At 34.2% G+C, this 64,176-nt stretch overlaps 4 protein-coding genes across 4 annotated transcripts; 2 read left to right on the top strand and 2 right to left on the bottom strand.

Moving 5' to 3' along the window:
* Window positions 1–4,843: 4,843 nt before the first annotated feature.
* On the bottom strand, window positions 4,844–16,189 carry LOC111002066 (regulator of G-protein signaling 7). Its single transcript, XM_045633251.1, has 16 exons — window positions 15,722–16,189; window positions 14,961–15,117; window positions 14,450–14,536; window positions 13,938–14,098; window positions 13,350–13,408; window positions 12,861–13,003; window positions 12,647–12,727; window positions 12,174–12,287; window positions 12,006–12,087; window positions 10,911–11,055; window positions 10,223–10,336; window positions 9,643–9,771; window positions 8,091–8,219; window positions 6,804–6,867; window positions 5,738–5,830; window positions 4,844–5,551 (listed from the first exon to the last, which is right to left on the bottom strand). Exons 1-16 carry the CDS (start codon window positions 15,781–15,783, stop codon window positions 5,486–5,488), a joined length of 1,686 nt encoding a protein of 561 aa, XP_045489207.1. The 5' UTR covers window positions 15,784–16,189; the 3' UTR covers window positions 4,844–5,485.
* An 11,894-nt stretch (window positions 16,190–28,083) lies between these two features.
* LOC111002057 (UDP-N-acetylhexosamine pyrophosphorylase) lies at window positions 28,084–30,554 on the bottom strand. Its single transcript, XM_022272151.2, has one exon. It carries the CDS (start codon window positions 30,343–30,345, stop codon window positions 28,888–28,890), a length of 1,458 nt encoding a protein of 485 aa, XP_022127843.2. The 5' UTR covers window positions 30,346–30,554; the 3' UTR covers window positions 28,084–28,887.
* A 491-nt stretch (window positions 30,555–31,045) lies between these two features.
* LOC111002068 (RNA exonuclease 4) lies at window positions 31,046–32,726 on the top strand. Its single transcript, XM_022272169.2, has 2 exons — window positions 31,046–31,959; window positions 32,181–32,726. Exons 1-2 carry the CDS (start codon window positions 31,153–31,155, stop codon window positions 32,370–32,372), a joined length of 999 nt encoding a protein of 332 aa, XP_022127861.1. The 5' UTR covers window positions 31,046–31,152; the 3' UTR covers window positions 32,373–32,726.
* A 5,091-nt stretch (window positions 32,727–37,817) lies between these two features.
* On the top strand, window positions 37,818–60,868 carry LOC111002067 (cell surface glycoprotein 1). The gene is made up of 26 exons (XM_045633232.1): window positions 37,818–37,892; window positions 40,288–40,321; window positions 40,868–41,074; window positions 41,654–41,767; window positions 42,288–42,332; window positions 43,031–43,078; window positions 43,689–43,736; window positions 44,049–44,144; window positions 44,824–44,871; window positions 45,307–45,402; window positions 46,143–46,211; window positions 47,676–47,771; window positions 48,564–48,611; window positions 48,719–48,814; window positions 49,720–49,863; window positions 50,855–50,998; window positions 51,119–51,220; window positions 52,088–52,135; window positions 52,938–53,078; window positions 53,385–53,429; window positions 54,418–54,465; window positions 55,741–55,788; window positions 55,858–55,905; window positions 55,979–56,839; window positions 57,770–59,923; window positions 60,373–60,868. The coding sequence occupies exons 1-26, from the start codon at window positions 37,872–37,874 to the stop codon at window positions 60,522–60,524; spliced, it is 5,001 nt and encodes a 1,666-aa protein (XP_045489188.1). The 5' UTR covers window positions 37,818–37,871; the 3' UTR covers window positions 60,525–60,868.
* Window positions 60,869–64,176: the final 3,308 nt, after the last annotated feature.

The following is a 64,176-nucleotide window of genomic DNA, read 5'->3' as shown; positions in this document are numbered from 1 at the left end:
CATGTCAAAAAATGACAAGTTTGTTATTTTTCCCAGAGTTAAAATATAGATAAGGTGTGCGAAATTCGAATATACACTGTTAAATCTATGTAATACACGGAACTTAGTCAAAATGTCTTAACCGTAGTGTACGTAGAAAGGCGAGATCTAAATTTGAATGAAATTGAGAGGTGGTGTTGACATAAAGTTAAGGTATTTTGACTAAGCCCCCAAGACTCATGCCCTCCTCCCACTGCCTAAATGTTGAACGAGAAATAGTTGACCGGCGGAAGGGAGTTTGGAATGATAATAGTTTTTGCCTCCGCTTTGGTGGAAACACATGCATGAAAATCATCGTTTCGAAATGGGTCCGTTCCGCTCGCTGTGGAAGGCTGGCATCAAGCTTGGTCTCTTTCTAACATATATATATATATATATATATTATACTTTCTTTATGCAATAATATTCCGACATACTGAGATTCCCCATTGGCTAAATAAGTTTTTTTAATACTCTTCCTATTGAATGTACACAAACGTATCGGCCCATGTCGAGTTTAGTTTTAAGTTTCGGCCAAGTTGTGATTAGTTTTTTTAGTTTAAGCGTAATTGTACTTACTTGAGTTAGCGCGGAGTGTATAAGATACCAAAAATGTAACTTAACTATCATGTTATGTTAACAATCTTATTAATGGTATTCTGAGCCGAGACTTTTTGCTAAGTAAATGTCAAATTTAACACGTATTAGACTTGACATTACTAACGATCTCGGCTGTTTTGAATTTTTAATTTCAGTATACCTAATTGTTTTGAGAATGTATCCATTTAACATAACTTTTCTCTCGTCATATGAAATCTTCGAACAATAATGTAATTGACATTATATTTCTTTTACGTAATGATATTTTTACACACTTAAATTATTACGTTTTCGATGTGTTTTTCGTATTAATTGATCTCCGTAATTTTTTGAGGTTATATTGAGACTTCACAGTATTTTTATACACTCTGGAATCAGTCAGTGTTTAAGTTTTTAAGATTTTTATGTATTTTTATTTATATTATTCGATTATTGATACAGTTTTAAGTATTTTTAATTAAAACCAAAGAAATTATAATGCAATTTTGTTTAAATTTTTTTACACTGAAAATGACGAAAATTCTAAAAATTAACAATATTGGTGATTTTCAAAATTAAAGCTCTCGCGGGCTGTTTCGATAATAATATTTAATATTTTGCACAATGCAACGTTCCATGATGGCCTAGTTTTTCCGTTAAAATATTAAAAAATCAACAATAAAATCGACGGAAATGTAAAATTATTTTAAAAAACAGTATTTGTTTCATAAATATATAAACTTAGTCTCTTGTTATTTCCTTAGTTAATAGCGGTAATTTGTTTCTTTCTGTCATATTGAGTTTATGCTGCGATTAAAATACATCACATCAAAATACATCAGAGACAGTGAATTAGAGAAACGAGAGAGTCCTTAGTATGGCTTTTGTATGTCAAATATTATGTTTTAGAAATACGAAAGCTATACTTTGAAGTTTCGACTTTAAATCTTATCTTTATTTATTTATTGTTATTATTATCTGAATCTATAACCAAGACTATAAAATGGAATATCAATGGCTGCTTAACTGTGACAGCTATTAAAAGAACAGATGAAAGATGAAAATTTTTCCGCAACAGCATTTTAAAAATTCACACACAAATCCTGTTTTTAAAAATAATCTGTAATTGTTGACAATTTTAAAAATATAATTGATGATCGGGCTGTGCTCGTTGTCAATTTCAACATACTAAATGTTTATGGCCCCATCTGACGTCATATTATATCTTAATGATCAACAAAAATAGACACGAAATTCTTGCTAATTTATAATTCGTAGATTAAATCCAAAAACGCTTTTCGGTGTAACATAGTTATGCTTTGAAATTGGTAAAATTTTAAATCAACAAAAAAGTTTTTATACATTTATAGCGAGAAGTTTTGGCATTGACAGTTCGTGTCTGTTTCCGTTGTGATAGTTGTCAGTTTGACATTTGAATAATCAGTGTGACAGCACGTTCATGCACTATTGTTATCTTAATCATATTTGTATCAAAATGAAATAAATGAATGATTTTCAATTAGATTTTTATTTTTAACCCATCAATTTCCCTTAGTTTCCTTGATGACAGCATCTCCTATGGTAAAATTTATAGCTAAATTCACCAAAAAAGAATCCGATTCAATAGTTGAAAAGACTGCAATTGCATTTAAGTGTGAGTATATAATAAAACACATTTTTCATTTAATTGAATGTATTATTATTTCTTTCTCTACCCAATATTAAAGAGAAAAAGAAACATCAAAATGACTAAGTCCCTAATTTTATACATGGAACACTTATCACTACACAATTGTACAGTCAGCAAAACTTTTTGATAGCAACAGTTAAAAACCGCAATATATCAGAAAACAATACGCAATTTTTTTTTTTAATTAAACACACTCACTATTAAAACGACAATTTTCTTCTTCAAAATCACACACAAACAATAATCGTTTGACGTTGACAGTTGTGAAGTTTGTAACAGGTTTTTAAAAGATGTGCTGTCGTCGAGTAAATAATAAAATCGTCGTTATCCACAAAAAAATAGTTATTATATACATTTTATATTTAAGTCAACAGCTCGACAATTTTGGTTATTATTTTTAATCAAATTGTTTTGCTGACGATACTTAAGTCATGGAAGATTACTAGACTAGAATATATAACACCGAACAAACGGTTTCTATATTTAACGAATAGTTAAAAAAAAACTGTTAAAACTTTTATAAACGCGATTCATATTGCGTAAACAATGTTCAATTCAAACAATGTGTTTGGACATCTGAATTTATTGAAAAAAGTTATTAAATCTAAAATGAGTTTAGAAATGGCAAAACAATAGTTTGTGCTACTTATTGTTAAACTAGATTTAGGGGAACTACACACATAACACATAAGAATTTAAGAAGTATTTTTTTTAATCCGGTTTCATCAAAAGCTGGAAAACATGTTTTCCTTTTAACATTAAAAGATATATATGCGGAAATACACGGGTTTCTTTATAAAGATCAGTAACAAAATAACTATTTAAATAAAATAGTAATAAAACTGTTAAAAAAATAGTTTTAACATGTTATGTGTGTAGTACAACTAACAAAAAAACATATAAAATGCAGTAAAAATTGGACAGTCTTATAAACTTTGGTTTGAATAACATCAGAAATAATACTAAATTGATTTTAATTCATTAGAAATTCATTAAAACCAATTCAGCAGAGATATCTTCTCTTTATTCTACTAAGATCAGTATAACATTAAAGAGATTCAAATTCTACTAACACTCAGTTAGGATCTACTCAAATCTCCCACACGAGACAGCGCTAAGTATGACTCGGATGTCAAAATGACATACTTAAGTCGCAGATCGCCACTCTGAATTTTACCCTAAGCCTTTAAAACTAAAAGAAATTTTACACCTATTTTTACGAACATATATCTATGATACCGCTTATAGCATAGACAACCAAGAAATCTTTGGTATAAGGCGGAGCTGGTGCACCACAGAATTGAAAGGCCGCTACCTCACCTGGATGCCATGGCGATGTCTCTGGCTACGTAACCAGACAATTTGTATTGAAATTAATGGCTGTTAATTCAGTTGGCAAATTGGAAGTAGCAGCAAGGTATCTTCATTTTAATGTTTTTGCGATGCACATAATATAATTTCTATAATATCTAGAGATGGCGAAACCTGATAAAACTGACTCTATCTACAGCCAAGGTTAGGCGTGTATATGTAGCCAGCGACGTCATGGCGTCCTTGTGAGTAAGCAGCCTAAATGGAAGTGAATATTTCTAGCCAATGTGGCTTTTTAGCACTGAACGCAAAACTTTTAAGGAATAAAAAATACAATTATCAAAAAAGAAACTTTTCTACATGTTTTTAAATCACGGTAAACTATCCCCTCCCCCCATACGTAAGAGCAAGTGGGGGGATTCTGGAGAGATCTGGGACGATGCTGTATGGCATGATCGTCCACGCTGGGTAATTTCTTTTATACGCTAACCCGTCTCGTTATTTATAAACTAGAACCGTATTTTAAGTGCCTGAGGTTTTTATATCTCTTTCACGATCAATCTAAGAACAGCCTCATGTGCCTGACAAGCTGTCAATTTTCGGTCTAAGGCAGGCCGGTTTTATCGCGATTTTATCCTTCATACAAGCGAGTTTATAGCACATAGGAAGTCAAATAGACGAAGAAGAATGATTTTACATAGCCCTGAATCGAACCTCGGTCTCAAAGATCAATTGAAGTTATGTGATAAATAGTTAAATATTTCGGCTCGCTGTCCGCGTTCTACTTGTGACCATTCCCTTATCTATTTTACCGTGATTAATTGCCGTAGCCGGCCTTTAGAGCTCATTTTTAGCCTTTAACTTTAAAACAGTTTTATTATTGGTACTTATTTAATAAAGAATAGAATAATAAAATTAAGTAAACGAAACGAGACTAATATTTTTTTGGGCCCCTGTGCCCAAAAAAATGGGCACAGATTATTAAAATGTTGAATTTATGACAACACTGCCATTATAATTTAAATCACATTATATGGAGTGTACGTATTACACATCGTGTAATACGTACACTCCATATAACGTCTCTCGATTTAACGATGCACTCCCTATAGCGTTGATATCAATTGGGCTTTGGTTGGTTTAGCTTGTCTTCCATACTATGATACACTTTACATAGCATTACAGACAATAACGACAATTAATTAAAAAAAAGTACTTTTTAAGTGGCTGAAATTAAAACTCTTCTTTACTGTTTGTATGTACTTCACGAAGAAATACACACGAAAATAACACACATATATATTATATAAGAATATTGCATTCTTCAAATGGGAATTGTTTTTATGTAATCACAAGTCTGAAATAAACATTTACGAATACAGATTTTTCTTCTCCCTCACGAACTCTTTGTAACGTCAAAATATACGCAATATATAATATTTTATTTAACATTCAAAAGTGCCATTTAAGGTGGTCTAATTGGAATAAATGATTTGATTTGAGTGTCGTCATATAGACTATATTTTTAAATAATATAAAATTGTTTAAAAAGACGCTCCATATATTGCTTTTTGAAATATCCGTGAGAACATCCCATAAATCCTAGATCATTCTGATGACAATTGACTTCACCTATACCTCTCTTAAACTTGACACTGACATTTGACACATGCCGCCATCTTCCCAATGAAAACTTATGAGTAGAATCTTGATAGCGCCAAACAGAACTCACATTAGCAATTCCAACTTAGTATAATCCGGTTTTCAAGTTAAAATTTCTGGTTTTCAAGTTAAAATTTCCGATTTTCAAGTTAACATTTCCGGTTTTCAAGTTAACATTTCCGGTTTTGAAGTTAAAATTTCCGGTTTTCAAGTTAAAATTTCCGATTAATTAGCGGACGTTTCCTTCCTTCCGGTGAATGAGACGATGGATCGTATACCTTTCACGGACGTCTGAAATAATCACATATAACAATAAATAATTTTGAAATGGAATTAGATAAATCAATGTTAAGTGTAATATGGCAAACATCCCAGAAATTACATCAAAAATCAAAACTTATTTCTATTTAAACATATTTGAAGAAATTATATAATTATTGAGAAAGAGAGAGAGAGAGTGTTCGCATAGAAACATACCTTTTTCTTTGATCCATTCAATATATCCTTATACATCTCCGAGCGAAGGTATCTTGAATAGCTGTCAGACTTCATTAAATGGTACACGTGAGACTGAAAGAGAAAGAGTCATGTACAGGAGTTTCAGAGGAATACGTAGTAGGTATGTTCTGGTTTTAAAAGCCCGGCCACGCACTTGCCAACTCGCAATGCGAGTGTTGATAAAAATATTAAATAAAAGCAATTTTGTTTCATCAAAATCGATTCAAATTGTTGTTTTATTTACAGCGTAGTCGTAACGCGACCGTCACGTACGCGGGCGACGTTACACGTACCCGGTGTGTTCTTCACTCGCTCAGTCATATTTTACATATACTAATAATTAATAAATATATATATATATATATATATATATATATATTTATATCTTATATCTTTAAACGAGCAATTCTTTTATATATATATATATATATATATATATATAAAATTGGAATCTCGGGATCGGCTCCAACGATTTTCATGAAATTTAGTATACGGGGAGTATACGGGAGGGATATTTCGGGAGCGATAAATCGATCTAGCTAGGAATAAATGATAGAAAATAACAAAAAGGTGGTGTTTGAGTAGTCCCAATTGAAACTGAAAAATTAATTTTTAATTGCTTTAACGACACCACAACACTAAAGCTATTCCAGCATATAAATTCTATATTGTTCATATTTCATCATTTTATTAGTATGTAATTCGTACATAAATATAATTTCCAAAAAACACAATTTATAAAAAAATAAAAATACCGAGCAAAGCTCGGCCATCCAGGTACTGCATAATTAATACGTTAAATATCAATCGTGATGATTAAAAAAACAGTTTCAGTTTACTTATTTTTTTATATAAACAAAACAATGGTCCAATATTGTTTCATTATCACCACCAGAGCTGTTTTTTTATAATAGTTGGGAAACGTGCCTAAAGGACCCCATGGGACAATCGGCCCATGATTAATGTGATAGCCCCATAAGGGCCCATCAATTTCCTCGCATCAGACCAGTAATGATTTGCCCCATACAAATAAAATTTCCCTTACCTGCGCTTGATCAAAGCAATATCTATCCGGTTTTCCAGACTCCACTCTCACACGAGTTAGTTCCCTGTAAAACATCAGATTTTATTTTAAAAAATCAGTGGCGCAACAACCTCTTTAGGTCTTGGCCTCAGATTTCTGAATCTGTTTCATGATCATTTTAGAATCTAATCAGCATAGGTGATCAGCCACCAGTGACTGACACACGTCGACTTTTTGGGTCTAAGACATGTCGGTTCCCTAACGATGTTTTCCTTCACCGTTCGAGCAAGTGTTAAATGCGCACATACAAAGAAAGAGATCGAACCTACGACCTCAGGTATGAGAGTCGCACGCTGAAGCCACTATTTATTTATTTGGAAACAAAATAGATACATCTTTACAATAAAAATAAAGGCCAACATTGCTTCCTTACTAGCTATAAGGCGATAAAATGGCAACACCGTATGAAAGATTTCTAATTTACTTCCTATCCGCACTAAAACTATGTTAGCGCAATCTCTTCTCACCTCCGATATGAATGAAGAGCTACTCAACAAGCTCGAACGCCTGCAGAACTTGTGCATACGTTTCATATTTGGTCTTAGGAAATATGACCATGTGTCTAAGTTCCGCAGGCAGCTGGGGTGGCTACCTATTCGATTCAGACGTGACGCTCATATTCTTCAGCTTCTATATTCAATTCTTTTCAATCCCAAAACCCCTTCTTATCTCAAAAATAATTTCAAATTCTTAGGTCCTTCTAACTATACGCTACGCTCTTCTAATAGATGTCTATTGGAAATTCCATCCCACAGCTCTTCCTTCTTAGGCAATTCATTTAGGATTTCCGCCATTAGGCTGTGGAATAAGCTGCCTGAGTCTATACGATTGGCTTCCTCCCTATCGTCTTTTAAAACTCTTCTATATAAATATTTCCTAACCTTATCCTATCCTGATCAATCGTGACCTGTGTAATTCTTGTATCTCCTGTTCGTTTTGTAAATTCTCTATTTTCTTGAATTTGTAAGATTAGTTTTAGTTAGTTATTATAATATATATAGTTACTAATAGATTAAGGATCTATATTTTAATATAAATTTATTTTGTTTTTTATATAACTTCTGCACTTCTTGCACCCATCATTTTTCTTTATTTATTTCTATTCTTACTAGGGTTGCCTGGAAGAGATCGCTTGTTAGCGATAAGGCCGCCCGTTGCATCCCTTGTAATTTATATATATTTAGTTGTTAGTCGTGTTTCTTTAACAACGAAGTGTAAATAAAATAATAATAAATAAATAAAGATTACCTGCTCGCAGCATCAATATTAACGGGCGAAGGTGCGTTTGGGTCGAGAAACTCCTTCCAAATGTCCCGGGCCCGAGAGGCCACGCGACATATCGGGAGCGCCTTCAACTCTTGCACGGCCAACCAGAAACTGAAATACAAAAAGAAGAGATAGAAAGAGATACAAGTGTTTTAAGAGACGAGCAATATTTTGCACACTACACTTACAGCCGCCTCAGAGTAAACCTCTGCTAGATTTTCTTTTTGTCGCAGTAATGTAGTTAAATCAGAGAGTTAATTGAATTTCTAGACAGTTAATTTGTTTAAGTTTTGTAGGAACATATATACATAGTAATATGTCAATTCAGCCAATTGGCTTAGCCATTTAATTAACAGCCTAGCCGTTTAACTAACGGCCTGAGAGTTATTCAGCCGAAGCGTTTGTCACAATATTTAATGAACTGAGTGGCTTAGGCCATTCATATGATAGAGTCATAAAAAAAGGTGAAACATATGACATAAAAATATTTATTTTAAAATAAAATCATTGTTTTTTTTTAACGAAACTTTGGAAAAACACCATCAAAGTTGTGGTTTGCCCACGCCGTATTGACAGTTTGAAGAGTCGTTTCGAATTTAAGAGTGGCATACAATGGAACTAAATTTAAATATCAGTCAACAGAAACGTCCTCAATCCAAATCATTTGCCTAGCTGTTTAATCAACTGGCGGAACATCTTTCAGGCCGTTAGTTAAACGGCGCCGTTTAGTTAAAAGGCTAGGCTATTAATTAAACTGCTTATTAAGCTACTTGGCTGCGACATATATATATAATTGTAATGTTTTCCTTAAAATGTTGTCACTTATCATTAATGCACATTCATATGTTATGTATAAGTATTCATATATTGTTGTATGTATGTTAGTGTGCCATTAAAAAAAAGATAATATATCAGCAGTGCTTCAATCTTTTTAGTTCTGGGCCTGAGATTTTTTTATCTGTTTCTTGATTTATCAATCAATTTTTTTAAAAGTAGATGATCATTCTTGTGCCTGACACACGCCATCGGCCTTTTGCGTCAAATGTTTTCCTTCACCGTGCGAGCGAATGCTAAATGCCCCATAGACAAAGTCTATTGGTCAAGCCAGCGATCAAACCTTGACCCAAGAATAGGAGTCACACGCTGAAGCCACTAAAACTTTATTACATAACATAATAATAATATTTAAATAAATAAATAAAATAAATTTTCTTAAGGTCCTACAAGAAAAGAGCGTACCCATTCTTAAAAGGCCGGCAGCACGCTTGCGAGCCTTCTGGCAGTGCGAGTGTCCATGGGCGGTGGTGTCTCTTAACATCAGGTGAGCCTCCTGCTCGTCTGCCTACTGTAACATAACATATTTTCTTTTATAGAACAGCGGGCAAACGGGCAGGAGGCTCACCTGATGTTAAGTGATACCGCCGCTGCCGCCATGGACACTCGCGAGTGCGTTGCCGGCCTTTTAAGAATTTGTACGCTCATTTCTTGAAGGACCCTAAGACGAATTGGTTCGGAAATACTTCAGCTTATTTACTTGAGATTTTCCCCACTGAATTCCTTATTGAGAAACTTGGCGAAGTGCTCCCGCCCTGGAGGATCCCGGAGCAGTTCCCGAAGGTTGAACGACCAGCGTCTGACGCGACGAAGGGGAAGTGGTTCTTTACTGAAATAAATACAACGTTCAAAAAAAATCATATTAAAAGAACAGATAGAAGTTACGAGAGCAATTAAGTCAGTTTATTTTTCAAAAAACCCAAATCAAGTGTTGCCATATTTAAAAAAATGTGCAAGTATTGCCGTATTTTGGTATAGAAAATCCAAATACAAGTGTTGCCATATTCTTATCAGAAAATTCAAATGTTAATGTTGTGCATGTCATCACAATAAAATCCAAACATAAATGTCTCATTCGTAACACACAAACATGTGTTGCTATTTTTTTTAACGGTGTCTTTATAGGGAGAGTATTAGAGACCATAAGTTATAAATAACTGTTTGTATAATAGTGCCATTATGATAATTATAATATCAATTAATTATTACTAACAGAAAAAGCGTGAATGTTGCCATTTACAACCAAATAATTATAAAAAACATCTTCAATATATAAATACCATTGTTTCTCTTGATCCCACAGTTCCGTAGTATCGCTTATCCAGGGATTGGGCCATTCCGGTGGAGTCAGGAAGGCGTCGTACTCCGCATATTGCTCGCAATACGATATGAATCTGTGGATAAATAATTCACTTTTCACAAGAGAACCAACCGAAAAGGGTCGATTGAAATAGGCCTTCACTTATAAGCGATTCCTTCCATTAAAGAAGTGATACAGCAAAGTGCAAATATTTTGTAACCTTATTTTAATAAGTTTTATCTCTGTGAAGCAATTCAAAAACCCTTTTTTATAGGGGGCAAACGTACAACGGGAATGACCATATTAGTTGCGTTCCCGGCCCTATTTTATGCCCTTTTGAAGTGACAACGTCTTATAATTCCATGGCGGCTGCACGCACGAAAAATGACTCATACGGCGTTACCTCGCTCTGAGGCGTTCCATTTAAAGCTTGAAGTGTAAGCGAGAGAGCGACAATCAGGCAAAATCGGCCTCGGCGTTCGGCCGCGTTCGTTCATTAAAAAAATGACATACTTGTATGCGTACACATATATGTAAGTTGGTCAATTTAATTGTGATTTCCATTCACCTCCTCTATATCCATACAAAATATCTATCAAACAAATAAAATTGAAATTTTCTTACGCTCATTTGTGACCTTGACCTTTATAATATAAAGATTTACTTACATTTCTGCAACCTTACTGACGCGCACATTTCGTCTTTCGAGTCGCGCCTTCAACACCGCAACTTGTCGTTTAGCCGCTTCGATCTGTGCTTCAATACTCGGCGTGTCACCCTCTAGTGTTGCCAGTTCAGAGTGGGAAGATTCGCCTGAAATAATAATTTCAAAATCAAAGCCATTCCGAAACTTCATATTAAAACAAAAAGTAGTTTCTGTTTCTACATATGTATTCTACATATATATATGTATATTTAATTAATTAAAGTATGTAACCATTTTGCGATCTAAAAATCGCTAGTAACAGCTCTCGGTCAAACCAATGTCTTTTGTATCGAGGAATTTATATTGTGTTGTGTTTTTAATTATTAGTGTCAACCATTTTTATTATAGTGAAGGATTAGTACATATTTATTGTTTTTAATTCAATCATTACATACTTACATCAAATCTACGTCTTGTCAGTGTAAATAAATAATAATATACTATAGAAGTAGATTAATAAAATAAAATTAAAGATTTTACGTCCCGAAGCTGTCTAAAATAGCCAAACTAAAACCAACTTGGCCCTAAGCTGTCTAAAATAGTCAAGCTAAAACTGAAATGTCCCTAAGCTGTCTAAAATAGTCAAGCTAAAACTGAAATGTCCCTAAGCTGTCTAAAATAGTCAAGCTAAAACTGAAATGTTCCTAAGCTGTCTAAAATAGTCAAGCTAAAACTGAAATGTCCCTAAGCTGTCTAAAATAGTCAAGCTAAAACTGAAATGTTCCTAAGCTGTCTAAAATAGTCAAGCTAAAACTGAAATGTCCCTAAGCTGTCTAAAATAGTCAAGCTAAAACTGAAATGTCCCTAAGCTGTCTAAAATAGTCAAGCTAAAACTGAAATGTCCCTAAGCTGTCTAAAATAGTCAAGCTAAAACTGAAATGTCCCTAAGCTGTCTAAAATAGTCAAGCTAAAACTGAAATGTCCCTAAGCTGTCTAAAATAGTCAAGCTAAAACTGAAATGTCCCTAAGCTGTCTAAAATAGTCAAGCTAAAACTGAAATGTCCCTAAGCTGTCTAAAATAGTCAAGCCAACAGAATTAGTAATAACAATAACTCACCATTTTCCTTAACGGCCTCAGAATTCTTCTGTATGGCCTCTTCGCTTTCTTGAGGGTTTGTGATCGTTACTATTGGGTTGTTCTGTAAAAGAAAAAAATTGTCACGATAGGTCAATTTCTGTCTGGATTGATCGTGATACTCTTCTGCCCCATGCCCCAAGTACAAACCTTCAAATTGTGCTGAGTAATGAGCTCTCTGCATTGCTGAAGCCGTTTCTCCTTTAAAGCGTTAATTCTTGACAGTTTCTTTGGATCCAATTCCGTTGTGTTCACACATCCGGGCTGAAAAATTTTACAAATTAAAATGATATTACTCTAATTAGATCCTGTGCGAAACGTGATAAAATAAATACTAAGATTTAGAAACAATTTGTTTTATATGTATAGTACATCGGCTAGTAATGTTCACAGTCCGATTCACAAGGCATTTTCTTTTGCAAACTAGCGAATTGTGGAATCGACTACAGGTCTTCCCTGAGAGATACGATCTCCAACTATTCAAAAGCGTACCCTCCCTTAAAGGCCGGCAACGCACCCACTGAAAATACTGACTGCCCTTTTTGGGCGTCCCGTAGGCTCGTTCGCTATACGCGTTTATGGCTGGCACATTTTTCTTCATAATTAAGTTATTTTCAACTCACCATAGGTCTATGAAGATCCCAGAACGCCCTCTCCTGACTGTCCAGAACTTTCCTCTCCAACTTATCCCTTTTCTTATCAACCTAAAAGTTATTAATTATAAATGACCTGATGAAATAAAAATTATTATTTCCAATGTTAATTAATTATTTAAAGAAAACAATTTTTTACCGGATTGAATTGTATTATTGTAAACTTATAATTATTTTTACTTACTTTGCTCTGGGCCTCTGCCTGCATGAATATAAACTCCCATTTCCTGCTGAACATCTTCTGTAACCGTGCCAATGACTCTGCCTCATAATCAGCCAGTTCTAAACGTGCCTTGTTCTGCATTGTTCGCTTGCAGAGGTATACCGCTGAAAAATAACGAAAACAATTGGAATCCATCAAGAATAGATTCCTAAAAGGCCAACCTTCTGGTTGGCCATGGGCGTTGTGATACCATCAGATTCTTTTGAATTATTGTATGTAAAGCGAGGATAAAACTTGCTGAGTTTCTTGCCCGTTCTTCTCAGAACAAGACCTCCTGGTAGTCTTGCGAACGGATGGCGTAGTTTTGCTCTTTCGCGAATTTTGTAAACGTTTTTGACATTCATAAGCATGCCTTAAGTCGCATCTAAACTGAATAAATAAATTTTGATTTGATTGATTGATTGCACATCTGCTTTTAACAAAAAATATTAAAAAAAAATGTATACATACCGTAATCTGTATTTTCAGGCTCCCATTGATTTGATGGCCAAAAGTACGGCGTTTGGAACCTGATAAGTTATTTACTTCATAATAATGGTGTTTATATACAAATTAAATTAAAATTATTTAAAATTTTAATTTGGTCGCTCAAAATAATAATTTTTATTATTCTAATTTTATTTAGTACTTTGGATATTTTTTCGAGAAAAGCGAACTACCTAAATATTCCATTTGTTTGTATATGCTATTAAAATTAATTTGATAAAATAGTAATATGGCGATTAAAAACAGTTTATTGCCAGTTCTTCTCTTCCGACCATGCCTTTGATTTGAGAACAGTAAATGTACAATTAGAAGGATTAAATATGTTTTTTTGAAGTTCATGAGTGTTTATTGTGTTACCTAAGTGAATAAATGATTTTGACTTTAAATATATTTTTTATAAGAATTGTCTGTTTCTATGTAAAATTCAAATTTGGAAGACACTATATGTGGCAGAATTGTGTACAGTATTCTTGGCAACAAATTATTATTATTATTAAACAAAAATATTGAAACGAAGTTTGCAGAGGGAGCAGATATATAAAATCAACTTACCTATAATAAGTATTATCATTTTTCACCGTCAGACAATGATCATCTATAGGGAATAAGTAGCCATGAGCCGCCAATAGATGAGATAGGTGCAACGCCTCCCACGCGTCTTCCAGATTGAGGTGACGGGTCAACCATGCCACCAGTTCGGAGCCAGTGAAAACCTGAACATTTTAATTTACCACTGAACCATAAAGATTCCTTCTCTGACAATTTTTTATCTTTGTATACAGAATTTATTTATTTATTAAAGTTCACCACATTATATACATATAATGCTATATATACAGTGTATGTTACAAGCTGTCTTTTCTTATAATTGTCGTAGCCAACTAGCTTAATTATCCATTCAATTAACATCCTAGCTGTTTAACTAACATCCTGTAAGGTATTCAGCTATAGTGTTTATTTTTTTAATAAAATTTTTATTTGAGTAAAAAAACACAAAATTTCAGTTTAATAATTCTTCATTTAAATTGAGACTGGTTTTAATATGATGAATCTATATTACTTACCGATGGTATTTTACTCATAAAGCTCTTGACAGTACGAACAGGCACCCCTGTGTTTTCATCCTGCATTTTCTCTATGATAGCTTCCATCTATAGATTAAATTTGTATTTTAAAACTATTAACTTTCTATGTGTTAATATGTGTGTCATTGCAGATCCCTTCAAGAAGATGCATGTAATTACTTTATCATTGTTTCACCGGGAATTGAATCAACAAAAAGGTTGTATGATATACTTATGTGTTTACAACTAAAGCAAAGTATTCGAAGCTAGCTAATTTATTAAAGGATATATTTTAATTTTGTATGAACTCAAATTTCTTGGAAACTAAACTCATGTTAACATGACAAATTCCGTCAAATCAGTTCAGTTGTTTTTGGCATATGTATTATGTAGACTGTTAACTTTAAAGTATAAGCTTTATAATATTTAAATTATGTATCGTTCAAAAACAATATACAATGTAAAAAGAAAATTTAAGCCCAAGGCAGGGTATATATACAGCAAACATTACCTTCTTATATGCCAGATAATTAGGCGATTCTTCTGGTGAAGGTACTGTAGCCATCAGTGCTTGAACACTGGGTGGCATGTTAGCTATCATGCTCTCTCTGTCTTTCTTTTCTTTCTTCTCATTTTCCTTATCATCTTTTCCTGATTTTGCCACCTCTCTGTAAATCACGGATATTTTTATGTTCATGCAAATATTTATTTTCTATAAATATTATTCATAACCGAAATAAACCTGTATTTCACAATTACTAACATCTATTAAACTAATGTCTATAGGAAATATTTAAAAACTTATATTTTTTCTTTATAAAAGAAAACTGACTTATTAATAATAATTGAAAATAAGCTATTACTACTATACTTTCATATTAACATATAAAAATGAATAGGTAGCAATTTAAAAACTACTGTACAACATTTAATAAATATACAACATTTTATACATTTCCTTGAATATCAAAAGTTATATATAGCATTACATATGTAATAAAATCCTAAACTTAAGATGCTTTTGGGCTTAAGAACCCATGGCTTGCACTCAAACTAAAAATTTCAAATATACTGGGATATTTTATAAGCTGGGAGATTTTGGCAAAATTCTTACACCTAATTAAACTAAGGTGTATTTTATGAAAGAAGTAAGACTGTACATAGTTGAACAAGAACAACACTAAGTTTAAAAATTACGAGAAATTAATAATAGTCAGCTGATTAGTACATATTATGTAGCTAGTTTTTCTAATACAGAATTATGGAACCTACTTGGAAGGTCCCTGCTGACAGGCCTTCTGAGCCGTCTTCTCATTTGAATTCATCGTAACCATTTTAACACACTCACTTATAAATCTCTGAGAAAAACTTATTAATGTTCTTTCATAGTGAAATATTAAATAATTTCTAAATAATTTGCATTGAGATTCTTAACACAAGGTCACTAACCACAAACAAATTGTAAAAAACAAAAAGCACAATCCCTCAGGGCACTCATAGTTTTTTAATTAGAAAAACAAACGAAGCAACAAATTAATCTTTCGCTTGAATAGTTATGGTGGATTTTCTTCAGAGATACAACTAAAATTCACATCTCTAAATCATCTTCGATATAATTAATGAAAACGAAAATTACGTTTGGTTTTCATTCAAAAATAACAAGAAAAATACGCGAAAAACGTAATTTTTCGTATTCGAAATCAGTGCACGGCGAAATGTCAAAATTTCAAGTAGCCATTAATCAAATGCACTTTTTGAACGATAGTGAGAAAACTGTACCTTGCGTAAGGGAGATAGACTATACCTTTTTACACGGTAAAACGAGAGGTTAGAGGAATGATGGCTAAGCAGATAAATTGAGATGATTGGATTTATGAATGATCTTCTTGCTTGTGAAGCGTCTGTCTATTTTGTCGCATTATATTAGGTTTGATAAGCGCATGTTATGAAGTGATCGACTATTGAACAGTTGGTCTATTTTTAGACTTGCTTTTATATATTTTTCTAATAGAAAATAAAGGAATATATTTTGAAAAGAGTATAAAAATTTCGTATAATTAAATAGTGCACAACGTTCATCTGTACTGTCAAAAGATGGCAGCACTTATATTGAAACATTTAAAAGCCCGTTACTTTAAAAAAAATAAGCAAATGTTTTTTCATTTCCTTTATTGATATTTATAAATCAGATAAAGTTAACTAATCTTATTAACTTAGATATAAAACCTACTATTATAAAATAGTTTCTACATAAATAAGCAACATTATATCAAGTCGTATCGTTGGAATGTCTTTACATAAGGATAGACGGCATTTTTGCATAGATATTTATCTCGTATAGAATATTTATTGTCCATTTACATTGTGGTAACATCCATTGTTACCCACGTTACTCAGTACAATTTCGGTTCGCACTTATATTTTATTTTCGTAGCTTGGAAGACCTGGGTCTATTACTAGTAAACGTAATATTGTATAATAAAAGATATTATGACAGTCTTTTTAGGTATACTTCTTGGGCTATTTAAATCGAATCTGTAATTTTTACGAATACTGACAGTTGAAAACCTTTTTTTTTTGCCCTCAATGATGAATCCGCACCTAAACTTTAACAAATAAAAGGTTTAATAAAATCGCTGCATTTCTTGTTTTCAATTGAGAACCTAATTAAAAATCAAATTGAAGTCTGTTTATTATTATTCCTACCAAGCATGATCATCCTTATTGACTGATTTTTTTAATCTTCTTTAGGCGCATGAGGGTAAAATTTTTACGTTACGTCACGAACATAGGTATGCAGCATTTTTATTGAAGAAAAGGGAATGATTTTTTCAATACACTCTATTGGTTGATGTATACGTTTAATAGTTATTATCCAATTATTATATTATCATTAGCACATATACAGTGTGTAAACAGTGTGAATATAGATATACAAATAAATGGAGTGATCATATACTGGTACACGATCATCTATTGGGGCTTTTACCTTAGTAATAATTAATTAACAAAGAAGTTTCACTTCAGATACGTGTACTTTGTACGCACGAACTTTTTTTTAAAATAAGTAGCTGGCTGGGATAAAATCAATAATTTATGTAAAGGAAAGGTATTCTGATAGCCTTGCAGTTTGAAAGTAAGTGACCTCAACGAACGCGGAATCGCCGTTCTATTTTGTATCGCTTTTGTTACAAATTTGCTTCCGTGGCTTTACTCACAATCCATCTGAAATAAGCATACTCCCGAATTTAAGGACAAGATACAAAGTAGAGATGATGACCCGTATGTCAAAAATGTAAATATCATAGATAATTGAGGACTGCATAAAAATAATAAATATATCATAGATTATAAAAATGGCTGCCTAGGGTTGTCATCAGCTAAGTATTGCTTTTATGTCATGTCATCGTTTAAGGCACTGTTGGCCTTTTCAGTTTCAAGTCTGGTCGTGGGTCCGAACTTGGACTTTCAGTATATGTGCGCCAATACGGAGAACCAAAACATGGTGAAGAACCTTAGTGGGTGACAGACACAATAGGCTGATCTACTTTGCGTATAAGATAAAACATTCACTAGAAACAAAACACCCACTCAGAAACGCACAAAATAATAAAAATAATAATCAAAAAAGAAAAAAATATTTTTTGTTAAAGAAATACCTTAGAGTATATAATAATATAATAATAAGAGTATATAAAGACTACCTTACATTGTAAGTGTGTAATGTGTGTGTGTTATGGTTGTAACTGGCACTGGCTCAGCATTATGATGTGGAGCAGACGTGTTCCACAGCGCTGGTCATTCTGCCAGAGACCTCAATAGTTACGTTGGCACCTCAGACGCAAAAGAAATATAAAAATAATATAACCAATACTATAGTGTCAAGTGGCGCTAAAGTATTTTAGATTTCTAAATAGTTTTGGCTTGAACAACAATAGTTTAATTATAGAATGTAAATGCTATGTAAAAAACTAAACATGGAATCTTATTGGGAATATAAACTAAATATCCTTCATTATAATACATATTAAAGAATTTGCTTTCCAAGTAACAATGGATTTATGTAATACCTAATAAAATACAATAAAAATATAACAATTCGTCCATTAGTTCTTGTTACACTTTTCAAATAAAACATCGACATCGACCATTGAATTAATACCATAATTAGTTTTAATCAAATGTTATGTTAATGTCCTATAATCCCTAGATGGGGCAGAGGTTGTCCACAGTGAGTCTCCATCGCGTTCGATCTTGAGCCTCGTATTCCACCTAGCTCCAAGTAATACCGGTTCTCTTTGCTTCGTCTGCTACTGTACGGCGCCAGGTTTGCTTAGGACAGCCACGCTTTCGCTATCCATGCGGGTTCCAATCAAACTTTAATCAAAGTCCTCATCTAAATCTAGTTTAATGCACTTGATTTAATTACTTCGATAATTTATAAACACCGATATCTTTCACTTTGATTGTTTAGCGATTATTTTATCATTTATATATAAATTATCAAAGAATAAAACAGTATGTACATTTTTAGTGCGTATCTACGATACGCTACACAGTGATAAGATATAAGTGGGGTAAATACCGGTCACCTTTTGAGGTGTGGGCCAGAGAATTCTGCCTTTGTTTCATGATCCTCTGTCAATCTAATAGGCAAATAGGGTATGAGCTGCCTGTACCTAACACACTATTTGATTTCATAGCTGAAACATACTATTACCACGAACAGAATAAAACTAATTAATGAAAAAAAAAAATTGCTGACTCCCCTTTTAAAAAATTTCGATTTATACCTTTATTCTATCAAACTTATTTAAAAATTAAACTTTAATCGGCTGCGCGCAGCGCACTCGTTAAGTCTCCACTGACACTATGACTCCCTGCGGCCCCCTTGGTGGGGGCCGGGCGCGCGAGTTTATACGCCCGGTCCCGTACCACCCTGTATGGGTGCGCAAAACATACACCATCCGAATGGAGCATATGCCCCGAAGGTCAAAGTTCACCCCTCTCGAAGGAGTGTGCAGCAAATACCACGACCTTTCTTTTAAGTATCGTAAAATTTGAAACACGCAATCTATAGCTGACATCTTATTAATTGATATTATGTGCCATGAACTCCAGGCACTACGTTTTTGTCGACTTGCGAACCTTCGCCCAGTGTCCATAGGCGGATATCACTTAACACAACAGCCTGATGCCCGCGCGTCTCTTTAAAAAAAGGCGGCATTTTTTCCGGAATACAAAAAGCGCATCGTAAATTTTACAATTATTGAGCTATCTTGTTATGCTTTCATGCCAAAACAATTTGACCTTGACTTACAGACAAGACGCGATGTGATTTGTTATCACCTAACAAATTAAATGTGTCGTAATTGCGTAATAGATAAATGTTAATCGACAAACTATGTTTAAGTAATCGAATGGAAATATATAAAAAATACAATGACATAAAAAAGTGTTTTAAAACAAAGTAAAAATCAAGTTTAACTGTAAATTACAACCAGAGATAATTGCAATCAAAACAAAGCCATGACAGATTGCTTGGTTAAAATTACGTCATTTACGTCAAAGTCAAAATATATTTATTTATAGAGATAAGTTACGAATTAAAAAAAATATAATTATAAAAGGTTAAACATTGTTTGACGTCAAGAAGTTATACCACACTACACATTCAGCTGTATAAAGTGCAAATTCGGCCACACATGGAGTACTGGTCACATCTCTGGGTGTGGGCTCCCAGTACCAGCTCCTTCCACTTGACGGTATTCAACCAAGAGCTGTTCGCATCATCGACTACCAGTCGCTTTTCGAGTGTCTTGATCCCTTGGCGTTGAGTAGAAATGTGGGATCTCTTTGCTTGCCGCATTTACCATGAAGAGTATTCAGATGAGTTGTACGGACTAATAACTGCAACTAAGTTTCATCATTGGATGTCGAGGGAGATTACAAAATTCAGTTCCACAACTGAGGGTTTTTAAGGCAGTTTTTGCCGCGTACCACCACTATGCCTGCTCATAGAAGTGTTTCCGAACCAAATTGACTTTGCTCTTTTCTTGAAAAGAGCGTACCAAATCTTAAAAGTCCAGCAACGCACTCGCGAGCCCATGACATTGAGAGTGTCCATGGCGGTATGGCTTAACATCAGGTTTAGGTACCGCCAGTTCTATTAAAAGAACCAATGTATTACAATATGGTTTTCTACTAATTATTTCTATCCCGGAATATATAATTGGCCAATCTAAAATATATATAACTGATATTTTAGATTTGCCAATTTTTATTAAAATGTTGTCAGTGACATGACTCTATTATTTGCCTTTGAACATATAAGACCATATAAACGAATTATTTAACATAAAAAATGTATAATTCACGAGCATATCTGAACTTTGCGATTGCTTAAAATCCTTGACATTATAAATGAGACGCGTCGATGACATTTACGAGATTAAATGGTATGTACATAGTTTCGATTGTTTTTTTTTTACGAAAACGTTCAGTAAAACATTACCTTTATAAGAAAGTTTTAAAAACATCAGAAAATGTTCTAACAAAAAGAGATTGTAATATAATTAAATTTTTATATTACACAATAATATCTAAATGTACGAAAACCAATAAAGGTAAAATCACATAATATATATATATATATATATATATATATATATATATAGCGATGTGATTATTTACATAATTCGACCTTTTATTAATCAAAACCTATTGTTCTTTATATAGTTTTCGGAGAGTTTTACGCGTTTAATTAGACGCAAAAAAAAATTCTTCACCGTTCGAGCATATCTTAAATGCGCACATATACAGAAAATTCATTAGTATACAGCCGGGGTTCGAACCCACGAACTCTGGGATGAGAGTTGCAGACTGAAGCCACTATTCCAACTCTGCTAATATTATTATTATAGTTATTTAAATTGCATATTCTACTAACAATTCTAATAAAATCAAAATAAACACTACACGAATTTCTTGCTCTTATATCGTACGACGTTCCGTTACAACTAACTGCTTAGAATACATAATATAAGTACATAATATCCTCAGTACATTGACTTTAATGAAAGTGTGAGTCATCTGAATTCTTTACATGCCTTAAAGGACAAAGGAATACCTTATATAAAATTGTATTAGAAATTAATGAATAACTTTGAGAAATGCTGTCTTAAATATTTTCAATATTCTTAGCCCTTAGCTTCTTACAAATAAACAAAAGCTAAAGCTAAAAATAATGTTAAAATCAAAAATCATTTATTCATATAGGTAACATAATGTAACATTAATGATCGTCAAAAAAAAAAGAATCTTTCCTCCAACTCCGAATTTATTCCCATTGGAGTAGACTCTTGGACCGAAGTTCAAGTGCATAAGCTAACTAATGATGTAAGTTGTCGTCTTGCCGTTTTCATGTTGCTTTCTTCGCTCAACGAATAAATATTGCAAAACAGAGGGGAATGCAATAAAGATCAAACTTTTTCATATTTTTTTTTCGTTTGCACTAAAGTATATTTATTAACCAACCTAAACATAAGAATCAAATATTTACTTACATATTAGTAATAAAAATAATATTAAAACAAATTTTAAAAGTTTGGTCCCTGTGTACCTTTAACGCTGGCATCATTTCTGGCAATGTTCTATCAATTATTACTAAGGAGGTTCATAATTAATTTTCTTATTACAGTTCTTTATTTAATATTTAAACTAATAACTCTCAAACCAAAACTCTACTTGAATAAATCATTGAACTTACCGCAATTTGAAAGTGAAAGGCAAAAAGTCAAAATATTAGATATTTCGTTGCATAACTGCGTAGGTCAGGCGCGAATTCCGCCTACTTACCTAGTTAAATTAGAAATATGCTACCATCGAAACAATAATGCGTATAAGCTGTGGAAAGTACTTGTCTTTACGCCACTATGCGCCAATGACCATATTATCTATGGTAAATCAAGCGTATCTATGGTATAGCGCGTGCGGGTGAGCCCTAACAACATGACAGTAATATCGTGAAGCCTGGATTACCTTTATATAGGTCATTGCAATGGCCTTCATGTAATAAAATAAATATTTCTCGATAAAGAATCACAGTTTTTTTATAGAACTGGGGGCAAACAGACAGGAGGCCAGATGTTAAGTCATACCGCCCATGGACACTCTCAATGCCGGAGGGCTCGCGAGTGCGTTGCCGGCCTTTTAAGTTGACTAAAGAAATCAATCAAATGCAGAAAAAACTGCTATATGCCTTACTCATTGCCACTTCTGTTTAAGGGCGTAATATAACTTTAATTTTTCGTCTTCTTCTGTCTTTTGCTTCTGTAATTTATATTCAAAATCATTTATTTATATAGGTAACACAATGTACAGTTATGAACAAATTTAGAAATGTATACGAAATGTTTCTAATTTTACAATTATTGCCAGTTCTCAAATCAAGGGCATAGGACGGAAGAAACGAACTGGTAATAAACTCTTCGCCACTCTTTTTAATAAGTATATGCGGGCCATATTTGATATTAAAATTACGCCAATATATATAATTATCTCTTCCGACAGTTGTATGTCACAACCGATACGGTGAGGCGCCCATGAGGCAACTCGTTCTACCACATACCAGACAAATACTCTATTGTAATTTGAATATTTTAATTGAAATCCTAAATGCGGCTCCAGTAAATAAAAACGTATCGCTCATGGAAAACTTGAAAAGCTTCTAGCACAACTTCACTTCTGACGCAGCAATTGCCTAGTGTCTGTCGCTGGCTGCGTATCCAAACAATTTGTTTTGAAATGTATGACAGTTAACTCACTTGGAGAAGGTTCCAGAAAAGAAAAAAAGAAGATTTCAGAGGGATTTTTGAGGTTTCGGCCCTGGCTGAACGGTCGCAAACGGAGTTAACTGCCATAAATTTCAATAGAAATTGATTGGATACCTGGACAGCGATATCGCTATGGCATCCCGTTTAGTTAACGGCCTTAGGCCTTAGCACCGTCACTGTTAATTTTTGAAGTGAAACTTCTTTAGGCGCATGAGGATAATTTTTTTACGGATGAAACGTCACGAAGATGTGCAGCGTTTTTTCGAAGAAAAGGGAGAGAGCGATTGAGACCGTTTAAGAGAGAGTGAGAAAGGGAGACCGAGAAAAAATACACGCTAATTGTTGATGTTTTCGGTCAGTAGTTACATATTAGAACTTTAGATGGAAATTCTGTCACATAATGCAGTAGACGCAGATTTTTTATTTATTTATATTATCCTTAGCACGTATACAGTGTGAATATATATAAACAAATACATGGAGTGATTATATACTGGTACATGATCATGTTTTAGGGCTTTTACCTTCGTAATATATAATTTACAAAGAAATTTCACTTCTGAGATGTGTATTTATACATATATAAGTCACACTTTTTTCTTATATAAGTAAGACATGTCTGTTTATAATCAGAAAAAACTTATTTATACTTATGTGAATTGCAATGTGTGATGTGGCTAAATAAATGTTTGTTTCATTAATGACTTATTCAGTGCTAGCATAAAAAGTATCAAACGGAAATAAACGAACATATATTTGATTACATATTTAGTGTTGTATTTACATCCGTAAAAATTTAATGTTATGCGAGGCTACGAACCCGTTCCTTATTAATCCACTGAGCTACGAAGATATAAACAAATTAATTAGCTTGTCAAGGTTAAAACATGGCATTCACTTTTCGATTATAACAGGTTACGAAATATTACCCGTCTAGTTTTGTAACATGACAGCGACTCCGTTCAATTTTTGAGGGAAAATTTAGATTTATTTAGTATATCTGTGTAACAATAAATAAACCATAGACCTAAAATTAAAAAAAAATATTCCACGGAAAATGAATAAAAATATCGTAATTAACTTACTGCAAAAATAGAAAACAAGAAACGAAATGTATTAATATACTCTCACCTCATATGAAATCATAAATAAGTATATTAATTTTGTTTTAAATGGAGTCGTGTTATTCAAGTCACGCCACCAAATCTGGAGGAATAAATTAAAAAGAGCGGCGTTTCTGGGATGGGTACTTCGTCTGTTCTATGCCCTTGATTTCAGAACTGACTGTATTGTGACATTTTCTCTCCATTGGTCTAACCCGTCGCACTCATAAATTCCATTATTTGATAACTTGACAACGGTGTCATAAAGTTCGAAAATCGGCATATTCTTTATGAAATTTTTTTTTAAATAAATTAATCGTCGCGAAGCACATTTGTTTTTTATAAATTGTTTTTGCAGAAAGACAAAAAACAATATTATTACTTATTTGAAATATTTCTTCCTTCGATTAGCAAAGAGATTAAGATTTTACAGATGTCTTTTATTTTTGACCATTTTATTTATTTAACAAAAAGTAATTAAATTCATTTAGATTTTAACAATGAATACTATTTTTATTTCTGACCTAACTAACCATAGATTTAAGAACAACCTACACCTTTCACTATTTCACTGAAATCCTTAACTAATTGGGCTTTTAGTTTCGAATTCTATTAATAATTAATTTGGTGATACAAATTAGATATAATTTATCATATCTGTATCATCATATTTGTATAACCAAATTAAATAAAATTATTAATAGAGATATAATGGACGATTATAAGCAGGGCTCATTAAGAAACAAGAATTTCCAGTATAATTAATTTATTGCATATTTCATATAAGTATTATATCGATACCTCCTAAGTATACTGAGTCAACTAACATATTTAGGTATTTGGGTTTTTTTATATAAACGTACATAATTAACCATGATCTTCACGTTAGTGCAAATTTTTTTTTAAAAAGAACTATAGTTACCGAGATAATTTCACGTATACTAAATCAATTTCAACATCTGTTAAAATCATACATTGTATACTGATCCAAATAACATTGTATCAGTGTTCGCGGGGCGTGAGAAGGGACGCATTGATACAAGTTTATTTTGGCTCAGTATACGATGAATGACAGCCAGGGCGCATGCAACTTAAGTTAATATGCTCCTTTCATAAGTTTCTTCCAAGCAGTCAAGAAGATAATATTGAGACTACAAAAATATCGGTTTGCAAAACTATGTACTTGGGAAGTCTTCTAAAGCGACTACCGTGAGACAGTATCGAGATATATCAGTTAATACAAATATCAATATATGTTTTCATAAACCCAAAAAAGGTGTTTGTGAACAATGTCACATTTATGAAAATAACAAGCAAGTTACCCAGACAGATAAATAAAAGCATAAAGAGCATTTAAAAGAAAAAGAGAAAGCTAGAAAACAAAAGATACAGCAGCATTTGATCATCAAAAGTGTCTTAATGTACCTCACGGGAACGTTAGTGCTTTTTATTATAAACGGAAACTTATCTTCTCACGATATTCAGTCTGGGATCTCGACAAGGTTATTGTTTTTCATGGCATCAACAGAAAGCAAAGAGATGTGCAAATGACATTTCTATATGTGTTTTTAAGTTTATAGAAGATACCGTGGGTGAAGGTGTCAAAGAGGTAATCTTTTCGGTTTCGGTCAGACAACCGTGGAAGCCAATATAGAAATAGGTTTGTTTTCTTAATGTATCTGTTAGCTACTTCGCAGTTCTGTATATATATTAGCCATCGCTTTCTAATAGTGGGTCACACTCAAAATGAAGGCGACAGTATACATGCTTTAATTGAAAGACAGACAAAAGATAAAATGCTTTATACGCCTTATCAATGGTATACAGCTTTTAGATTTGCTATATCCGACGAAAAACCATACAAAGTTATTGAAGTGTCTCAGGATTTAATAACAGACTTTAAATCAAAGTAAGGACTTATAAACAACTGGACAACTACTAATGATGGATCTAAAATGCCTTGAAACAAAGTCACGGAAGTAGTTGTTAAAGCAGAAAATCCATTTAGGTTATTTTATAAAACGAGTTGCCAAAATGATGCTTACAAGTAGATAGATTGTGTAAAAAAACCTAAAGCTACACCAAATCGAAGAGAGTTGAATTTTAACATAGATAATATTTCTTAGGCTTATTTATAGGCTTAGACCCATTCCTATTTACCAAAATAAGTACAAACACTTCATGGATCTTTGTAAGACACTGGTGATTCCTAAGGAGTATCATTTGTTTTTTTATTAAATTTGATTTCAAAAAACTCTAATGGAGCAGATGACAGTGATTCAGACTGATTTTTTATACGCTTAATCTTTAAAATTTTCATTTATTTTGATAAACCATAAGGTTTAAAGCTATCCTTTGAGCGTCCTTAACTTTTTATATATTTTTGTTATACATTTATATTATTTATAATAATATTGTTTAACGTTAGTTACTATTTTTAGTTCCTATTACTTTTATTGATGTTTGTTACTTTTTATGAAACTTTAATGATACTACATTGATAATTTGTTTTAGTTGCATTGTTAAACTTGTAGCATTTAGTAAGGCTAAATAATATTAACAAAAAGGTTAAAAATTAAATAGTTATAACTAAAAATACATTATAATTCTTAAAAATGCGTTGTTTTTGTTAATGAGTCTACTTCTTCCTAGCTTTTATTAATTTCGTAAGGTATTAAAAATAAAATTAGTAATTAAAAAGCCTCGATTAATTATATTAGTCCAGTATACGTTGAGGTTTAAAATTCTAACATAGCTAATTACTTTCCTAGTATAATGAGTCAAGTGATGTAATTTCAATATTTTATTATTAAGTGAGACAAAAAACCCCGAAACTAACCAAAAGTAAGATGATAATAATTAAATGATAATCATATTCCATAATATGTTGGTGTAAACTATAGATTTTGATGTACAACGTACATGAATATAACTGGTAGTTAAACCATTTTACTATTGAGTCCCGCCCGTGTATACTAAGTCATGTACATAAAATAGCATTTAAGAACAAAAATCAGCAAACTCATGTTATGACAAAGGAAGAGCTTTCAGTCTTTATTATAAAAACATTAAATTTATTCTGAATTAGTTTGATTTCACAAAAATATAAACGATTTGCCTTAAAATGGCTCTCCTGTAAAATTACTAAAATGTCAGTTGACTCATTATACTTAGGAGGTATCGATATTATATAAAAATCTAACAATTTAATAACGTTTAATATCTAAAAATTAAGTACATGGAATTTTCAAATAAAAAGCCTTGCGATGCAAAGGGCTTATACACTTTGTAATCTATTTACATAAACAACTATAACGATTATATAAAATATAAACATCCATTAATGGGTAGCAATTGAGTAAAGCATAAATATTTTATTTCTTTCATTATAATACATTCCTGGAAGATTGTATACATAACTTAGATTAAAATAGTTCAATTTCGCTAGATTGTCTTAATCACCGGGAGGTTTTATTTCCAAATGAAAACTCTGCAGAATAGAAAAACAAATGCTTGTCAATTTCAATTTTCGATTGTCAATTTTAAAGAAGGACGGAAGGTCAATTCTTTTTGGAAATAGACAACAAATGGAATGCGAGTTTGTTTTTTTTACGAAACTAAACCGTTTATACTCTTCGAAATTAATTTTTCGGCAATCAACAATAATTATTGACGAACGTGAAAAAAATATTCGTGATACAGTATTATTTTTTATTTTACTCCCGGAACATAATACTTATATATTCATACAAATTTCTAGCGTTTCTATAAATACTAAAAACGTATATTACATATGTACATTGTAAATTTATTGTGATTATGACCGTTGACTAGAAATTTTGAAGGAATTTAATAGCATAGAAAAATCATATAACCTATGTTAAACATAGTATTTTTGACTTCATGTCTGTGTCTCACGGATTCGTATTACCAAAACTTATTTTTAACAAATTATCGAAAATTTGTGAACTTCATTCGAACGATCCGTAAAAACGAATCGCTAAGAATAGTTTCCGCATGAACTTTCTCATGTGAATCATCTAAAAGGTATAAAATAAAAATACTTTATAAATTGTATAGAAAATCAACAAAACAGAATGAAATAAGGATTTTAGCTAGTCATTAACCAATCGTAATTTTTACGAATAGTAGATTAATTAATGTCATTAATTATTGCTTGTTAGTAAATGACTTATGATGGTAATGTTTAAGTCTTAATGGCAGTATGCAGTTAGTTTTACAGCCTAAATTTTTTTTACTAAATGCTAAGGCAAGCTTTTCTGACCTAATATTTACATTTTTAAAGGGCTTTCATTTACAATTATTTTGTAAATCAGTCAAATACCTAGAAACATTTCAAGATTGATGAGATTGAAACAATTTTACATTTTTTTTTTAAATTATGAATCTGTTCTGTATAATTCAAAGGAGGTTTAATATAATGAATTTTTCAGTGTGTTTACAGATAATGATATTTATCAGATGAAGTGATATGATGTGATTAATGATTGCCATTTTGATAACCGTTACTTTCATGAATACCGCTTAAATGGAATGGTGAAATTGTAAACACTTCATTTTCAACAAACTCCCTCAAATTTTCTCCTCCGTAGGAAAGCAAGGGGGAAATTTCAACATCTATATCATCAGTTATAATACCACCTGCTTCCCTGATATACTTCCTGTGAAGCGTCAATAAGTCTTCCCGAGCAGTTGATGGGCAGTCTTTCTTTGCTGAATCTGCATTTTTCAAAGCTGAAAATTCAACATCTCTAGCCACTTCTAAGCAAATGAAATTCTCAGCAAATTCGAACACATCAAATATGAACTTTTCCATTTTAATACCATTTGGTTCAGTTGGTTTTATTTTAATACCATCATTAACATATGGTATTTTCTTTTTTGCAACATGGAGCTTTAGTTTCCGTTCAAAGTCTGAAATTTTTAGAAGAAAATCAGCTGAGAAGTAATGGTTGCATATGTTTCCAGCAGAGAATGTTAAGCGTCCATCCTGGTTTCGTCTGTTTGCAGCTTCATCTGTTAACTCAGAATATTCCACCACTTTATAATGTCCATTCACTCTACATACCACACCAACTGCTTCACTTGGTGAAGATTTCTGAACAACTTTTGCAGCACAATCAGCATTTTTGCTCTTACAATAACCAATAAATACTGGATCTGCCACTTTTATTAGAATGTTATCTACAGAGTGTCCGTGTAGATGCTGGATACCACGCTTTTTGATATCTTCTAGAATGCCTTGACTTTTCAATGCACGATAAAGGCCTCCATTTCCATCTGGAGCAGAGGCTATATGATGTTTTTCTTCAAGTAGAATTTTTCCATCAAAATCAAAACATGGAAGTGTACCCTGCTCGAAGTATACTATATTTCCTTCATTTAATCCAAAAAAGGAATGATCTTTGAAGTATTTTGCTGTAGGAGCTTTTGTGTGCTGAGAAGTCATAATATACCAAGTAATATTACCAAATTTGCCTGTTTTCTCTTCCGCCATTTGCTGCACTCGAAGAATTCTTTCTGCTTGGATTTGAAACAGGGTTTTGTGTGATGGTAAACCAACATCATACATGCCTTTAGGGTGACCAAACCCAAGTCTTGTAGCTTGCCCGCCTGCAAGAAGCAATACACCAACTTTTCCCTCAGAAATCTCTTGTAAACCTATATTTTCATACTCCATAATTTTTTCTTCAGTTAAGCTGGGAACAGCTTCATAGTGTGTTTGAGGAATGGGTTTTAATTCGTCATCTAATTTTTCCGATATAACTTTTGTTGTTTCGTTCGCTCGGTGAAAAGTTTCATTCATTTCCGCCAGGTCTAACTTCCGGATCTCTCCCGCCAATTGTTCCCGCTCATTATCATTAAGTTCCGGCCAATACTTGATAAGGTGTTCTTGACCATGGGCACTCACATAATCCTTAAGATTTTCGAACGACATTTTATGATGCGCGGCAAAAGAACTATATTATCTTATCGAGACCGATCGCCACGATTAGAAAGTGTATACTGATTGCGTTCCACATCACCTTCATACATTTTCACGTTAATATTCCCCACCACAAAAACACGTCGCCGTCGGCCGACTTTTGACATTTAGAGACAATTTTGTTTATTTACATTCTTGTGTAATAGACCACCTATTATAAAATTGTAATTTTATATATAGTAATGTACATTGCAGCTTTTAAAAGGTAATAATAACTTCATTACTAAGGTAAAACATCAATGATCAATGTAAATTGTAAATCAAAGTAAAAACAATAAATGTTGTTTTGTAACTTTGACAATTGATGTTTTGTCAAATGTCACTTTCAGCACGTTAGCTTATCAAGAGAATTCGTAGACATGATTAAATCTAACTTATAAGACCAACGAGAATATTAATATATTATAATAAAATATTATAAAGTGACAATAATTATGTGTTGCCCTAAGAAGTGTATATAATAATTTAAATATTTCACATTTGGCGCATTCTCTCACCTAATATTTTTAAACGAAACTTCTATACTTTTTGTTTGATTATAAAGGTCTATTTGTTACAAAATTTTATTAAACTTTAATAAATTAAAATTAAAAACAGATGGAAATAGAAAATATAGTATAAAATAATAAATCTTAACAGAATATATTTGATAGAGCTTATTTTATAAGTTATACGTAAAACTGTTGATATTTGTCATAAACCATAGACGACAAGAGTCGGGAAGCCATGTGGATATAACAGTTGATAAAATATAAATAAATGTTAATTTCCTTAAATGACTTACTGATACGGTTGCTATTTATTATCGATTTTGTGCTGAAAACTGTTTTCCGTGTTTTACTGTTTGCTTATTATATCCTAAGTAAACTTATTCATCAAGTTTTTAATGTAAACATGGTCGAAAATAATAAGAAACTTAAAACGAACCCAATAGGCAAACCTAACCAAACAATTGTTAAAAGAGGTATTATAGATGCAAATTGGCAAAAACTTATGCATCTAACAACCTTAAAGGACAAAAAAAGTGAAAAGAAAGAAGATACGGATAAAAAAGAATCGTTTAAAGGCACATTTCGTCGCGACAGAAAGAAAATTGATCAACAAAACAATGTTGCAAACAATCTGAAAACTTTAAAATTGAATAATAAATTAACAGAATTGGACAATGATGAAGTAGATAATGTTAAAGAGGAAACTAGGAAGGATAAAAAAAATAAACTCACTAAGTTTATAGCTATGGATTGTGAGATGGTTGGAATTGGTTATAATGGAGATGACCATATGATAGCCAGAGTATCATTAGTTAATAAATTCGGTGACTGCATTTACGACAAGTTTGTTAAACCGCGAGAAGAAGTTGTAGACTATAGAACTAGTATAAGTGGAGTTAGAAAAGAGGATTTATTAAACGGTGAAGACTTTATAATAGTACAGAAAGAAGTTTCCGAGATATTAAAAGGACGTATTTTAGTAGGTCATTCACTCAAGACTGATTTAAGTGTGCTATTCTTATCCCATCCTAAGAAATGTATAAGAGACACATCAAAATATAAACCATTTAGAAAGGTAATGCATCTTTAAAATTAAGTAATTAAACTTTAATATTATATTAATTACTTTAGTTAGTGTAAAAGGCATTGTGAAAGCTTCAGGGACATCATAGAATATGACTGAGTGTCAGGACAGAGAAGTGATTAACCATTCAGTCATCAGATAGATATCAGTAGTCAACAATATTTCAAATATTGTTTTACATCTAATCTTATGAAACAATTATTTAATTTCAGATCACTAAAGGCAGCACACCCTCCCTCAAACGTCTAGCGAAAGAAATACTAGGTATAGATATTCAACATGGTGAACACAGCTCTGTTGAGGATGCCCGAGCTACAATGCAGCTCTATTGCACTGTGGGCAAAACCTGGGAGCAAGCATTAAGTGAAAAAAGGGGTCATAGTCGCAAATTTGTCGAAACATAACAATTATTTGATATTACTGAAACTATTAATTTGGTCTTAATTTATTCTTAAAATTTCTTTTTAAATTTATTGAATTATAAGTCTATTTTTGCGACTCAGTCCATTTTCTATATTTGACATAAGTTTAGTAAAGAAAAAGCTTGATTGTAGTTCTTTACTATATAAAACTATTTTCTGATGAAAAGCGAATAAAAGATTAGATTATATCATATATATTGAATAACAAATCTCTTTAAAGCAAAAGTATTCTTAAATATAAAATTAATAAATTAAAAAATATAAAATTGTATGTAACCATAACTTGTCATGTCGAGGCAATATGTTTTAAGCCATTAAATTTCTATATAAATTGAATTTTATTTTTTATTTTAGACATATTCACTTTCATATACCACAATAATCATGGTTTAAGATGGGCCTTTTTGAAGTGAAACTTCTTTAGAATCGTTGTGATTTCAAACCGGATGCAACGAAAAAGCGACAGTAAAAAGAGACAGAAACATTAATTCATATGATTTAACGTGGGAGAAAATGAGATAGATAAACTTCTTTCGAATCGTCGTGATTTCAAACCGGATGCAGCGGTAAAGAGAGACAGAAACATCAATTCATCATATGATTTAACGTGGGAGAAAATGAGATAGGAGGCATTATACAGCCTCTATTTACTGCCGCTTTTTTTTGATCGAATTTCAAACTTTCGTTGTTTTAGTTTTTGTCAAATTAAAGATTTATATTAAACTTATAAATTAAAATGTATAATTAAAATATACTGTTTTTAAAGAACACACACATTTAGATAGTGGAAAATGATTAATTTATATTTGTTTTTGAAGGTTTCACTTCTACCATGTGTGAATTGCACAAATGTTTTTTTATATTTAAAGTGCTTTCCGTTTAGGATATTTGATACAAATAATGATTTTGAGAAGTTTTAAAAAACATTTGAATTTGTTTTCAAGTTGACAGATGCATATAATGATTAGAGTAGAGTGTATTAAAATTTTGACATTGTTGATTGTAAAAGAATGCTGCTCTTAGACCTTGACTAGTCTAACCATAAGTCAAAGGCCCCAGTGCCTAAGGGTTATATTAGCGCGATCCAGGCTATGACGTCATAATAATTATTGTAGCGCCTGTTTGCAGATGTCGCGTCATTCAAATATATAATCCGTTGATAATAAATTTGAATTTATAACACATAAAATAGTTTTTTTATTTATTTATTTATTACATAAATACATACATTATCCTTACAGACTATGACAATACGATAATGTCGAGAATCATTTAATAAAATATAGTTATATATAATAAAATATAGATAATTAAGTGCAGATAAAATATTAAACACATAATAAACACAATATCGCTACTGTGAATTCACTCTGCAAACATACAAATAAGTCGATAGTGTTGGAGACAGCATTCAGTAGGCGTAACGTTCTGGATAATGGGGATCTGTGCAACACAATGGTTCTTGCCCTTGGTATCGCAAATAACCAAGGCCTTCGCCGTCGCACATATCCCATAGGTACTAAGAAACCCGAAACCCCCCGTATCCTAAATTTCATGAAAATCCTTGGAGCCTATTCCGAGAGAGAGCTATATATATATAATAATTTAATAGCATATAGATATATTTAATACTGACCATGCTCGTGAAAGTGAACTACTGAACAGTTGTTGAGTAGAACCTATGTGGAATCTGCTGCTGCATTTCCGAACCAATTCAACTTAAGCGTACTAATTATTAAAAACCCAGCAACGGACACAGCCCTCTGGCACTGAGAATGTCAATGAATGTTATTAATTAAATATAAATACTCCATTCTACTCTATATTCTGTCATCTCTTACTGTTGCATCTTGCGAGTACGCATACGAGGGATAATTTTACGTGCCCATTATATTAGTTATCGTATAGAAGATGGTAAGTATTACGTAAGTAGAAGGTTGGTATTAAGTAGTAGTATTATTTTAATATAAAAATAGTGGTGCTTGCACCTTTTAATTCTGTCGGAAACAGGGCAACAGATTTCTGTATCTATTTCTGTAGTTTTCTGTGCCTGACACGATGCCGATTTTAGAGTTTAGGGTAGGTTTCTGGACGATGTTTTTAAATGCGCACTTCAGAAAAATCCCTCGTGGCTGAGAGGCGAACACTTAAGCCATTAGTGTTATAATTATAAAATACAGTAGGTAAGTGAAACTGGTATAAAATAAGGTACATTCATTATTATGTAAATATATGTTTCGTACCAATATTAGCTATGACGTACAAAAGATACAAACAATGTATGAGAAAAACAATTTCCGTAATTTAAACACAATTCTGTGTATCCACACAGATAATTCGAACTGCTAAACTAATTAAATAGTATTATTTAAACTATTTTATACAAGATATATTTTCAATTGTCTTAACCTACAAAGTAATAAAATATTTAAAAATTAATAGAAAGAAAATTAAGAGAAATTTGCTTCAATCTCAGGTTAATTTGTAGGTTAAGAAAATTCTTTATGTTCTGTATAAAATAGATTAAATAATACCGAAGAAGTATACAATATTATATATGGCTCTTACCAACGCCGTACATGTTGCTCACTCAGGCTTTCTTAGTTTTATAAGCGTGGCGATTAACTAAATCTCTTCGACATTTTCATTACATTCATTCGTTTCATAGCAATTAACATCATTATTTCGCTTATATTCTATTGATGTAAGTGGTTAATATTATAAAATCTATTTATTAATAAGCCACAACAATATACATATATGTATATAGATAATTAAATTATATTAATATACAATTACAAACTAAAAATATATCTAATAACTAACCTTAAAATTTAGTTATTAAAAAATATTATTAAAAGGAGTCCCTTTAGGCAAGGTTCCGAAGATACTAGCAGCGTTCCCCCTTTGAATAGCTAGACTAATTCTTTTTACGAGGTAGCTGCCAGCTCTTCGTTAAGTAGTGGTTAATTATAGATTAAAAATAAAATCCTCATGATGCCAATATCGGCGAGCTTAAAAAAGGCGTATAACTCTGCCTCCAGGTTCCTCAAACAGGAGATTCTTAGGGCAACGTGAATATTGCAGATTTGTCTAGAGATTGACTTGTGCTCCTGAGTTGGCTCAGGCACCTGTACTCACTCAGCACTGTCCCGAAGTGCTGGAGATAAGATAAAATAAGTACGTAATTGGATCCAGGTCTTGGGGGTAAGATTCAGGGTCCCTAGCTAATAAAATTCCTAAGTATCATCAAATTAAATATGTTTCTGATATCATGCTTGGTGTCGCTTGATAACACTATTAGCACTCCAACTATAATTGTACTCTTACAATTCGCTGGAAAGGAACTAGTGATACAGACCAGCCGTTGGCTGAGTTTCTTTGTTGTGTGTAACTCGCATTTGTAACTCACAACAACAATCCGGTAGACCGAGACTGCGTTGGTAAGCCGTAGTAGTGACGGACCTCGAATAACTGTGTTCGAAGTTGGAAAGAAGGATGGATCTCCAGCTTTCTGGCCGATCGGAGCATCAAGGTCGTCATCGACGGAGCATGTTCCGACCTTAAACCCGTGAACGCTGGGGTCCCACAAGGCTGTGTTTTATCCCCGACCCTGTTTCTTCTGCATATCAATGATATGTTGCAACTTAGCAACATTCACTGCTATGCGGATGACAGCACTGGGGACACTCTTTACACTGGCCGGGCAAGTATTTCTCGGGCAGATGTCGATGAGTACCGGAACAAACTTGTGTCTGAAGTAGAAACCCTACTACGTGGAGTCTCTGACTGGGGCAGACTAAACCTAGTCCAATTTAACCCCAAAAAGACACAAGTTTGCGCGTTTTCCGCTAAAAAAACACCCTTTGTCGCTACTCCTCTTTTCGAAAACACTCTCCTTAAAGCCACAGCTAGCATTGGAATACTTGGCGTTGACATATCGAACGACGTTCAGTTTCGCGGTCACTTGGAGGGAAAGGCAAAATTAGCCTCCAAAAAGCTCGGTGTGCTCAGCAGGGCGAGACGGTACTTCACTCCGGGCCACCGCTTGCAACTATATAAAGCGCAAATTCGGCCCCACATGGAGTACTGTTCCCACCTTTGGGCGGGTGCTCCCCAGTACCAGCTTCTTCCACTTGACCGTATTCAACGAAGAGCGGTTCGAATCGTTGACGACCAAAATCTCTCCAAGCGGCTTGATCCTTTGGCGTTGCGTAGAGATGTGGGGTCTCTCTGCATCTTCTACCGCATTTACCATGGAGAGTGTTCAGAGGAGTTGTTCGGATTAATACCTGCAGCTGAGTTTCATCATCGGACGTCGAGGCAGAATACAAAATTCCACCCGTATCACCTCGACGTCCGCCGTTCCACAACTGCGCGTTTTTCCAGGCAGTTTTTGCCGCGCACCACCACTCTGTGGAACCAGCTGCCAACTGAAGTATTTCCGAACCAATTCGACTTAGGGTCCTTCAAGAAAAGAGCGTACCAATTCTTAAAAGGCCGGCAACGCACTCGCAAGCCCTCTGGCATTGAGGGTGTCCATGGGCGGCGGTATCACTTAACATCAGGTGAGCCTCCTGCCCGTTTGCCCCCTGTTCTGTAAAAGAAGAAGCACTAAATAGATTTCGAGGAGCCTAAGGTTCACAAGGGGCTGTATACCCATTGATGATGATGATGATGATCAGTCATGCATCTATATATTTCTGGTACAATAAAAGTCTATAACAAATTCTTGACGGCTTCCAGCTCAGCGTGACACTCATACTGAATTTAAATCCAGAACCAATGGATTATCTGAGACACTAATACATCTAAGTCACTTGCTGTCCCAATCCTATGGTTGAATTATTCCCTTTGCTATTGTTTTATTAACTAGTTTGTCATTGTTTAATAATATAGTAACTGTTTAAATGTTCTATTATACAAGATCACGATGTATTAACTAGCATGCACTGTCATGTGGAACATGGTGTAATGGTTACAGCTCCTTACAAACGTTTCGTAAAGGAAAAAACTTGGCAATTAAAAAGAGTGGCGGAGACTTAATGCCAATTCTTCTCTTCCATTCTATTCCCTTGATTTGAACACTGGCAGTAAATGTTAAACTAGAAGCTGATTGTATACTTCATTTTTAACGTTCATAATTGTACAATGTGTTACCTACATGAATAAATGATTTTTGACTTGGTACACCTGTTATCGTCTAAACCTTCTTTCATTGCCTTGAATTGAATCGGTGATGTTCATGATTTGGACTTGCGCCACTTGCTTGCTTGACGGATAATTGAAAATAACTTTAACTAACGTTTTTAATTATAATCATTGGTAACCTATAAATCGATCGAGAGGCCAAATGTATTAATTAGAATTCTATAAATTACGTATGAATATCACAATTTGCACAGCTGTTCAGTTGAGTTTATAAATGTCGATTTTTATGAAAATTGCGTAGTGGAATAAAAGACTCTGTCTGGCCACACAATGCGTGCTATACTGATAACTGTAAGTAATTTTATATAATATTATATATAAGTTTATATTATTTTATTAGTCTGGAATAGATCACGGTTTGGTAACATAACAGTGGATCATTTAATGTAATGGGACCAGAACACAGCAGAGAACACTGGTTAAAAACATGTGAATATACTATGATCTTGTGAACCTCCTCCTTTTTTTGAAGTCGGTTGACACAGTTAGTTTTTTTTACCTACCTACTGCATTTATACGGATTTGTGCTAATAGTGCTTGTAATGCAATTTTGAAAGCCGCCCTGGTATCAACGAACAATATTTCAGTTTTATTTATACATATATATTACATACATATATAATCTATATTGTTCATATTTCATCATTTTATTAGTATGTAATTCGTACTTATATATAATTTCCAAAAACACAATTTATAAAAAAATAAAAATACCGAGCAAAGCTCGGCCATCCAGATACTTTAAAGTGAAACGATGAAATCCATCACTTGAAAATGTAAACAGTGCCATCTCCACTGGTTTACTACAAATAAGCTTAAGTTAAACGAAAAGAAGGCATAAACATAAACAAAAATGTATTAAAGTTTGGAACTACAAAAGTAAAAAGTAGTCTTTCTCAAATAATAATTAAAGACCAAGATTTCTTCGTCTTTAATTATTATTTGAGAATCTATTTAGATTTTATTGATAATGCGGTGTTCTTGGGATTAACTTGATAGTAAACTTCAGTAGGGCCGACACATAGAAAATCTTTCGCATAGGCTAAGTTCTGCAGCATTCGCAGTGAAAAAGATACGCGATCTTACGGAGAATACAGCAAAGCTCGTTTATTTCAGCTATTTTCATAGTATCGTGTCATATGGTGTTAGTTTATATAATGAAGCTGACATTAAATCGACATTTCTAGTGCAAAAGCAGGCTATAAGAGCGATCTGCGCATTATCCCCACGGAAGTCAGTCCCAAAGAAGTTTAAAGAATTACACATTTTGAATTTGGCACATATGAAAATATGTGCGGAAAAATATAGATATCTTTAAAAAGAATAGTAGCTTCCATAATTATAGTACAAGTTATAAAGACAAAATTAGGAACCACAAGGCTGCATATAGCCAAAACAATTGTATACGTTTTTTCAACCAAATCCCGTGATATACTAATGTTGTCAATAATTAAATTCAAATCATACGTTAAGGTAAAGCTGCTTGCTAAGGCATATTATAATACAAATGAATATTTTAACGATCCTAGAGCTTGGATAGTATAAAGAGGTAACGAGACTGAATCTCTTGGCTGCATTTTCAGACTATGGGGCGATCGTCAAAACCCACGACTGTTTTAATATAAAATGGGAAAAAACCGTGATCCATATGGTATCTATCGAATTATTTCATTGTAATTAGTATAATTATTTTTCTCTTATGTAGCCAAGCTCACATTTCAAAGATCGCCATGCTCGCGTCATTGCTTTGTTCATAGCATTGCTCTCTCCCTAAAATATGCGTTCTGCTCGTGAACGGGTGCTACTTGTGGTGACTGATCGTACTTGAATTCGTGTATGCGGTGATGTTAGTTATTTCGACTATGTATTTGCGTGTTGTTCTTGCGTAAGTGCGTGCTACCAGTGGCGTAGCTATCATATGGCCAGGTGGTGCAGTGCACCAGGGCCCCGGAGCTCAGTGGGCCTTCAAACCTCAGCTTTGAAAACAATGAGCTACTACACAAAAGAGGGGAGGAGGAGGGCCCGATTCTTTCCCTATGCACCAGGGCCCTTGTCCCCCTAGCTACGCCACTGCGTGCTACGATTGCACCATGCCTCCTGCTGATAGAGGATCATTAACAATCTGAGACAAATCTTTGTTTTTAATTGACTTTATTATTATTAATCACCTAAGATTTCATGGCATGGTGTAATGGTTGCAGCTGCTTACAAACGTTGTATAAAACAAAAACTTTGCGATTAAAAAGAGTGGCGGAGGGCTTTTTTCTGGTTCTTCTCTTCCGTTCTACGCCCTTGATTTGAGAACTGGCCGTAAATGTATAATTAGAAGCATTTCATTTAGATTTCTTTTTGATATTTATAAGTGTACATTGCGGTACGATATGGTATGGTTGGTGGACTCATTTTCCGCACTTATATTTGGTCCGTTTTGCGTTAAGTTCTGGCTAATTTAGCCAGCCTAGCTAGAAGCACAGAAGTCTCCTGAGCACTTCACAGGCTTCACGAAGCGACACTTTTCCGAGGATTTTTATACGTTGTTTAGCCACAGCCTCGTATTCCAGGACTTAGTGGGTGACTGATTCCTCTGTGAAACATGTACATTGTGTTACCTATATCTATTTTAATTACTATAATCACTTCGATTGATTCATCAATGTCTTTCAATTAATCTTCATAATCGTTCCAGGTCCTTGTGGCGGTGGCGCAAGCCTTACCCGAACGTAAGTTTTTAACTAAAATTTATATCTAAGAATACAATATATATAATATGATGCTTATGTATTTTTTAATTTGGTTTGTAATCTTTAGCATCATAGGTCATTTAGTAATCATAAACCTCCTTATACATAATAATTAACAGTGCTTTTTTTAAATAACATAAGTCTTTTAACAGAATTTTACAAAAAGATACGGAAAATGTATTAATATATGTTTACCTCCTTCATCAGCCCTTTTAATATAAAAGTAAAGACAAATTTGTACGGCATTATGTGTGGCAAAAACCACTACACACAAACTTACTAACACTTATTCTTGCGATAGATAATTAAATAAAAAATACAGTATTTATAGTCACCGGTACTATCTACCAGTCGGTAACTTAAATCTTAAATTAGTACCTGTACACTTGAACCCCACGGTTCAAGAATCTACTCCAAAGGGAATCAAAGTTGTCCTAAGAGTTTAATTACTACAGAATGTTTTTTATTCAGAGAACATCACTCTGTGTCTTTAGAATAAGAATGAAATAAAAATAAACTCCACAGAGTACCAACAGTTCAACCAAGAGCAGTCTTACCAACATAACGAGCAATATGCTCACAATCAGGAGTATCAGCAGAGCAATCAGTTCCAGCAAAATCAAAACCAGCAGTTTAATTATCAGCAGAACGAACACAACAACCAGTTCCACACAGAGCATCATGAACACAATAATTTCCAGACTGAACATCAAGGTGTAACTCATAATGGAGGTAATTCAAATTAAAAAATTGATGAATCAAATTAAAAAAAAAATTACAGATATTACAAGCCAATCTTCACAGGATTTTTTATATATTTTGTAAATAACCTATGTAATTTAGGGACTATCTAACATTCTATCCTGCTTGGGTAGAATGCCTGGCGAACTCCGAGGGCCCATCTTTAGGGCTGAGGTGTTTTAGTGGGTAGGTTCTCGCTACTCCTCTGAATAGCAGAGGGTTTTGAGTGTAGATCCAGTCCCAAAGACCCCGTGACATGCTCTACATGAATTTAAAAAAACATTAGTCCTCCTCTCAGAAGAACGCGTTTTGCCAATTATAATATTTAACTACTAAACGTATACATTAACCAATAGCGTGTATTTTTTCTCAATCTCTCTCAATCGGTCTCAATCGCTCTCTCCTTATCTTCAACATAAACGCTGCACATGTTCGTGACGTTTCATCTGTATAAGTTACCTCATGCGCCTAAAGAAGTTTTGCTTAAAAAATTTGATATCATTATACTTCCTCGCCAGGTGTTAAAAATGCTAATTAAAATAAGTACCACATTTGATGATTTGTTATTAGGTAACGAACCTGGTGTTCTGGGCGTATTGGGAACTGTAGCCAATAAAGTCCATGACGTGATAAATATCCACGAGAACTTGGATGCCGATATTCTGGGCGGTCTAGTCGGTAAAAGTGAGTATTCATTACATATGCATGCAGAAAATGTGTTTATTTACAAATTTCAATGTGTTGAATTTGGGAACCATTTTATGTAATAAATACCTGAGCTCTTGCAAAAAAATTATATAAATTATGTTAAATTTAATCTATCCGTAATATAAGGTAACATTTAAGGACAAGACTTAGTGGTAAGCGTTACTCCCACAGGTCGTAAGTTCGATTACGACTGTTCACCAATTGATTGTGATACGTTCGCATTTAACAGTCGCTCATAGGAAGAAGGATCCAAAAAGTAGAAGGTGTGTTTCAGGCTCAGAAGATTGATCACGAACTTGCCAATAAGAAATGATCATAAACAGATACAGAAACCTGAGGCCCAGAGCTAAAAGGCTGTAGCACTATGTAAATCTATGATATACCTACATTATAAACATCTTCGTAAACACACTAACTAAACAGATTTTTCTCTTATATTGATTATACCAAATTCAATTTATACGTGAATAACTAATATAATTCCTTTTTTTTTCAGAAAATAAACGTCCAGACCCACTGGTGAATATATTTGGAGTACAAAGTAAGTAGAACATTATTTTTTGTACAGTTATTTCTCATGAAAATCGTTCACAATCGGTCACATAATAAAGGATTGAAGAATAATAGTATACTTCTTTATCTATTTTTCTCATCTATTATGTCCATACACAACACAATAACATCTAACACAATATGTAGTAGCAAAAATAATATAACTACTATACTACACATACATGCAAAATGAATCAACATTTATACAGACATAAGAAATATAATATCGATTATTATGTTAAGTGGCTTTCCGCTTCTTCCCCCTTCATGTTCCCTACCCCCCATTATAGCCCCCCCAAAAAAGAGTGGCGGAGAGTTTATTGACAGTTCTTCTCTTCCGTTCTACGCCCTTGATTTGAGAACTGCCAGTAAATGTAAAATTAGAAGCATTATCGTACATTTATTTATATTGACGTTCACAAGTGTACATATATTATATTTTACCTATATGAATAAATGATTTTTTGAATTTGAATTTAATACGGGTTCATTTAAGAGGTGGTGAAGTAGTCAATGTATGGACAGGATGCCTTCAAAAAGGCCACATCTCATTCAGGGACTGTGGCCAAACGTCCAGTCCTATATAAAATCAGAGTATATAAAACCTATTTGTTAGGTTAAAAGTGAACCACACCTTATAGCCAATATATAATTGCAGTCAGTTTTTAATACCCAATTTTTTTTCAGGTCACAATCAATTGAGCGAATTTTATTACAAATATACAGGTTTTAGAGGTAAGAATACAAAACATTCTGAAAAACATCGCATTGTTTTTTTTCGCCTATTAAAACAAAAGCATAATACCATGGGCTTTGTAAAATAATGTTTATCTACATATGAATCATATTCTATCAAAATTATTACGGTTTTCATGTTTGGTTATTTTCAGACAAAGTCGCGAGTTTCACTCGTGCAATAAGTTGTTTTTAAACTGCGTAATTTCCTTGAAAATATTTAACTACAGAAAATATTGGACTATTTGCACACTTGAGCAAATAATATAATTATATTATTAAACTAATTAAAACATGTGCTGGCTAATTAGCGTAATATTAAAATTATATGCAACGACTAATACAATCGCGTAACTTCACTTAGGTACATTACAAAAACATGTAGACTGTAAACTACTAAACCGATTTTTAAACACGATTATCAAGTGGCCCATTTGTATAGATATAGATTATATATGCTTTTATATATAATCTCTTTGTTTATATCACAGAATAGTATGCCCGCTATAATCTAATCATGTTTAGGAAACGGCAAAATTAAAAAAAACGACACAAAAAACATATCTTTTTAATATAAAGCGATATTTTCAGTTTTATTTTTGTTTTACAGAAAGACAACAGTTCATGTCGTATTTGTTGAAGGAAACAAATCTTAAATGTAAGTCATTCTACTTTTGCAATAAATTAATAACAATTTCATGATTTATAGCATAATTAAAACCATACATTCAAGAAGCTAATAAAGTTTTTATATCGCTTCTATTCAAAGATTACCATAACAGTCATAAAGTGATTTGAATTTGGAACATAGATTGTGAGTCTTTAAAAGAGATCTATCACGAATATTGTAGCGAAACAAATTTAAGAAAAAGAGCCGCACCAATTTTTACCAAATTTTTATTCAAGAAAATGCTTTAATTTCCATCTTTACCCGTACATAATATAACCAACGTATAATATCTTTTTTCAGCTCCAAAGGAGATTTTCAAATTCCTGAAAGCATGCAGGGGTAATCGTGGATGGTACTTCTACGATCAAATAATGATAAAGTTGACTGGCAATACCAGTAAGTATCTCTTATTTTAAAAAGTCGTCAACCCATCTAGTCTAGGGTAGGAAGGGCCTCATAGCCTAGTTTTACGAGGTGTCCGTCAGTGAGGATGTTACAATAGTGGATTTGCTTTTGGGTAACAAAAGTTATCGAGTACAACGAACTGTCTTTTATTATGTCACAGAGCAGAGAGAGATGTTACTAAAAGTCATAGAAAGGCGCGAAATTTACTATAGAATATATACGTTAAATTATATGATAATTATATTATAATTATATTAATAGACAACTGATATTTTAATAGAGGGGTATCGGGTTCGATTCAGCCCAAAGTTTATTTCTATAAATTTAAATTTTTCTTTCCCAAATATAGAACAGTTACCTCTTAAAGGATATTAAAATTATTGTCCCTTATTCATTTCCACGTTTCAAAATAAAAAAAATTGGGCTGATCAATTTTAGAAAAAGCACTGTAAAGTGCCAATCTAATACCTAATCCGCTGTATTTATTTTATTTTTTACTTGTAAAATCTAAAATTGGATGTGTATCATTTAAATTTTGGTAACAATTATGTTTGCCATAATTGTCATATATTTTAGAATAATTGTAACGTATCCTGTAGATAAAGCATTATATATTATATATATAATGCTTTATCTACAGATATTTTGTATTTTATGAATACTTTTCTAGATATTAAGGGCTGCCTGCGACTGTTACAACTGCTCACTGGAAAGAAAAGTAAGTATACAAAGTTTTGGAGTCATTAATTTATTTTGCTAGGTTTAAAATTCGACTGCGATTCCGGGAATAAAATCCATAGTTAATTCACGTTTAATTAACCACAGCTAAGAGGAATGTTACATTATATTGTCAGACTCATAGACAATCTGTGTTGCCAGCAACAAAAAGTTGGTTTAGGTTTTAAAAATATAAGATTTTTCTTTTCATTATCCAGATTGTTATCCGTATATAATATACTTCCATAGGTTATGTTCTTATATCTAAATAGAACACAAGAATAGAGTGTCTTTCCTTATGTAAAATATTCTATGTAGTAAATTATAGTAATAGTCTTAAGGTAGGTTATATCGTAATGTTCGAACGGGTTCGATTCTCGGCGAAACGACTTAACTTAAGCGAATATATATGCTATAACGAATAACGTAATTTCAGATCCACTTGACGCCTTTGAAGCGATAAAACCGCTGACCGGCCATGACGATATTGAAGGTGTCTGGGAGATGTTGCAAAAAATGTCCAGTCGAAAGAGTAAGTATTATCCTAACATTAAAAGCGAAATGCTATCTGACTCCTAAACGTCGAAAACATAGTCGATTTTGAAAAACAGAAGTATAGTATACTATAGTTCGTGAATCTTTCTAAAACTTATGCCAGAAACTTCTCTGTCAGACATGAGGTTGGCGAATGTCTAGAATGTAATAGTTTATTACACCTTTTCTGGGAAAGATGTTTGACCTCGCTGAAACAGAGAGAGATGTCGCATTATTTGTAATTTTAATGATTATTTGGTAGAATTACAATCTAAACTAATAATAATCTTTATGGTTGTTCCGATCTATTTCAGGAAAATAAAATTTAGTAAATTAGTATTACTACTAAATAACGTAACCGTAATTAAGCCATCCTCGTGTTTTTTTCATAACTGTTTTACAAACATTTGTAAAAATTACAGTTATGATAATTAATAACAAAATAAATCAAAACTGATAAATAATTAAAACAGTCGAAATAGTGCTTTACGACTTTGTTCCTCGGGGCAAACACACACACACACACATATTCACACACACCAACAACCAGGTACTGGTATTATATTTTATTTGGTAATGTTTAGACATAAATGTACTTTTCTCATTGTATATTTTCTATCCGTCATGGATAGCTGGTGACATGTTACACAGGTCTTCTATAGGCCTCTCACAAAAATGGTACCTGCAGCATGTCCCGTAAAATGAAAAAATATTTATTATTATTATACTTTTTTTTAGACATGTCAGACGTGTTCGATTGCTACGAACACGAAGCTGAGCATATGGAGGGAATAACTGATGCCACTGGTGAGTAACAGTCTAAATATTTAAGATCAAAATACCTGCAGCTGAGTTTTATTCGGACGTTAAGGCAGAATACAAAATACCATCCGTATCACCTGGACGTCCGTCGTTCCTCAACTAAGCGATTCTTAAGAAACCTGCTAAAGTCTACTGAAGTATTTCCGAATGAATTCGGCTTACCTTCTAGCATCGAGAGTGTCTATGGGCGGCGGTATCACTTAACATCAGGTGAGCCTCCTGCGCATTTGCCCGCTGTTCTATAAAAAAAAAGCCCTGGAAGATAAGAGCGTACAAATTCTTGTAAGGCCTGCAAAACACTTGCGAGCCTTCTGGCAATGTGAGTGTCCATGGGCGGTATCACTTAACATCAGATGAGCCTCCTGCCCGTTTGCTTCCATAAGAATATTATAAAAAAAACACAAAATCTAAAATACATATAAAGTAACCTTTTCCTCTGTACAATGAACAGAGGTGATGCAAACTGATTGATCTTGATCGTTTCTGACCCAACTGGACAGAAAGATCTATTCCACAAATCATCCAGACGGTCCAGCTCACGGCGAAACAGCAGTGTTAAAGCCAAATTTCAAGCTGTCAATAGATAATAAGCTACTCATCTATGAAATGCAACTCATCAATGAAACCAATTTGGACATACGGAATTTAATTATGGGGTTCGGCGTGTGACTCTAATATAAGTATCATACAGAGGGTTCAAAATTACATCTTGAAACAAATACCCAACTGTACGTGGTTTATAAAAACATCAGAGATTCATGAGCATCTAAAAATCAGATCTCTTAAAGAGGAGATCAAGACGTGGAGTATGAAATACAGGAAAAGCAAGTAACTAACCATACCGGGCCTTATAAAAAGGCGTAAGTCTTGATAGATACGGTTGACAGTGTGGAGCAGTCTCGATGGAGATTTTGCTATGAACGCCTACAGCTTTCAACACATCTGCTCAGAGCCTAGCTAATTGATTGCAAGATAAAGACTTAACAAACAAAAAATGATTCCAAATTTACATTTACCAGTTCGCAACTCAAGGGCGTAGAGCGGGCAAGAAGAACTGGCAAGAAACTCTCCGCCACTATATTTAATCCCCATGTTTTGAGTTATTCAAATTGTTTGAACTGGAGCAAATCAATCCCAAGGATTAGGATCATTTAAGTATTCGTCAAATGTATAAAGAGCTCTATCGATTAATTTACGTTTATACAGAGTTTTGAAAGTATACATATTCAGTGATAATTTTCTAATTTGGCTTTGGAGTTTGTTGTAAAAACGAATACAATTTCCATGTAAGGAGTGGTTTATCTTCTGATTTTGGTTGGTCGTACGCTTATATTAGTTCTGTTTCGAGTATTATACTGGAGAAAGTCGCCATCTGTTTTAACATATATAATCTTTATTATATTAGAAATCAATTATTGCTAAACCTTTTTTACTATATTTGCTTTTCAGCTCTGGATGGGGTGGAGAATTACGTCAACATGATGACGGGAGGAGAGGGACCGGACGCTTTGCCTGGCTTCTTTCTCGCTATGAAGACTGATCTGGGTAAACCTTTAGACCTTTGAATTGGCTAAATGCGCTAATACGACGAATTCGTTCTTTTTTGCACACCTCATACTTAATAGACTTCTTCAAATAAGAAACATAAAAAAAATGCTTCAAAATTCATGACGATTTAGATGAATTTATTTATTTACAGCACACATATAAATTAAAATATAATAAATTATACAACTTAAAATGCGAGCTAAGTGTGTTATCCAGAAAGGAGAGCGTGTATTGAATTTTGACATATGTGAGTCATAGCGCTAAATCCGTCGCTGAATATTTGATTTCTTCAAATTAATAAGACGTTTTACAAATCAAGAGTGCTCAAAGACTATAATATTCTACAATTATTTTAGGTTCAAAAACACACCGTACATATAATTTTATAAACTGTATCCAAACACACCAAGTGAGCACTATTGGCCTGTGGCTTCTGAGGGAGACTCATCCCTGAGGTCGTAGGTTCGATCCCCAGTTGTGCACCAATGGACTTTCTCACTATATGTGCATTTACCATTCGTTCGAACGGTGAAGGAAAACATCGTGAAGAAATGTTGCCTTAGAAACAAGTCGACGATGTGTGACACCATCTTGCCTATTGACAAGTGATCATGAAATAGATACAGTAATCTGAAACCTAAACCTAAAAAAGTTTCTAGTGCCACTCATTTATTTATTTTTAATTTTAAGTTAAACCAAGTATGTAAACATAAAAACTAAACATAGTTAATAATTTATATAATAACAACTGTAACACAGTATGCATTATAATTATAAAATTTTTTCTAGATTGGGATTCGTCATACAACGTTCTAATGGGCGCTATGAGATGCAACGGTAAGTTTTTAATTATTTATTTAAACAAACAGATGGCGCCACGTGTTCCCAAACAGCGTCACCTTTTTGCAATTAAGACAAGCATTGAAGCACGTCTTCTTTTTCAGATATGGGCGAGGCACCGGTCGAATTAAAACAATTATTGAACGAAGATGAATTCTCCAAGTGTATATGGTTATTAAAGGAGTTCACTGGACTTACGAGTAAGTCGAAATTCAAATAATTAAACGCAATGATGATATTCTTTTTTTATTTTGACATTTCGTATAGGTCAATCAATTGTGACATTTTACTAATTTGACATTGGTTCCCGCTTTTATGGTGAATAAAAACTGTTATAGGTATATATATATAATAATTAATCGGTAGTGTTTACGATCAAGAATTACAATGTTATTTAGATATCAAAATTATTAAACATTTATAATCAATAAATATAGCCTTGCCATTTAGCATTTAATTATTAGTTAGATATAGTGCTACTAAATAACAATAATATATATGATATATAAAAATAAAGGTAAAAAGGCATGACATTCATGATGACTTCATCTTAAAATTATGTATTTCTATCAGCAGTGTTGGCCTAGTGGCTTCAGAGTGAGACTCTCATACCTGAGGTCGTAGGTTCGATCCCCTGCTGTGACCCAATGGACTTTATTTCTATGTACGCACCTAACATTCGCTCGAACTGTCAAGGAAAACATCGTGAGGAAACCGACATTGTCTTACAGCCAAAAAGTCGACGGCGTGTGTCAGGCACTGGCTGATCACCTACTTGCCTATTAGATTTAAAAATGATCATGAAGATTCAGAAATCTGAGGCTAAGAACTAAAATCTTAGTATACTAAAACTGTACTTAAAACAGTTTTATAGATAACTGCCGTGTAAAGGTGTTTAAACTTTTAAAGGCAAGGTGCCTTTAAAGGGAGAACATTTGGACCATAGGTTTTGACAACATTTATAAATAACTGTAACTTATTATTATGCCATTTGTATGCCCGTTATATATAATACTGATTGTGTAGTATTATAACTAATATGAATAAACCACTTTCTTTGCAAATAAACGATTTATTATTAAAATTTAATCCATCTCATTTATAGATTTCAGATACGCTATTGAACAGGTACTACAGGACACCGGGAGGTTCAGTTTGAAAGAAGTCGTGCAGCTTCTATACAAAATCACTGGAGAAAATCGACTTGATAAAATTCTAGTTCTCGTACGACGCCTGTTTAAGGTTAAAAGTAAGTAATTGAAGATTATTATGAAGCTTGGTGATTGTTGGAGGGATATTCAATATGTTATATAGGTTAATGAGCTTATAACTAATTAGTTAGAGATGGGGTTGCAACGCTTTTTTTTCGTGGGGAAATCCGTTACGCATACCCTCCCGGGGCCCGGTTGCCTGTGAAGGGTTATGTGGGACTCTGCACTGTGCATACCCACTAAAACCCCACGGAGCCACCAACAATCGCCCGAGGCAAGATACGGTAACAGCTTAGCCTTGTCCGCATCCAGCCACACGACACAGACAACAGCCGTTAAAACTCACGGTCCTCTGCGGTCATGAATGATGTCGAATGGACCTTGGTTCAAGGGCCATTCACATCGCCCAATTTGACCTGTTTAATGAAGCTGGGGAACAGCATCCCTTCTTTTAGATGAGTTCCTGATCCCCTGCTGAAGCGACTGCGTGCCCAGGATTACACATGGGGTTGCGACGCTGGACAAAAAACGAACTTGACTTATATAAGAGTTCTCAAATCTGTGTGTCACTTCTAATACCTATAAAGAATATGTATTCGACTTTTGGACTTTTTCGAGAATGTTACAATTTATGAGTGTGGGAAAAATTAAAGGGTTAATTTTGGCTTCAAGTGTGCGATGATTGCTAACATATTGTTTGCATTTCTTATTATTATTATTTTTATTAAAAACATTTCTCGGATCCGAGTGGTCTGCATACAGCACGTCGCGTGCCGAATACTCATATCCGAGAGCTAATGATGGCATTGGTTTAAAAAAAATAACGGGCCGCTCGCACAGATCCGAGTGGAGCGGGACCATAGTACCGGTGCAGCCCACTCGGATCCTAGAAAAGAACACTTAAACTGTTTAATTATAAGAGTAGAACTAGATCTGTAGAAGACCTGGCGATAAATTCCTGGCACTTGTTAGTTTTGCATAATGTTTATTTAGTCATGGCTGCCAGTTAATAAATAACTAAATTTCCAGATATAACGGAGCTATTCCAACGCATCAACAACCTGACGAGGAAGCGGGATCCTCTCCAATTCCTCATAAGCATCATGGACCTCACACAGCAGAATACGATCGAAGGCGCTTGCAATGAGATCAGGGGTCTCACTACAGGCAACAGTGAGTCGTCTTATGTTGTTTTCTACTGTCCATAGATTAATTGCAGAACTTTACAATATTTATTTCCCCAAAGAGTTCATGTTTCTTGTCAAATAATATTTCTTAACAAATATGTTTTAGCTGACGCCATAGCGGTCCTAGAACGAATACAGCGCGACTCTGGCCACGAAGATGTCGTCGACTTTTTAAGGCAACTTATGATTAAAGTTACTGGAGCGAAGAGTAAGTATTTTTTCCTACGAAACTTTTTTATAAGCTGTACCCGATTATATTAGATTCCTTAAGCCGCAACAAACTATTCGAAATAAAAACTGGTTTTATATATCGCGGAATATGCTTAAAGGAGAATTAAGGAGACTCGGACTACCTGCACTTGACTTTCATCCGTCATCCGTTTTTGCCGCGCACCACAACTATATGGAACCAGCTGCCCACTGAAGTATTTCCGAAACAACTCGATTTTGGCTCCTTAGAAACAGCAATTCGATTTAGGCTCCTTAAAAAATAGTCATTCGTACTAGGCTTCTAAAATAGCATTTCGATTCAGGTGCTTAAAAAATAGCAAATCGATTTAGGTTCCCTAAAAAAATAGCAATTCGATTTGGGATCCTTAAAAAAATAGCAATTCGATGAAGGTGCTTAAAAAATTGCAAATCGATTTAGGTTCCTTAAAAAAAAGCAATTCGATTTAGGTTCCTTAAAAAAATTGCAATTCGATTTGGGATCCTTAAAAAAATAGCAATTCGATTTAGGCTCCTTAAAAAAATAGCAATTCGTACTAGGCTCCTGGAATAGCATTTCGATTAAGGTGCTTAAAAAATAGCAATTCGATTTAGGCTTCTTAAAAAATAGCAGTTCAATTTAGGCTCTAGCCTTCTGGCAATGTAAGTGTCCATGGGCGGTATCACTTACATCAGATGAGTGAGTGAGCAAATGGATTTGTGATCCTTTCGGCAAAATGGCGTAAATAAATAAAAATATTTCCAATACCTTAATGCACGCTATTTCCTTAAGCATAACTTAATTACTATTTAAAAAAATATTGCAGTTGTTTGCTAATTTTATTAATATAAATTAAAACTGTTTCAGATTTGACACAAGGCTGGAAAGTCATTATATCTGTGACGAAGGAAACCGGTGAGTAGGGTCAAAAATCTTTACCCGTTTTCATAAACAAACTGAAGAAAAAAAACAATATTGTATTATTAAAAAACACCAATCTTTGATTGAACTTATAAAACCCATGATTAAAAGTGAAAATTAATAAATATTTTATTTATAACCTCATATCAGAATACAAAATATATACATTATAACTATTGTTTTTCTTAATCTGCGAAAACTGATTTCGTGTGCCTATGGGCAAAGCCTCCCTCATTGATGATTGTCCTCCATTTTTCTTTAAGCTAATTTCGTCGTAAATTATATATTTTCTCTTATACAAGTAAACACAATTTTACACGTAGAAAGAACTCATGCATCCCTTTCCAGATAACTCTATCTTTGCCAACAGTCTGCCAGTCTTTTCCTGCTATTTCTATAGTAATTAGTAATATCCTTCGCTTTGGCCTGCGCACACTTCTTTTCCGGTTTCCCAGGTTTCCTCTTCCATTGTGTGATCTTTAATGTCCATCTATAGTATTAGGTATAGGACCAGCCCATTTGAATAATGGCTGACAATCTTTTCCTGCTATTTCTATAAAGGCTTAGCGACCATTCTCTGGTCGTTTAAGACCCTTTTCCACGATTTTGTTCTGATCTTGGAACTCTAAATTTTGTACGTTTTTACAATATTTGACCAAAAACATCTTTGTATGTGCAAAAAATAAAAATAATCAATATTTCTCATCACTTTTTGCACACACACATTAAATAAAATATATTAAATTATATATATATAATACACACATTATATTTGTTTATATAATTGGTATTACAGATATCTTCAGGCTCATCAGGCGGTTCAAGTTATACACACACACGAACATAATAATCGTTGTACTAACGATTTTGCGTATTACCAATACATCTACATTGCCAGTTGCAAATATTAAAATGAACAAGTTACTGGGCATTGAAGGTAAGATTAATATTTTATTTTGAATTCGTCAATGCTAAACATTCAAATGAAATATACATATATTATAATCTATCAATTGTGCTTTGTAAAACTGTACATTATGTTTTTGTTTCAATGTGTATTCCGTTTTGGAATTTGTGTGTAATGTAATTGTTTGAATATTGTTTAGTGATTACCTGTAGGAATACTTTAATAAAAAAAAATAAAAAAAAATTAACATTGGTCATGTTAGAGTACCCAGTTCAATTCCTGTGGACAAAAAGGTCTTAATTCTCCGCAATTGGTTTAAAACAAGTTTATTTGCAGGTTTCTTTGAATGGTTCGATGTTATTCACAGAACTTCGAATATGGGTAAGTAATAAAAAAATATTATTGGTTACCTACTTACTGAATATACAATAATAAAGACACAAATATACAATATTTAGAATATTCTTAACCTAAATAGTAATAATAATAATTAAAAATGGGTAAATTGAAAAATTAAAATAAACGATCGAGTTTGGCAGTCATTATATTTTATTTGCTTAATATTAAAGATATTAAACTTATAAAATTTCTTAAAGTGAGATCTTCACTTATTTTAATTATGTAGGAATAAAGATAATAATAACAATAAAAATGTATATATTTTGACGGAAACTATTATATTTTAACAGATTACCCAAGCAGGTAGACTGCTTATTAAAGTAAATTTCTTAAAACAGCGACAAAAACAATACAGAAAATACAGATTAAAAAACCGACCTAATTAAATTTGATTCACTTTTCTTTTCATTAATTTTTAATTATTTTTACTACTACAAGTAAGTTAAGAATATTGTAAATATTGTTATGATTACTAAGAAACATTATCTAATTTAAATGCGTTTATGTAGTTACTTTCACTAGTATAATACGCGTAATAAAACTAATTTGAGTGTGCGACCAACCAGGCTCCAGAAGATAAACCACTCCTTATATGGAAATTGTATTCGTTTTTACAACAAACTCCCAAGCGAAATTAGAGAATTATCACTAAATAAATTCAAAGCCCTTGTTAGAAGTAAATTAATTAATAAAGCCTTTTATAAATGTGACGAATACTTAAATGATCCTAATCCTTGGAATTGATTTGCTCCAGTTCAAACAATTTGTATTAAAAACTTGGCGATTGAAAAGAGTGGCGGAAAGTTTCTTGCCAGTTCTTTTTACCCGCTCTACGCCCTTGACTTGCGAACTGGTTGTAAATGTAATTTTAATTTGTTTTTTTGACGTTCATAAGTGTACATGTTTACCTATATGAACAAAAATATTTTGAGTTTGAGTTTCAGTTTACTAAAATGTTTTTCTTTTTCAGATGTAATTAAATTCTTCGATTTGTTCACTACATTAAGTAAACGATTGCGTGAGTATATTAATTTTCCTGCGTTTTAAACATACTTATCTCTTTTCTTCTCAACGCATAAAATTTGTTAGAAAGAGACGCATTTAGTTTTTATGAATAGCCTCAGTTAAGATGGCAGTTGTTGAAGGGATGTTTAAATGAAAGTTGTTTGAAGTGTAAACTATTTATTGATTTATACATATCAATTATATTAGAAGATAAGCTAGAAAAAATTAGTAAGCAATAATAATAACTAAAACTAAATGAAAGCTTAAACCTCATTACGAGCATGATAAACAAAGTTACGGTAAGTTGGAATCGGTTAAATATTTTGTACTTTCATCGTCTGTGACACCAATGTCAAAGGGAGAAAGACGAGATCAAATGGAATGGATCTAAACGTTCATGATAAATATTATAAACAAGTGTAACTACACTTGTTTATAATGTAATTATAACTTTAAACTAATTTATTCATTGACAAAAAATATACATATAATAATAGTAAATTATTTGCAAGAGTATCATACAAAAAAATGGTTAAAGTTCGCATATTCTGCCACATATGATGGCGGTCAAATTATTTAATTTTACATAAAAGTTACACACATTATGAGTCATAACATTACAGTCAGGTTAAATTCTTATATTATTTTATCATAGGTATGTAATGTATGATACATTACATTACCTATCAAATTAATATTTCATACACTATCCCTACAGTACAAAACCAATATTGTCAAATAAAAATTAAATATAAAATATTTATATTCTTCTTCATTCATTTCATTCTTTCATTTTTCGCCATCGTTTCTTTAATTAGGGTGAATGGAAACACTGTATGGTGGAGTTGAGTAGTTTATGTATTCATTTTGAAAGATCGATACACATTTAAATAACTAGGGTCGATAGAAAAAAATCCAAACAAAGCCAATTTTAGACACTTTGAATTCATTTTGTGACGAAAATGTATATAGAACATGATTTTGAAATTTACACGATTTTATCGCTAGCCAATACATTTCAGAAAAAAAATGTTTTACATAGCTAATTGTTTTTACGGGCTGGTGCTCCTCAATACTCCAGCTCCGCACCGCAGTCCACTCCGAGACACTCACACAGTAATTCGTGCTTCGATAGGGCCTTAACGGGGATCTGTACAAGACACTGGTTCTAACAAATTTCTGGTCGTAACAAACACCCTTAGAAAACTTGAGTTGCTCTTCACCCCGCAATAATGTATCTCATATTCGTAATTATTTTAAATAATATTTAAATATGTACATTTTACAGTTTTGGACAACGCAATAACGAAGTTATTGGCTTTCACGAAAGAAACAAGTAGGTATAGAAATAATATTTCTTCCATTTTCTGAGAAGCAATAAATTAATTTTCTATTTTCCTTACAGATTTCATTGACGCTCTTAAGGTCCTAACAATAGCCACTGGACACAAAGGTACTGTTTAACTGTGAACGTTTAATATTGTCTTACTACTTTTATATGTATGTTAATATATTTTTTTTTTCAGATTTAACAGGTCAAATTATATACATAAAAGACAACAAACCAGCACTTAATACGACAACAACGACGACGACGACAACAACAACAACGGAAGCGCCGAAAACAGAGATATTAAGTGAAGCAACTATTACCTCCGAAACAACAAAAACCGAAACGAAAAATGGTGAAACTGTAACTATTATAACAACAACAAAAGAAAATGCACCAAAAACTGTCATAACTCAAGGTCCGCCGGGATCCAAACCAGTGGGCAGTAATCCCAATAGACCAGAAAACATCCCGCTAGAATCCAATACGGTGGTTACTAATCCCAATGGACCAGAAGGTACTCCGCAAGAAACCAACCCAGCGGGTGCCAATCCCAATGGACTTGACGTTACCCCACAAGAATCCAAACCAGAGGGTACCAATCCCAATGCACCAGAAGATACCTCGCCAGAATCCAAACCAGAAGGTAATAATCCCAATGGCCCAGAAGGTACTCCGCAAGAAACCATCCCAGCGGGTGCCAATCCCAATGGACTTGACGTTACCCCACAAGACTCCAAATCAGAGGGTACCCCGCAAGAAACCAGCCCAACGGGTACCAATTCCAATGAACCACAAGTGACCCCGCAAGAATCCAAACCAAAGGGTAACAATCCCATAGGACCAGAAGTTACCCCGCAAGAATCCAAACCAGAGGGTAACAATCCCAATGCACCAGAAGATACCTCGCCAGAATCCAAACCAGAGGGTACCGATCCCAATGCACCAGAAGTTACCCCGCAAGAATTCAAACCAGAGGGTACCCCGCAAGAAACCAGCCCAACGGGTACCAATTCCAATGAACCAGAAGTTAGCCCGCAAGCGGCCAAACCAGAGGGTAACAATCCCAATGGACAAGTAGTGATCCCGCAAGAATCCACACCAGTGGGTAACAAACCCAATGCACCAGAAGATAACCCGCAAGAATCCAAACCAGAGGGTACCAATAAGAATGCACCAGAAGTTAGCCCGCAAGAAACCAAACCAGAGGGTAACATTCCCAATGCACCAGAAGATACCTCGCCAGAATCCAAACCAGAAGGTAATAATCCCAATGGACCAGAAGGTACTCCGCAAGAAACCATCCCAGCGGGTGCCAATCCCAACGGACTCGACGTTAGCCCGCAAGCGGCCAAACCAGAGGGTAACAATCCCAATGGACAAGTAGTGACCCCGCAAGAATCCACACCAGTGGGTAACAAACCCAATGAACAAGAAGTGACCCCGCAAGAATCCACACCAGTGGGTAACAAACCCAATGCACCAGAAGATACCCCGCAAGAATCCAAACCAGAGGGTACCAATCCGAATGAACCAGAAGTTAGCCCGCAAGAAACCAAACCAGAGGGTAACAATCCCAATGCATCAGAAGACACCTCGCCAGAATCCAAACCAGAGGGAAACAATCCCAATGGACAAGAAATGACCTCGCAAGAAACCAGCCCGACGGGTACCAATTCCAATGAACCAGAAGTTAGCCCGCAAGCGGCCAAACCAGAGGGTAACAATCCCAATGGACAAGTAGTGACCCCGCAAGAATCCACACCAGTGGGTAACAAACCCAATGCACCAGAAGATACCCCGCAAGAAACCAGCCCGACAGGTACCAATTCCAATGAACCAGAAGATACCCCAGAAGAAACCCCAAAAGAATCCAAACCAGAGGGTACCAATCCCAATGCACCAGAAGTTAGCCCGCAAGAAACCAAACCAGAGGGTAACAATCCCAATGCATCAGAAGACACCTCGCCAGAATCCAAACCAAAGGGTAACAATCCCAATGGACGAGAAGCTACCCCACTAGAAACCAACCAGGCGGGTACCAATCCCAATGGACCAGAAGATACTACACAAGAGTCCAAACCCGAGGGTACCAATCCCAATGCACCAGAAGTTACCCCGCAAGAATTCAAACCAGAGGGTACCCCGCAAGAAACCAGCCCAACGGGTACCAATCCCAATGCACCAGAAGATACCTCGCCAGAATCCAAACCAGAAGGTAATAATCCCAATGGCCCAGAAGTTACTCCGCAAGAATCCAAACCAGAGGGTACCAATCCCAATGCACCAGAAGTTACCCCGCAAGAAACCAGCCCGACGGGTACCAATTCCAATGAACCAGAAGTTAGCCCGCAACAGTCCAAACCAGAGGGTAACAATCCCAATGGACAAGAAGTGACCCCGCAAGAAACCAGCCCGACGGGTACCAATTCCAATGAACCAGAAGATACCCCAGAAGAATCCAAACCAGAGGGTACCAATCCCAATGCACCAAAAGTTAGCCCTCAAGAGGCCAAACCAGAGGGTAACAATCTCAATGGAGAAGAAGTGACCCCGCAAGAATCCAAACCAAAGGGTAACAATCTCAATGCACCAGAAGTTACCCCGCAAGAAACCAGCCCGACGGGTACCAATTCCAATGAACCAGAAGTTAGCCCGCAAGCGACCAAACCAGAGGGTAACAATCCCAATGGACAAGTAGTGACCCCGCAAGAATCCACACCAGTGGGTAACAAACCCAATGCACCAGAAGATACCCCGCAAGAAACCAGCCCGACAGGTACCAATTCCAATGAACCAGAAGATACCCCAGAAGAAACCAAACCAGAGGGTACCAATCCCAATGCACCAGAAGTTAGCCCTCAAGAGGCCAAACCAGAGGGTAACAATCTCAATGGACAAGAAGTGACCCCGCAAGAGTCCAAACCCGAGGGTATCAATCCTAATACACCAGAAGATACCTCGCCAGAATCCAAACCAGAGGGTACCAATCCCAATGGAGAAGAAGTGACCCCGCAAGAATCCAAACCAAAGGGTAACAATCCCATTGGACCAGAAGATACCCCGCAAGAGTCCAAACCCGAGGGTACCAATCCGAATGCACCAGAAGTTAGCCCGCAAGAAACCAAACCAGAGGGTAACAATCCCAATGCACCAGAAGATACCTCGCCAGAATCCAAACCAGAGGGTAACAATCCCAATGAACCAGAAGATACCCCGCAAGAATCCAAACCAGAGGGTACCAATCCGAATGCACCAGAAGTTAGCCCGCAAGAAACCAAACCAGAGGGTAACAATCCCAATGCACCAGAAGATACCTCGCCAGAATCCAAACCAGAGGGTAACAATCCCAATGGACAAGAAGTGACCCCGCAAGAATCCACACCAGTGGGTAACAAACCCAATGCACCAGAAGATACCCCGCAAGAATCCAAACCAGAGGGTACCAATCCCAATGCACCAAAAGTTAGCCCTCAAGAGGCCAAACCAGAGGGTAACAATCTCAATGGAGAAGAAGTGACCCCGCAAGAATCAAAACCAAAGGGTAACAATCCCAATGCACCAGAAGTTACCCCGCAAGAAACCAGCCCGACGGGTACCAATTCCAATGAACCAGAAGTTAGCCCGCAAGCGGCCAAACCAGAGGGTAACAATCCCAATGGACAAGTAATGACCCCGCAAGAACCCACACCAGTGGGTAACAAACCCAATGGACAAGAAGTGACCCTGCAAGAAACCAGCCCGACGGGTACCAATTCCAATGAACCAGAAGTTAGCCCGCAAGAGGCCAAACCAGAGGGTAACAATCCCAATGGACAAGTAGTGACCCCGCAAGAATCCACACCAGTGGGTAACAAACCCAATGCACCAGAAGATACCCCGCAAGAGTCCAAACCCGAGGGTACCAATCCTAATGCACCAGAAGATACCTCGCCAGAATCCAAACCAGAGGGTACCAATCCCAAGGGACAAGTAGTGACTCCGCAAGAATCCACACCAGAGGGTAACAATACCGGTACAGACGGAAACAGGCCTGGTGGCAGCGAAGTGACTCCAAATCCATGTGCTGATATTAGTCCAGTCGAGAAACCAGCTTCTGGGTCTCAACCTACACCACCCGGACAAGACATACAAAACATAGGTAAGAAAACAAAAACTTGTAAGTAAAATAAAGTACTAATTCTACGATTGTTATAAGTTCTATATTATGCACGTAGTTTTTACTTTCGTAAATTATTTAGCGACGTACTTTTTATTATGTCGGGCGAGATTACACATACAACTAAATAATGCTACTTTGGAACACATCCAACGTTAAAATCTCTTATTTTAGTATATATTTATACACCAAAAATAACGCTAATCATACAATATACAACATTTAATGTATTTTAACATTATCATAGTTTTACGGTAGTTTTCTCAAGTATTCTTCAATACGATAATTTTTTTACGGTAAAGTACGGACTATATATATAATATAGTTCCATTCCGCTCACAGCGCACACTTTTCACATAATCTATCGTTAGTGTTCTAAAGTTCGAAAGTGCATGCTAAGTATAATAAATTTATTTTATTTATATTTTCAGATAATCTTCAAGCATTACAAACAGTTGTCGATCTACAGTTTGTAATCCTGCCCCGAGGACCGAAAAACACGAAAAATTGCTACTGCACTTGTGAAAGCCCGTCCGCGCCAAAATTAATTAAAATGAAAGATCTACCATCCGGTATCAAATAATACCGCGATTGAATTAAATTATGTAAATGTTAGAATTATATCTTTAGTGTGTTTTCTGTAAGATACGAATATAATGTACTCTATGGTTCAAAGTTCATAGAGTCATAGTTGACATGACATGTCTACATGCTATCTTTTACAAGTGGCGCCAACACTAATCTGTGTTGGCACTATCTTTATTTGCAAAATTGCTTGGAAAATACATTATGTTATAAATAACAAGTTTTAAATGTCAGTTTTTAAAATTAACCCCAAACAATTTTTCTAAAATGGCCAAACGCAACAATGGAATTAATTTTGTACATAACATTGGCCTAAATGTTTTACCGCTCACTCCTGGCAGATTGTACTTTAGACGAAATAGTGATAATCGTCATCCAATGTCAAAAATTGACGTTATATTATCCCAAGGGCAGATCTATAAGATGCATTAAGGGGGCACAGACAAAAGCTATTCTTTTGGATTATTCGTAGTTAGGTCCAATCCGTCGTATATATTTCTAAAATAGATGATAATACTCGCTGAAGCCTCAGAATAACCCCAAAACGCGTTTTAAACGTATTTTGGAGTCTGCAGTAAGCACTGTATGACGCGAGCCTTCAGCTACGTATTCCCTCTAACGTCAGTTGTCAGTTTGACAGCTGAAAGATGTTACTTTTAATTTGGCGCGACGAAAACCCTTTAAAAATTTTAAATTTCTTCTTTGATGTTCGTTTAGTTAATAATTTGTAACTAACCGTGTTTTAAATGTATACATTTGTTTAATTTCTAATAAATGTGTGTTTTTATTTATTTTCTATTATTAATTCCTAGTTTTTAGATAATCTTAATCACGCCTAATCAAGGTCCTTATTGTAATAAATTATAACGTGTCACGGGTAAAAATATTAACATGCAATGATTTGAGTTATTCTTTTTCAGTGACCATTTACGCCCAAATCCAATAATTAATCCACAATCTCAGATTGAAAACAAATAAGACCGTGATAGTCGATCGATCTCCTATCTACATCCCAATAACCCTACGAAGAAAATCCATTTTTGGCAACGGATAGAATTCTATCTTTTCGCTGTATACACTTATATTTGGTCATCAATATAAACCAAATCAGGTTAATAAAACCGTATAAATAATATTAAAATATACATGTCTATTTTTAAAATATTTAAAACATATCAAATAGCTTTTTTATTATTTTAAAAACTGGCCGGCTGATCTGCAGTTCACTATTTATTTTAAAATGTTTTAGACTACAGGTATTAGGTATTAAATTATTTTATGAGAAAAATCCTAATTATTATAAAACTAAAGTGCTAAGCAAAAGTCAATCTGCTGTACATGACCTTGATGGCATGTGATAGTATACATGTTATCTCTTCCGAATAATGATCATTTTAGAACATTTAATTTGTTTTATGAATAATTGATATTCCTGCCAACTGTATTAATAACATTATGTATGGGATTTTCCCGAATTGATAAAGAACAAAAACTGTTAGAAATTGCTGTATCTATTAGCATTCATGGAGAAATACAGTTTTTAAGTGATCAAAATATTGCTAAACAATATTTTTCTGCAATCTCAGTTACTTATTAGTTAAGCAATATAAGAGAAATGTTTTTTTTAATTAATAAACTCGAAACTGATGTATCTATTTAGTCAACAATTTCACTATTAAAACGAGTTGTAGTACTGATATATATTATTTCCAAATTATTACAAAGTTTTAAACACATATATTTCGATTTAATAAAGACAATACACATAATTTAATAATAACTATATTACAAAGTAGTGTTAGCTTCAACACGCGATTCCCGAAGTCGTAGGTTCGATCCCTGTCTGTGTACCAATTGACTTTCATTTTACATTAGCTCGAATGGCGCTCGAAATGGCGGTGAAGGAAAACATCCTGAGGAAACCGGCTTGGCTCAAAGTACTTTGCAGATATAACTTAATAGGGAACGTTTGTAGTACAAGGTATTCATACTAGCAACCAATTTTTTACGTTTCGTCAAAAAACGTTCGTGCTCTGTTTGATTTGTTTGATATTGTTTACTTGTTGCATTGCATTTCTTGTTGCAAGTGTTGGTGCATCGCGCCTCAACGCAATTAAATAGCAACTGCGCTGCAGATGTCATATCTATTACAAGCGGAACGAGGCGTTTTTAACATTGTCACTGATTACACCTCTACAAGAAAACATCATCTTTAATTTATAATCCTTTTTTCATAGATAATAAACAATGCTTGACTTTCATTTTAACCTGCGTTATAAGCATGAATTGGGAAAGCGAGAGACGCAGCTTTCCTCTTTCTCCAGGTCGGCGAGATAGCGCTGAATAACATTAATTCTTCTGAGGTCTCGGGGTATATTCGGTAGCCTCCTACGGGATGCCCTGGTGTTCGCGAAGCGACCCACTAGCTGATTGATCCTCCTTAGACGTTGAACGTAGTTGAGGAGGCCCTCAATGTCACTGGGCCGGTAAGCTGGTTTCTTGGGGCCCGCAAGGGCTCTGGGGAGCTGAAGATGCACCGTGGGGGCGGCTGCCATCGTTGCGACGGGATCAGCAGATTCTGAAGCTGGGGCAACGATGGCACCAGAGACTGCATTGGCGTTCGGAGTGGTTACAGGCGGCGGCAGGATCGAAAGCCCTAAGACCAGGCGGCGACCGGCTGCTATCCGGGTGTCACCGGGATAGCCTGATGCAGACGACGGAGCACATGGGCGCTTGGCCGCGGACCCTTCCTCCGAGCCGGGGTCCACATCCGAGAACGACAGGCGCACAGGGATAGCAGGGGTGCATGCTGGGAAGCGATACTCATCGCAGACCGGCGCCAGCTCCCACTGCTCACCTTCAGTGAGTGGTGATTCCATGATGCCTCTGTTGCGCAAGGCCTCTTGTGTGGTACTAGAAACGAAAATGTGCGCTTCAAGTATTTATAACACAATTTTTGATAACTCAGCGATCGAGCGCTGTGTGTGCGCTGAATAATTCGCTTCATTATTTCGTTCAAAGCTTTGAGAGATATTTAGAATATTAGGGGTAAACTATAAACGAATCTCTATTAAACATTCAAGTATGAGTTTCGATCTGTATACATGTGAAATTTGTAAAATTAGTTTAGTAAGTCTATCTAAAAACCAAAAAACCTCCAGCGCTTACATAGATTTGATTGTGCGATTCGAAAATATTGTGTGCCAAAATAGTAGCAAAAACAAAATGAAAATAAAATTAATAATATTGACGAATATTTTTTTTGATTTTGCTATATGCTTTCGATTTATTTATTGCATTTTTAATTTTAAAATACAAATACATAATTCAAATATTGTCTCCTTGGAAAATCGATCTAATAGTTCTTCATTAAAACATTAATTGTATATGGCTTATGACTGATATTTTTGATCACTTAAAAACGGCATTTCGTCTTCTATGCTAGCAACACATTTATGATTTCGGGCAAGTCCCATACGTAATGGTATTAAAACTGGTGCAATAGGAATAACTATTATGCATATTAAAATAAAATTTAAACCTTCGTTTTTAAAATATTATAACCTACTTGGATAAAAACAATAAAATAAATAATGATAAGAAGAAATAACGATAATAAGACCGAAGATGTTACTCATATGCTGGATTTG

This window comes from Pieris rapae, chromosome 22 (genome assembly GCF_905147795.1).
Source record: "Pieris rapae chromosome 22, ilPieRapa1.1, whole genome shotgun sequence".
Taxonomy (NCBI): domain Eukaryota; kingdom Metazoa; phylum Arthropoda; class Insecta; order Lepidoptera; family Pieridae; genus Pieris; species Pieris rapae.
The sequence above is the reverse complement of the archived record's forward strand: the minus strand, read 5'-3'. Positions and strand labels throughout refer to the sequence as shown.

Bases quoted from the DNA above. Each gene is read 5' to 3' on its own strand.
- LOC111002066 (XM_045633251.1), bottom strand. From the start codon at position 15,783: ATGGTTACGATGAATTCAAATGAGAAGACGGCTCAGAAGGCCTGTCAG. The intron at 14,537-14,960 runs GTAATGTTTGCT...TTTAATCTATAG, and splicing joins ATTATCTGGCATATAAGAAG to ATGGAAGCTATCATAGAGAA. The intron at 12,728-12,860 runs GTAAGTAAAAAT...AATAACTTTTAG, and splicing joins AGGCAGAGGCCCAGAGCAAA to GTTGATAAGAAAAGGGATAA.
- LOC111002057 (XM_022272151.2), bottom strand. From the start codon at position 30,345: ATGTCGTTCGAAAATCTTAAGGATTATGTGAGTGCCCATGGTCAAGAA.
- LOC111002068 (XM_022272169.2), top strand. From the start codon at position 31,153: ATGTTAATTTCCTTAAATGACTTACTGATACGGTTGCTATTTATTATC. The intron at 31,960-32,180 runs GTAATGCATCTT...ATTTAATTTCAG, and splicing joins AATATAAACCATTTAGAAAG to ATCACTAAAGGCAGCACACC.
- LOC111002067 (XM_045633232.1), top strand. From the start codon at position 37,872: ATGCGTGCTATACTGATAACT. The intron at 44,145-44,823 runs GTAAGTATCTCT...ATACTTTTCTAG, and splicing joins AAAGTTGACTGGCAATACCA to ATATTAAGGGCTGCCTGCGA. The intron at 48,612-48,718 runs GTAAGTTTTTAA...CTTCTTTTTCAG, and splicing joins GGGCGCTATGAGATGCAACG to ATATGGGCGAGGCACCGGTC.